At 40.8% G+C, this 72,089-nt stretch overlaps 2 protein-coding genes and 1 non-coding gene across 3 annotated transcripts; 1 reads left to right on the top strand and 2 right to left on the bottom strand.

The window, feature by feature from the left end:
- The first annotated feature begins 12,071 nt into the window (after positions 1-12,071).
- TDO2 (tryptophan 2,3-dioxygenase) lies at positions 12,072-32,712 on the top strand. The gene is made up of 12 exons (XM_055550112.1): positions 12,072-12,106; positions 12,332-12,437; positions 14,234-14,324; positions 21,016-21,086; positions 22,440-22,567; positions 23,869-24,055; positions 25,320-25,427; positions 28,277-28,388; positions 28,952-29,009; positions 30,245-30,324; positions 31,159-31,249; positions 32,559-32,712. Exons 1-12 carry the CDS (start codon positions 12,072-12,074, stop codon positions 32,710-32,712), a joined length of 1,221 nt encoding a protein of 406 aa, XP_055406087.1.
- A 3,773-nt stretch (positions 32,713-36,485) lies between these two features.
- On the bottom strand, positions 36,486-61,487 carry CTSO (cathepsin O; the record flags this gene model as incomplete). Its single annotated transcript, XM_055549946.1, has 9 exons — positions 36,486-38,452; positions 41,338-41,430; positions 42,209-42,372; positions 47,335-47,456; positions 49,271-49,438; positions 52,454-52,593; positions 53,150-53,258; positions 60,419-60,465; positions 61,232-61,487. Coding segments are annotated over 9 exons (1,134 nt in total), but the record flags the coding sequence as incomplete, so codon positions are not given.
- Positions 38,813-38,919, bottom strand: LOC129630466 (U6 spliceosomal RNA). The gene has a single exon (XR_008703722.1). It is a non-coding gene; the product is annotated as a U6 spliceosomal RNA (small nuclear RNA).
- Positions 61,488-72,089: the final 10,602 nt, after the last annotated feature.

The following is a 72,089-nucleotide window of genomic DNA, read 5'->3' as shown; positions in this document are numbered from 1 at the left end:
GATGATTCAGTTCCAACATCTGAAGTGGAATGAGTAGTTTGAAATAGATTTTTAAATTCTTTCAAAAAAGTTTTCTTTTTAAAATGGCATCTTCATTATACTTCTATATCTTAAATTCCTCAGAAAATAGCATGCCAAAGGATTGAGAATCTGTTTATGAAAAGTTATTTATTCCCATTAAACAGCAATAGTTTTGCATTCTTTATGTTCAGAATTCCAGCTAACTGTCCTGCACCTGCTCATGGAGAGAACATTCAATTGTGATAGGTCAGACTCGTGAGGAATCTTCTTACCCCTCCATCCTAGCCTTGAAGATGTTTCTTATGCAAACAGAGGAAGGCTCTGGTCACGTCTCCCCCATGATACAGGGAGCTGTGCATTCGTGTTTATATTCAAGTTATCACCCATAACCCTACATCTGTCCTGGGCAAATGAGACAAGAATGCAGGTGAACTGAATGGGTATCTACTTGTTCACACCAGGCACATAGGGAGTGTCTCAGCCTCCTTACCTGGTGACTAGGGCAGTGTTGAGGTGCTTGCTACAACACCATCTGTAGCTGCAGAGGGCTGTGATGGAATAAGAGACAGCACTTCTGGACACTGTGGACATCTAGTCACCTGGAACTCTGTACCATGGTGGTGTGAAAAAGCCAACGGACACAGTTATGTATGAATTGTGGCTCCAATAAAAGAGTAACAGCTTAAAAAAAAGTGCCATCCCTGTGCTCTGCTGGAACAGATCTTTCCCAATTGTGTGAACAGACAGCAGTGCTGGCAGGATGGCGGCATCACACAGCCCCATCACTGCTGACAAGCAACACTCAGGAAGACCAGCCTTGAAACAAGTGTAGGCAGTCACCCTGGAGCCAAGCACATGCTATCAACAGATATTAAATTACCTGTGTGAATTTAACTTTTTTGGATATCAACAGTCTTATGTGAAAGTTTTTTATAGATTTGCTTTGGAGTTAAAATATACAAGAGTCAAGCGTCCTTACATTTATTTTGTCCACCCAGATCTGGGCCTGGCTGACTCCTTGGTACCATTTAGGCTCATGGATGACACCTCTCGGATGACCTTGCCTTATCAATCAAGTGTCCCAAGCCCTGTCTCATTATCCTGTTTTATTTTATCCATTGTAATCTAAAATTTTCATCTTTCTTAATTTGTCTTAAATTTTATTGTCATTTTTTCTTACTAAGGGTATTAACATTAGCACATAGATATTTTCTGTTCTGCTCATCACTTTAACCCTTGAGCTTAGAACACTGTTTATAACATAGTCACCAAGCTCACTATTCTGATTGAATGAATTTTTAGTATAATTTTAAATAAACTTATAATAAATAGTTTGTTAACACTTAAGATTATTTCTATTTTGGTATTTAAAAGGATTTTCCACTGTTGGACAGATGATAAACTAAGTGATTTTAACTTCTGAAACCCAGGCTGTATTTTAAATACCTAGGATTTTATGAGATAAAAATTCTGTGTAGAAAATACTACACATGAGTTTTTACACCAGAGCTATAAATCTTTGGGTGTCCTAATGATGTTTTATCTGAATGTTTGGATGCATTACTTTAAATTTGGCTGTTTAAACAGACTCAAGCCTTGAAGCAAATTTGGAACTAGTGAAAGAAAACGGCATGGCTTCCTTCCTGGAGAAACTAATAAACTTGCCTTATAGGTCAGACTCTGGATACTGCAATTTTATCATGTAATATTAATATAATCAAAGTTAATATCATGTAATATTAATATAATCAAGGTTAATATAATGTAATATTAATATAATGTAATATTAATATAATCAAGGTTAAAATCAAAGTCAAATCAGCAAATTGTTATCATGAAAACTGATTTCTTTATAGTATAAGATAACTAAAGATATTCCTAGATTTACAGAAATGAGAAACATGGGACCTGATCCTTGATAAAGTGGAGAATCAGTAAAGGTATGTAAAAAGAAAAACCTCAGTGTTTCACCTGTTGTGTGTCCTTTACTTTTCACAGAGCAGTTTACTTCCTGTCACCAACTGTGTACAGGTTTTTCCCCCACACCAAGAGTTCTTTTTTCCCTCTGGAATTACTGATAACTGGTGTTACACCAATGTAGACTTAAAACCCCACCTTGGATGTGGGGCCAGGGCAGAAAGAGGGTGGGCAGCAAATTAACCTGAAGACCAAGCAGAAGAGAGGCGACCAGCCAGGGGCTGGGCTGTTTCCCCAGACGGGGCTGCTGCGGAGGGTGGTCCTCACAGGCAGAGTCTCTGCTCCAGAGCAACAGGTGCAAAGACCACCAAGAGCTCCCCACAAAAATCACGAGAGGGTCAAGGACAGAAAGCATCCAAAAGGAAGGAAAAGGAAAGCTGGACACCAGCAGGTGTCTGTCCTACGACTTAAGTGGATTCTAACTGTCTACCTGGAGATCACATAAGATTCCCCAGGTTGAGACTCAGCCCCACAGGTCTGCTCCCCACCCCTCAGACACCAATTTCAATCATACTTCCTCTAGTCACCCACAACTTCTGTCTGATTTGGCTACAAATTGGAGACTCCTATGACCCCCTCCTCAGGTTCAATTACTTGCTATAGCAGTTCACAGAACTCAGAGGCACACTTACTTATATTTATCAGTTTGTTTAAAAACACAGATGAACAGACAGATGAAGAGGCGTGTCGGGCACGGTGTGTGGGGAGGGGTGCAGAGCCCTTGTGCCCTCTGAGTGTCCCCCATTTTGTAGCACCTCGCCGCACCTCCCCTCAGTCACCCACCTGAAACCCCTCTGGATGCCATACTATGCGGTGTGTGTGGAGGCTCCATCACACTGGCAAGATCCGTCTTTAAGCCCATTCTCAGCCATGCTCCCGTCACAAGAGAATTGTGGGGGTGGGGCTGAAAACCCCAAGCCTCTAATTATGGCTTGTTCTTTCCAGTGACCATTCCTCAGCCAGGACCCACCCAGAGTTGCCTTATTAGAGCAAAGACACTCCTGTCATCCAGCAAATGAAAGGGCTTTCAGGAGCTGTGTCAGGGCTGGGGTCAAAGACCAAATATTAGAACAAAAGATGTTCCCAGCACCCTTTGACATGGACCATTTTTAAAGTCTTTACTGAATTCATTACAATATTGCTTCTGTTTTATGTTTTGTTTTGTTTTTTTTTTTTTTTGGTTTTAAGGCATGCGGGATCTTAACTCCCTGACCTGGGATCGAACCTCTGTCCCCATACTAGAAGGTGAAGTGTTAACCACTGGACCACCAGGGAAGTCCTGTCCCAACACTCTAATCACTTAAGAAATTACAAGGGTTTAAAGAGCTCTGTGCCAGGACCTGTTATCTCCTAGGATGTTACTGAAGTCTACCAGCTGGGAAACACAAGGCAGGCTATGTAGGAGAGAGAGCAAGGACTTAGAGTGAGAGTCTGGGTTATGCTTTGGCTCTGTCAACCACCAGCACGTGCAGCGTCAGTTCTTAGAAGACCAAAAACCTATGAACCTTTGTACAGCCCTAGCACGGTGTTTGGCGCGTAGTGGACATTACAAAAACTACACAATTATTTTCTCTTTCTCTTTACTGAATTTTCTCTCCATTCCTGGAAATCATTTCACACATATTGGCCAATTATTTGGGAGTGACTGATTTAAACTTTGAACTCAGAAAAATTAAAAACACACAGAAGATGGTTAACTGCACCGGAACAACTTTTACTGAACAGGTTCTTTAGCAAGTTGTTGACGTACTTACCTGCCTATGTGTAAATATTTGCTCTAAATATACAAGTCATGATATCTGAGATTCTTAATTTGAAAACAAAGTTCATTGACTTTCTTCTAAGGTTAACCATGTTTAGCCTCTCCTTTGTAAATACTATCAATAGGCTCCTTCTCTGCTAAATAGCTAAGTTTTTAAATTGGTTTTTGACTCTCTTGAACAAAGGGTGATGGAAAGGGAAGGTAGAAACATTAATTGCATCCTTTTTTTAAAATATTACCAACTTAATTTTATATTTTCCTTACCATCATAAACCACTACTTCTTGTACAAATAATTGGGTTGAACATACATATATCATGGACAGTTAAACATTGAGAATCCCTTATGTCCATCTGGTGATTATTCTAGGAAAACTGAGGTTGACTGATTTTTATGAGGCCTGGAACTATATTTTTATGACATTATATATATGTATATGTATATGTATATGTATATGGGATAGGGCTTCCCTGATGACTCAGACTGTAAAGAATCTGCCTGTGGGGCAGGAGACCCAGGTTTGATCCCTGGGTTGGGAAGATCCCCTGGAGGAGGAAATGGCAACTCACTCCAGTATTCTTGGCTGGAGAATTCCAAGGACAGAGGAGCCTGGTGAGTTATAGTCCATGGGATTGCAAAGAGTCAGACACAACAGAGTGATTAACATGTTCATATATGGGATTATAAAAAATATAAATATATATTTTAATTGACATATAGTTGATTTAGTCGTGCCAATCTCTGCTGTACAGCAAAGTGACTCAGTTACACACACACACACATATATATATATACACATTATTTTTAAATATTCTTTTCTATATGATTTATCAAAAGATACTGAATATGATTCCCTATGCTATACATTAGGACCTTGTCTGTCCATTCTAAATGTAATGGTTTGCATCTATCAACCCCAAACTCCCAGTCCCTCCTTCTCCCTCTTGCTTCTCTTGGTAACCACAAGTCTGATCTCCATGACTGTGAGTCTGTTTCTGTTTTGTAGACAGGTTCATTTGTGCCATATGTTAGATTACACATATGTGAAATTATATGGTATTTGTCTTTCTCTGTCTGACTTGGTTCACTTAGTATGATAACCTCTAGTTGAATTCATGTTGCTGCAATATTTTCATTATTTCTTGTGGCTGAGTAGTATCCATATATATTTATATATATGTATATACATCTTCTTTATCCGTTCCTCTGTTGATGGACATGTATATTGTTTCCATGTTTTGGCTGCTGTGAGCAGTGCTGTTATGAATATAAGGGTGCCTGCATTTTTTTGAATTATAATTTTGTCTGGGTAAATTCCAAGAAGTGAGTTTGCTGGATCATATGGAAATTCTATTTTTAGTTTTCTAAGGAATCTCCCTACTGTTTTTGATGGTGGTTGTACCAGTTTGCAATCCCACCAATAGTGCAGGAGTGTTCCCCTCTCTCCACACCCTCTCCACCATTCGCTATTTGTAGAGTTTATAATGACGCCATTCTGACTGGTGTGAGGTGGCACTTCACTGTAGTGATCTGTATTTCTCTAAAAGTTCGTGGTGTTGAGCATCTTTTTCTGTGCCTACTGGCCATCTGTATGTCTTCTTTGGAGAAATGTCTATCAAGGTTTTCTGCCCATTTTTTGATTGAATTTTTAGTTTGTTGTTGTTGGGTTATAGGAGCTATTTGTATATTTTGGAGATTAAACCCAAATATTTTCTCTCATTCCATAGGTTTTCTTTTCATTTTTTAATCATTTTCCTTGCTGCACAACAGCTTGTAAGTTTGATTAGGTCCTATTTGTTTATTTTCATTTTTATTTCTATTGCCTTGGGAGACCAATTCAAGAAAACATTGCTACGATTTATGTCAGAGGATGTGTTGCCTATGCTCTCTTCTAGGCAGTCATAGTCATTGTAAATCCACACAGAGGGAAGAAATAGTTCCTTCATTGATCCATGATTAGCAACATGAGCACCCCTTCTCTTTAAATTGGTGTTCTAATAGTGTCTTTTCTGTTTTTTCTTGGGTCTGTCATAATAATTACAACTGAGCAATATTTACTTATTGATAGCTTTTCCAAGTTTTATCAAACAGACTTTGCATAGTTCCTACTTGTATGACTAAATTTAAATATCAGCTAAAATGCATCTTAATTCTCTTGAGACTCCCGTCTATGGGACTAAAGCAAAACATCAACAATAACAATACAAGAACAACCAATGGAAGACTACTTCATATAACAAGTGGCAATTTGTCACACAAAATAAATCAATGAAAATGGATTGTGGAATGGCTGCTATGTTTATAGAACTTTCTTCACTTGGAAAGGAAAATGATTTTGACAAACAAAAAGGTAACTACTCAGTTCCTAAATGTTCTGCATCTCATGATGAATAAGAGTTCTCCATATTGCTTTGGTTTTCTCCAAAGCAGAGCCTGAGACAAGGGCTTGAGCAAGGGGAGCTTATATAGAAACTGGTCCCAGGAGGACATAGTGAGGAGTTGTGGGGAGGAGGGTGGGTGAGACAGGCAGGGAAGGAGGAAAAGCCAAAACCAAGATTCCTTATGGAGGTACATAAGTTGAGGTTCCCTTGCGGATGTTTTGAAGTGGGTGCAGGGTACCTTTCAGAATTATCTTCTGAAAAATAGAATGCTTAGTCATTTATCCATGAGAACTTCCATTCTTGACTCCCTATTTCTTTGTCTGCCACCATCTTTAACTGTTGAGCAAGAAAAATGGGAACAGGTGGTTTGTGGAATAGGGTTGCGGGTGTTGTCCCAGTTCTAAGTGAAAGAAGGAAATGGGACATTCCACAGCAGATTACAGATGGTCTTTCAAAACCAATACTGTGATGGCTGAAGGAATAAAGCAAATTCCCTTCACTTTCTAAATTGAGCCCAACACCAGTTCTTGCCAATTCTTTTTGCTCCATCTCATAGGCTCCCTTTCTTCACCTTATCTTAGACCAAAGAAAGAACCAGAAACATTGGTTTTAACAGTTCATTTTGTATATACTTTTAATATTTTTAGGACACGTGTTGTGCTGTGTTGTGCTTAGATCCTCAGTTGTATCTCTTTGAGACCCTGTGGACTGCAGTCTGCCAGGCTCCTCCATCAATGGGGATTCTCCAGGCAAGAATACTCGAGTGGGTTGCCATGCCCTCCTCGGGGGGATCTTCCAAACTGAAGGATCAAAACCAGGTCTCCCACATTATAGGTGCATTCTTTACCAGCTGAGCTACCAGGAGAATCCTTTTAGGACATACCTGGGGACAAGGTTATTTTGCTTCCCAGGTTTTCAATATTTTTACCTATAAACAGATGGGTGATTTGTAGGGATTCCTTTGGGTCAAAAATTGGGCATGATTCTTGTCTTCTAAGCATGGTCATCAGCCAGCTTTGTGTCCAGTGTTTCCCTTCTGAAATTCATGTGTGCAGAGAGTTACATGTGTGAGAACACATGATGAGTTTGGAAGACTACCATGAAACATTGTCTGTTCCCATAAGTCTGTCTTCTCTTTTCACCTTCTTTGATGTCTGAGGTTCTCACCATGAGATTTCTTGGAGTTAAAATTATCTTTCTACAAGGTCTGTATAAACTATCCAGTACATAAAATATATTTGGAGCAATAAGTACTGTATTGATTATAGAAGTTTTAAATCCGATCATGAAGAAAAAATGTTCACTATGAGGTAAGCATCAGACTGACAGATTGATTTCCAAGAGGCAACATGTAAGTATTAACAAGACTCTGGCCAGAATACAACCAGTCCTAAAATTGCATTATACTTTCTATTGCAAAAATAAATAGGAACATTTGTGTATGAGGGATTGTTATTATAGTTACTGTCCTTAGGTTAACTTATGTATTCTCTGATGCACTAAATTCACATCTTTGAATAATCAGTTCTCGTGTTGCATGACAAGTAACTGAATTGACCCTACTTAGAAGATCTGAGAGCTTCCCTGGTGGCTCAGATGGTAAAGAATCTGCCTGCAATGCAGGAAACCCAGGTTTGGTTCCTGCCTTGGGAAGATCCCTTGGAGAAAAAAATGGCTATCCACTCCAGTATTCTTGCCTAGAGAATCTTATGGACAGAGGAATCTGGTGGGCTACAGTCCATGGGGTCACAATGAGTTGGACGTGACTGAGTGACTCACACACACACACACACACACACACACACGATCCAAGTGGAATCTTATTTTAAAAAAGAAGAAAACTTTTTGCTTCTAAAATATCTAATTTTTCTAATTCATAGCGAAAGAAGTTACTTTATTTCTTTCACTAGTATAGGAACCAGTATGTGGAGAACACTTCTCAACCTTAAATAGAATAGAATAAATTATTTAGCTGTATTCTTTGTAAACTCATAGCTAGTTAAACAACCACGTGGAGAAAGATTCTCTGCTTCCAAACACTCCAGACCAGGATACCAGGACCTGTTTCTGTCTCTCCTGCTGACAAACCCCTGTCCTGAGAATAAGCAATTGCCAGATGTATCTGTAAGAAGGGCTTCCCAGGTGGCACAATGGGCTTCCCTTGTGGCTCCACTGGTAAAGAGTCTGCCTGCAATGCAGGAGACCTGGGTTCAATCCATTGGTTGGGAAGATCCCCTGGAGAAGGAAAAGGCTACCCACTCCAGTATTCTGGCCAGAAGAAGTCCATGGACTGTATAGTCCATGGGGTCACAAAGAGTCAGATACAACTGAGTGATTTTCACTCACAGGTGATTCTGTGGATAAAGAATCTGCCTGTAGTGAAGGAGACACAGGTGAGGTGGGTTAGATACATGGGTCAGGAAGATCCCCCGGAGAGGGGAATGGCAACCCATTCCAGTATTCTTTCTTGGGAAATCTCATGGACAGAGGAGGCTGGCAGGCTCAGACCATGAGGTTGCAAAGAGACAGAAACAACTGAGGTGACTGAGCACATACACACACCTGTATATCTGTAAAAACCCCAAGGGAATACAGGGGTCAAGGATGTGGCTTGCATGATTTTCCAGTTCTTATAACATTTTCCTGATGTTTATCCTTCTGTGAAACTGCATTAATGTTAAAATTTATTATAGTCATAAAATCAGAATTTTGCTTCCCTGGTAGCTCAGCTGGTGAAGAATCCACCTGCAATGAAGGAGACCCCAGTTGGATCCCTGGGCTGGGAAGATCCCCTGGAGAAGGGAATGACTACCCACTCCAGTATTCTGGCCTGGAAAATTCCATGCAGTCACAAAGAGTTGGACATGATTAAGTGACTTTCACTTTCAAGATCTTTGAAACTACAGTCAATTTTAAACATCTTCATTTCTTTTGATGAAGTTGATACATATACATGTTAATTTTCCCATTTCACAAATTAGTCAGTGGTAGAATTATGGACAGAGGTTCATGACATTGTACAGGAGACAGGGATCAAGACCATCCCCATGGAAAAGAAATGCAAAAAAGCAAAATGGTTGTCTGGGGAGGCCTTACAAATAGCTGTGAAAAGAAGAGAAGAGAAAAGCAAAGGAGAAAAGGAAAGATATAAGCATCTGAATGCAGAGTTCCAAAGAATAGCAAGGAGAGATAAGAAAGCCTTCCTCAGCAATCAATGCAAAGAAATAGAGGAAAACAACAGAATGGGAAAGCCTAGAGATCTCTTCAAGAAAATTAGAGATACCAAGGAAACATTTCATGCAAAGATGGACTCGATAAAGGACAGAAATGGTATGGACCTAACAGAAGCAGAAGATATTAAGAAGAGGTGGCAAGAATACACAGAAGAACTGTACAAAAAAGATCTTCATGACCCAGATAATCATGATGGTGTGATCACTCACCTAGAGCCAGACACCCTGGAATGTGAAGTCAAGTGGGCCTTAGGAAGCATCACTACAAACAAAGCTAGTGGAGGTGATGGAATTCCAGTTGAGCTATTTCAAATCCTGAAAGATGATACTGTGAAAGTGCTGCACTCAATATGCCAGCAAATGTGGAAAACTCAGCAGTGGCCACAGGACTGGAAAAGGTCAGTTTTCATTCCAATCCCAAAGAAAGGCAATGCCAAAGAATGCTCAAACTACCGCACAGCACTCATCTCACATGCTAGTAAAGTAATACTCAAAATTCTCCAAGCCAGGCTTCAGCAGTACAGGAACCGTGAACTTCCAGATGTTCAAGCTGGTTTTAGAAAAGGCAGAGGAACCAGAGATCACATTGCCAACATGCGCTGGATCATCGACAAAGCAAGAGTTCCAGAAAAACCTCTATTTCTGCTTTATTGACTATGACAAAGCCTTTGACTGTGTGGATCACAATCATTTGTGGAAAATTCTGAAAGAGATGGGAATACCAGACCACCTGACCTGCCTCCTGAGAAACCTACATGCAGGTCAGGAAGCAACAGTCAGAACTGGACATGGAACAACAGACTGGTTCCAAATAGGTAAAGGAGTATGTCAAGGCTATATGTTGTCACTCTGCTTATTTAACTTCTATGCAGAGTACATCATGAGAAATGCTGGGCTGAAAGAACAAGCTGGAATCAAGATTGCTGGGACAAATATCAAAAACCTCAGATATGCAGATGACACCACCCTTATGGCAGAAAGTGAAGAGGAACTAAAAAGCCTCTTGATGAAAGTGAAAGAGGAGGGTGAAAAAGTTGGCTTAAAGCTCAACATTCAGAAAATGAAGATCATGGCATCTGGTCCCATCACTTCATGGGAAATAGATGGGGAAACAGTGGAAACAGTGTCAGACTTTATTTTGGGGGGGCTCCAAAATCACTGCAGATGGTGACTGCAGCCATGAAATTAAAAGACACTTCCTCCTTGGAAGGAAAGTTATGACCTACCTACATAGTGTATTCCAAAGCAGACATTACTTTGTCAACAAAGGTCCATCTAGTCAAGGCTAGTTTTTCCAGTGGTCATGTATGGATGTGAAAGTTGGACTGTGAAGAAAACTGGGTGCCGAAGAATTGATGATTTTGAACTGTGGTGTTGGAGAAGACTCTTGAGAGTCCCTTGGACTGCAAGGAGATCCAGCCAGTTCATCTTAAAGGAGATCAGTCCTGGGTGTTCTTTGGAAGGAATGATGCTAAAGCTGAAACTCCAGTACTTTGGCCACCTCATGCAAAGAGTTGACTCATTGGAAAAGACTGTGATGCTGGGAGGGATTGGGGGCATGAGGAGAAGGGGATGACAGAGGATGAGACGGATGGATGGCATCACTGACTTGATGGACATGAGTTTGAGTGAACTCCAGGAGTTGGTGATGGACAGGGAGGCCTTGTGTGCTGCAGTTCATGGGAGTCACAAAGAGTCGGAATTAACTGAGTGACTGAGCGACTAGACTGAACTGAACTGAGGGCCAAGACTGGAAATGAGGCTTTTGACCTCTAATGACTCTGGTGAATTAGACATAAGCTGACCATTGAGATAAATAGGAAAAGCCATCTCTGTGTGGTTCTTTGTGCACTGCAGTGAGGGATAGGGAGGATGGAGTTTCTGCTCTGGCTCCATGGACCTCAAAGCAACAGTTAGAACTTAGGCCAGTCAGTAATATTTTCTAGAAAGAATACTTTCTCATGGACATGCTTTGGAACTCCAGTTATGTTATTACTGTTTTAAAATTATCTGCAGACAAAGTGGGTTGACTCCCAGTGCCTTGTAGTCAGTATGCCCAAGTGTCAGTAAATTAATAATATGCATTTAAGTTCTAATACAGTAAGCAGCATGACTGCTGCTAATTATTAAATGAGATTTAGACCAGGAAAACTTTGAAGAGGGGCTGAAATTGGGGTTTAAGTGTGAATCCTGCCTCTGTTGAATAATGTTTCTTTCTCCAGAGACATTCAAGGTCCGTCTTTGGCTTTGGAGTTGTAAAAATATCCAAATCTAAGACCAAGAGAATAAATACTTTTTTAACAAGCTCATTCTCTTATATATTCTAACACTATACAAATGTGTTCTTGGAATAGAATAGTTGAATCTTCGGGTTTTTAAACTTTGCCTCTCATCGATTTATTTACTGCTTGTTACTTTGGATATGAAAGCAGAACTTAGCAAGTCAAATATTGTTGGCAGAATACTCAGGTCTATAGCAAACAAACTCCCTCAAACATAAATCCACGCTACAGTCTGCCAAAGTTCAGCTTCTGTACCAACTAAAACAGAAGTCCCACTAGGAGATGCGAAGGGGCTGATTGGCTGGGGCAGGGTGGGCAGGGTACATAAAAGGCAGCTGTGGACCATCTGGGGCGGTCAGCCTCATCATCCAGCTACAGTTAGAGCTCTGGGCTTCCCTGACAGTGTATCTTCATCATGAGTGGGTGTCCCTTTTTAGGAAAGAACTTTGGGTGAGTATTGACCTCTATCCTGAGTATGGTTAAGCTCTTAGGAAGGTCAGATATGAACAGTAATTTCAGAATTTCAAGAGCAAAGGTGAAAACTGTCAGCCGCCTTCCACTGTTTAATCATCTACTTTGAAAAGTTAGGAATAAGAGAATTCTCGTCGCTCCTGTTATTCGGTACTGTGCTTTCTAAAGCTCTATTTTTTCCCCTTTTACTTCTTTCACCTGCAGATATACTTTTAAACCACTCTCTGCACAAGGCAGTGAAGAAGACAAATCACAGGCCAGTGTGAATAGAGCCAGTAAAGGAGGACTTATCTATGGGAACTACCTGCAAGTAAGTGGCAGGGTCCTTACAAGGATTATCTTTCATTTTTAGGCCTTAAACTCAGTTACGTGACATTTTCATGTTTGGGGATTGTTTTGTGTTTGTTTTTGCAGTTGGGCTTCCCTGGTAGCTCAGCTGGTAAAGAATCTGCAATGCAGTAGGCCCTGGTTCGATTCCTGAGTCAGGAAGATCCCCTAGAGAAGGGATAGGCTCCCCACTCCAGTATTCTTGGGCTTCCCTGGTGGCTCAGCTGGTAAAGAATCTGCCTGCAATATGGGAGACCTGGGTTTGATCCCTCTGTTGGGAAGAGCCCCTGGAGAAGGGAACGACTACCCACTCCAGTATTCTTGCTTGGAGAATTCCATGGACCGTATAGTCCATGGGCTCGTAAAGATTCTCAGTCACCCAATAGTTCTATGGATCTAAAGATATCTCTTTTTATACAAATGTATGCTTTTTTGAGCATATATTTTTATTAGAAAATTCTAAAGACTTGTATGTAAAGATTCACCTGCCCAACAAAAGTACAATAATGGTAGAGAAATAGTAGATAACTGGCTGGCATTGCATGACCTGTTCACGTGAGACCTGGTTACTAGATCCCAGCCTAGAATTGCAAATGTAGCCAGACAATTTCTCTTTTAAATTCTTTATTGTAAAGTGGAAATGTTGAAGGCATATGTTTAGATGAAAGAAGGGTGTTAAAAAGAGGTATTTGAACATTATTTTATCTTTTTTTTTTTTTTTTTTTTGCCACTTGGCATGTGGGAACTTAGTTCCCTGACCAGGGGTTGAACCCTCACCTCTTGCAGGGGAAGCATGGAGTCCCAACACTGGACCACTAGGGAAATTGCTGGAGATTATTTTTAAGATGTGAAATGATTAGAATCCTTGATGACTTTGTTGATGGGTTTCTAAGGATGAGCTGATAGGCAATGTTAAGACCTTCTTAGAACTGACTCTTTAGGAGAATAAAAGAACAGCAGACACACAGTAGGCTAAGCAAGTTATAGAGCTTTTATGGCACTGGCTTCAAAAGATGGAAGGGATGTGATTTCTCAGTGAGAGTAATAGTATGTATTAGTAAAAATTCCTGGGCTTCCCCAGTGGCACAGTGATAAAGAATCCACCTGCCAATGCAGGAGACTCTAGAGACTCAGGTTCGAACCCTGGGTTGGAAAGATCCTTTGGAGGAGGGCATGGGAAACCACTCCAGTATTCTTGCCTGGATAATCCCATGGACAGAGGAGCCTGGTGGGCTACAGTCCATTTGGTGGCAAAGAGTCAGACATGACAGCACACACACATACACAGATATAATTTCTTCTGAAAATAATAAAACTCATAAATTCAACTCACTCCTTGTGAAGAGACATTAATTGTTTAAAAGAAAGTAGATTGGTTCCTGAGTATTTGGGAGTTTTTTTTTATAGTATCATATTCTATTTATTAAAGTTGGTAAAAATCAAGTTTTGCAATTTCACTATCAGTTTTTTTTGTAATCTTTTTTTCCAGTTTTATTGAGATATAATTGACATATAACTTCACATAAGTTTAAGGTGCCCACATGTTGATTTGATTACACTTACATATGGCATAGTGATTACTACCAGAGCATTAACTAATGCCTGCATCATGTCACATAATCACCTTTTTTTTTTGTGGTAAGAACACTTAAGATCTAGTATACGGTGCATTGTCATTAACTACAATCACTATGGTGTACATTAGATCCTAACTGTAACTTATTCATCATGTAAATAGAAGTTTCTACAAAATCAGTTTTTCTATTTTTTTGTTTGAAGTTGGAAAAAGTTTTGAATGCACAGGAGCTTCAAAGTGAAATGAAAGGAAATAAAATCCACGATGAACATCTTTTTATCATAACTCATCAAGGTAAGTCACACACAGGGTTGAACAGTAACTATTCATAGTAGTTTCCCATTAGTAATGGGGAAAGTTACAATGCTTTTAACTGTAGAATGGTGGAAGAGTAAAGGATCACATTTGCTAGGGTGCTTGCAAAGACTTTGCTGTCAGATAAATTATCATAGGTCCTCCTTCTGGGATTTATTACAGTCTTCTTTCTGTTACCTCACTACTTATTGGATCAGGTAGGGCTTTGTCCTTAATCCAAAGAGACTTTTTATCTCTTGGAATTCACAAAAAATCTGAAAGTTAAGATGTCACTACTTGTCAACTCAGAGCTATTTTCAAGAAATAGATCACTCACATTTACTGTAACTTTACATGTCCTACAGAAATTTGGTACTAAACAGGAATATAAATTTTATCTAAAATGTGTATTCATTCTCTCCAGACTTCTAACTTCTGGGTAGTGGTTTTTTAACATAGGAGTCCATGACTTTGGAGGTTTAGGAAGTCTTGGAACTCTTTAAATTGTGTGCAAGATTTCACAAATATGTGTCTTACAGAAGTCTGTTACCCCAAAACATTAAGATTTACTCTAAATCCTTTGTGTCATAATACTGTCCTCTGGTTAATCATGGCCCCGTGTCTCATGCTGATCAGTGCTGCATTTCTAGATGTTTCTTTGTCTTATCCATTCTTTCTGTCTTTTCCTCAAATGATTGTTTTCTTCACTCACTGGCTAATATAACCAACTCCTTTGAAAAAAAAAAAAGGAAAATAATTGGCTTAATGTGTTACTTCTTCTGGTTTTTTTTAAATTTAATTTTATTTTTAAACTTTACATAATTGTATTAGTTTTGCCAAATATCAAAATGAATCCACCACAGGTATACATGTGTTCCCCATCCTGAACCCTCCTCCCTCCTCCCTCCCCATACCATCCCTCTGGGTCGTCCCAGTGCAGTAGCCCCAAGCATCCAGTATCGTGCATCAAACCTGGACTGGAAACTCATTTCATACATGATATTTTACATGTTTCAATGCCATTCTCCCAAATCTTCCCACCCTCTCCCTCTCACACAGAGTCCATAAGACTGTTCTATACATCAGTGTCTCTTTTGCTGTCTCGTACACAGGGTTACTGTTACCATCTTTCTAAATTCCATATATATGTGTTAGTATATTATATTGGTGTTTTTCTTTCTGGCTTACTTCACTCTGTATAATAGGCTCCAGTTTCATCCACCTCATTAGAATTGATTCAAATGTATTCTTTTTAATGGCTGAGTAATACTCCATTGTGTATATGTACCATAGCTTTCTTATCCATTCATCTGCTGATGGACATCTAGGTTGCTTCCATGTCCTGGCTATGATAAACAGTGCTGCAATGAACATTGGGGTACATGTGTCTCTTTCAGTTCTGGTTTCCTTGGTGTGTATGCCCAGCAGTGGGATTGCTGGATCATAAGGCAGTTCTATTTCCAGTTTTTTAAGGAATCTCCACACTGTTCTCCATAGTGGCTGTACTAGTTTGCATTCCCACCAACAGTGTAAGAGGGTTCCCTTTTCTCCACATCCTCTCCAGCATTTATTATTTGTAGACTTTTGGATAGCAGCCATTCTGACTGGTGTGAAATGGTACCTCATAGTGGTTTGGATTTGCATTTCTCTGATAATGAGTGATGTTGAGCATCTTTTCATGTGTTTGTTAGCTATCTGTATGTCTTCTTTGGAGAAATGTCTATTTAGTTCTTTGGCCCATTTTTTGATTGGGTCATTTATTTTTCTGGAGTTGAGCTGTAGGAGTTGCTTGTATATTTTTGAGATTAGTTGTTTGTCAGTTGCTTCATTTGCTATTATTTTCTCCCATTCTGAAGGCTGTCTTTTCACCTTGCTAATAGTTTCCTTTGATGTGCAGAAGCTTTTAAGTTTAATTAGGTCCCATTTGTTTATTTTTGCTTTTATTTCCAATATTCTGGGAGGTGGGTCATAGAGGATCCTGCTGTGATGTATGTCGGAGAGTGTTTTGCCTATGTTCTCCTCTAGGAGTTTTATAGTTTCTGGTCTTATGTTTAGTTAAACACCCCAAGACACATATTAATCAAATTAACAAAGATCAAACACAAAGAACAAATATTAAAAGCAGCAAGGGAAAAACAACAAATAACACACAAGGGAATTCCCATAAGGATAACAGCTGATCTTTCAATAGAAACTCTTCAAGCCAGGAGGGAATGGCAAGACATACTTAAAATGATGAAAGAAAATAACCTACAGCCCAGATTATTGTACCCAGCAAGGATCTCATTCAAGTATGAAGGAGAAATCAAAAGCTTTTCAGACAAGCAAAAGCTGAGAGAATTCTGCACCACCAAACCAGCTCTCCAACAAATACTAAAGGATATTCTCTAGACAGGAAACACAAAAATGGTGTATAAATTCGAACCCAAAACAATAAAGTAAATGGCAACGGGATCATACTTATCAGTAATTACCTTAAACGTAAATGGGTTGAATGCCCCAACCAAAAGACAAAGACTGGCTGAATGGATACAAAAACAAGACCCCTACACATGTTGTCTACAAGAGACCCACCTCAAAACAGGGGACACATACAGACTGAAAGTGAAGGGCTGGAAAAAGATTTTCCATGCAAATAGGGACCAAAAGAAAGCAGGAGTAGCAATACTCATATCAGATAAAATAGACTTTAAAACAAACGCTGTAAAAGAGACAAAGATGGGCACTACATAATGATCAAACGATCAATCCAAGAAGAAGATATAACAATTATAAATATATATGCACCCAACACGGGAGCACCGCAGTATGTAAGACAAATGCTAACAAGTATGAAAGGGGAAATTAACAATAACACAATAATAGTGGGAGACTTTAATACCCCACTCACACCTATGGATAGATCAACTAAACAGAAAATTAACAAGGAAACACAAACTTTAAACGATACAATAGACCAGTTAGACCTAATTGATATCTATAGGACATTTCATCCCAAAACAATGAATTTCACCTTTTTCTCAAGTGCACATGGAACCTTCTCCAGGATAGATCACATCCTGGGCCATAAAGCTAGCCTTGGTAAATTCAAAACAATAGAAATCATTCCAAGCATCTTTTCTGACCACAATGCAGTAAGATTAGATCTCAATTACAGGAGAAAAACTATTAAAAATTCCAACATATGGACGCTGAACAACACGCTGCTGAATAACCAACAAATCACAGAAGAAATCAAAATTTGCATAGAAACGAATGAAAATGAAAACATAACAACCCAAAACCTGTGGGACACAGTAAAGGCAGTCCTAAGGGGAAAGTTGATAGCAATACAGGCACATCTCAAGAAACAAGAAAAAAGTCAAATAAATAACCTAACTCTACACCTAAAGCAACTAGAAAAGGAAGAAATGAAGAACCCCAAGGTTAGTAGAAGGAAAGAAATCTCAAAAATTAGGGCAGAAATAAATGCAAAAGAAACAAAAGAGACCATAGCAAAAATCAACAAAGCCAAAAGCTGGTTCTTTGAAAGGATAAATAAAATTGACAAACCATTAGCCAGACTCATCAAGAAACAAAGGGAGAAAAATCAAATCAATAAAATTAGAAATGAAAATGGAGAGATCACAACAGACAACACAGAAATACAAAGGATCATAAGAGACTACTATCAACAATTATATGCCAATAAAATGGACAACGTGGAAGAAATGGACAAATTCTTAGAAAAGTACAACTTTCCAAAACTCGACCAGGAAGAAATAGAAAATCTTAACAGACCCATCACAAGCACGGAAATTGAAACTGTAATCAAAAATCTTCCAGCAAACAAAAGCCCAGGTCCAGATGGCTTCACAGCTGAATTCTACCAAAAATTTAGAGAAGAGCTAACACCTATCCTGCTCAAACTCTTCCAGAAAATTGCAGAGGAAGGTAAACTTCCAAACTCATTCTATGAGGCCACCATCACCCTAATACCAAAACCTGACAAAGATCCCACAAAAAAAGAAAACTACAGGCCAATATCACTGATGAACATAGATGCAAAAATCCTTAACAAAATTCTAGCAATCAGAATCCAACAACACATTAAAAGATCATACACCATGACCAAGTGGGCTTTATCCCAGGGATGCAAGGATTCTTCAATATCCACAAATCAATCAATGTAATACACCACATTAACAAATTGAAAAATAAAAGCCATATGATTATCTCAATAGATGCAGAGAAAGCCTTTGACAAAATTCAACATCCATTTATGATAAAAACTCTCCAGAAAGCAGGAATAGAAGGAACATACCTCAACATAATAAAAGCTATATATGACAAACCCACAGCAAACATTATCCTCAATGGTGAAAAATTGAAAGCATTTCCTCTAAAGTCAGGAACAAGACAAGGGTGCCCACTTTCACCATTACTATTCAACATAGTTTTGGAAGTTTTGGCCACAGCAATCAGAGCAGAAAAAGAAATAAAAGGAATCCAAATTGGAAAAGAAGAAGTAAAACTCTCACTGTTTGCAGATGACATGATCCTCTACATAGAAAACCCTAAAGACTCCACCAGAAAATTACTAGAACTAATCAACGACTATAGTAAAGTTGCAGGATATAAAATCAACACACAGAAATCCCTTGCATTCCTATACACTAATAATGAGAAAACAGAAAGAGAAATTAAGGAAACAATTCCATTCACCATTGCAACGGAAAGAATAAAATACTTAGGAATATATCTACCTAAAGAAACTAAAGACCTATATATAGAAAACTATAAAACACTGGTGAAAGAAATCAAAGAGGACACTAATAGATGGAGAAATATACCATGTTCATGGATTGGAAGAATCAATATAGTGAAAATGAGTATACTACCCAAAGCAATTTATAGATTCAATGCAATCCCTATCAAGCTACCAATGGTATTCTTCACAGAGCCAGAACAAATAATTTCACAATTTGTATGGAAATACAAAAAGCCTTGAATAGCCAAAGCGATCTTGAGAAAGAGGAATGGAACTGGAGGAATCAACCTACCTGACTTCAGGCTCTACTACAAAGCCACAGTTATCAAGACAGTATGGTACTGGCACAAAGACAGAAATATAGATCAATGGAACAAAATAGAAAGCACAGAGATAAATCCACACACATATGGACACCTTATCTTTGACAAAGGAGGCAAGAATATACAATGGATTAAAGACAATCTCTTTAACAAGTGGTGCTGGGAAATCTGGTCAACCACTTGTAAAAGAATGAAACTAGAACACTTTCTAACACCATACACTTCTTCTGTTTTTTATGTTGACATTCTGTTGGTGGCTTATACCAAGACAAAATCAATGAGGGCAGAATGACAGCAAGTCAGCATACATCTAGAATCAGAAATCTATTTTGAATCCCATCTCTACCATTAAAGATGATGCAACCTCAGTCTGGTTTCTGGACCAGTAATTCTCTCCATTTCCTCATCTGTATAATGGGAAGAATGATTACATCTTCTCATTCACAGAGCTCCTGTGAGGATGACATGAGATAAGGTGTGTTACACACTTAGTTCAAGGTACAGCATGCAATGAGCTCATAGTAAATGGTAGCTTGCATCATTTGATGGAGAAACTTTCCTTCCATCAGAACACAAGGTCAGCAGGTCATGGGACCTGCTACCCAAGAGTTAAACTTGATAAATTGATAAATAAACTGATCAAAAAATATTTGATTTGCTCTTTTTGTCTAAAGATGGAAATTAGATTTCTAAAGTCTCCTTAGCTCTAATTTAAAGGTATAATTTTATTCCTTTCATTAGTACAGAAGCACAGCCTTTGCCCAAACAGAATGCGTGAGCAATCATTAAAATGATTCATTTCCATGTTCCCTTAATGACTACATTTGCTATTTAACTTATCTATTTATAAAATAATCACCCAGTGTTTATCTTATCCCAAACATTATGCCAGGAGCTGAGGGAAACTGATGAATATGACAGAGTTTCAGCCTGTTCATAACTTGTCCTCCCTGTAAAGTCTAAATCTCTAGAAGCAAAAACGTTGTCATACTCATTGGGTTGTGTGCATGCATGCTTAGTCACTCAGTGGCGTCCAACTTTTGCAACTTTATGGACTCTAGCCCACCAGGCTCCTCTGTCCATGGGATTATCCAGGCAAGAATACTGGAATGGGTAGCCAGTTCCTTCTCCACAGAAACTTCACGACCCAGGGATCGAATCCTTATTTCAGGGATCAAACTTCTGTATTGCAGGCAGATTCTTTTCTGTCTGAGCCACCAGGAAGCCCATTCATTAAGTTAATGAATTATTAATATCTCACTTTATAGATATTCAGTATTACTTCTGAATATTACTTCTCCACACACCTCCAGCTTCCACATGGGAAGATAAGATTATTTGCTCTATCCCAAAAGACATTTACAATATTTTGTTGAAATAAATCAGTTCAAAAATAACATAAAGCATATAGATAACATACCTGACATATTAAAACATTCATTAAAAGGAGGCTATTTTAACTTGATCACTAATACTTGTTTGTTAGCATAGCATAGGGCTATGTTGGCATTTATAGACTTTTAAGTTACATTTTTATTTCTCTTTCAATGCGTTAGCCTTGTCTTTCATATAATTATGGTCAAAAGGCTCCCGACTGATGATGATCTTCTCCTTGCAGCTTATGAACTCTGGTTTAAGCAGATCCTGTGGGAATTAGATTCTGTTCGTGAGATCTTTCAGAATGGCCATGTGAGTTGCTATGTCACAGTATTGCTTTCATACTTTTCTTTGAGAGTGTAGAAAATATTATTAATGGGAAAAGTTTAACACCAAATGGTGGAATTAGTATTTAAGAGGAAAAAAAGTTTCTAGTGTAGAGAGTTTAGTCATGTTCTTCCAGTGTAATTATCACCATGCCCTTGCTTTAAGATGCCTTTCAAATTTTATTTTCAAGTCCCTTGTTTAGAAATCAATTTTTTCCCCTGCAAAAAGTTGTTACAAATGACAGTGGATTGCCAGGACAGCTAATGTAGATTCTTTAATCAATAGCTACCAGAATTGTACTTCTTTTTTTTTTCCTTTTCACCACTTTATTATTTTTTTTATTTTTTTTTAAATTTTATTTTATTTTTAAACTTTACATAATTGTATTAGTTTTGCCAAATATCAAAATGAATCCGCCACAGGTATACATGTGTTCCCCATCCTGAACCCTCCTCCCTCCTCCCTCCCCATTCCATCCCTCTGGGTTGTCCCAGTGCACCAGCCCCAAGCATCCAGTATCGTGCATCGAACCTGGACTGGCAACTCGTTTCATACATGATATTTTACATGTTTCAATGCCATTCTCCCAAATCTTCCCACCCTCTCCCTCTCTCACAGAATTGTACTTCTAATGAATGTTTGCTATGAGAAGATAGGAGCAATGATGAGGGAGGTGAGACAGGAGGAGAGGTGGAGATAGGGAAAGAGAATAGACAAGATGAGGAGGATGAGCCAGAAGAGGAGGAACAGAGTGGGAGGAGGAAGAGTCAGAATCCTGGTGATGTTCCCTCAGTCTCCCTCCCAGCCCACTTCTTGCACACGTACCTTCCTCCATCCTTGGAGGACACAGGACACAGCCTTGTGTTCTCCAGCTCAGAGCCCGTGTGCCAAGGGGGCTGGGAAGGAGAGAACATCCATCCTCTGTGAACATCATCCCCATCCATTTCCATGGCAACTCCTGCCCTTGGGACAGAACAGAGGAACCCAAGTGTCTGCTTAATCCTTACCCACAAGTTTCCACATTCTCCTAAACTTTATTCCTCAGAGCAAAACTAAGAGAGACATTTGCTTTGAAATCAGTGGGAGTTGTGTTCCAGAATTTACTTAAATTGTCCTTCCATAGAATTTTTCTAGTTTTAAAGGGAAAAAAAATGATTTTAATGTTGCAGACACTCCTTGCAAACAATTCAGAGTTGCCATTAGTTTAGCATCTACCTAAGGCACATTTTAATGCAAATGTTCCTCTTTAAAGTAGAGATAACATCCACAGGAGTGCATTGTTTAGTGTCTCCCAGAATTGAGGATTGATTACTCAGTGTCTTGTCTCCTAACACCCAGGTGAGGGATGAGAGGAACATGCTGAAGGTGATCACCCGAATGCACCGAGTGGTGGTGATCCTCAAACTCTTGGTCCAGCAGTTTTCCGTCCTGGAGACCATGACAGCCTTGGACTTCAATGACTTCAGGTGCGCCCACGGCTTTGCCAGCATGCAGGGGTTACCCTTCCCTTCTGATGGGCTGGAGAGAATGTGCCTGCTGTTTTGCGTGGGGTTAAGGAGTCAGTCTTGCTGACAGTCTGTCACTGTGAGCACTTGGGAGCCGTCATCTCGAAGCATTTGAGTAGCTATTGAAAATATTTCATCTCTTCCTTTCACATATGAACATAACAGGATCCATTAAATTCATCATGTGTACCCTAGTTTTATCCCAAAAGGATTTTAGACAGCTTAGCAAAATGGCTTAAAAGGCTGATAAAATACACATTCTAAATTTAAATGATTAAAAACCAAAAATACAAGAGAAATAGGAATAATATATAAAGAAGCATGTAACCAAAACTGACAGTATAAATTATGGATTGAACTATAAATTTTATTTTTTATGTGTTTAAAATTTTTATTTTATATTAGACTACAGTTAATTAACAATGTTGTATTAGTTTCAGGTGTTCAGCAAAGTGATTCAGTTATACATATACATGTATCTATTCTTTTTCAGATTCTTTTTCCACTTAGGTTATTATGGAAAGTTTAGCAGCCAAACTATAAATTTTATAAGAAAACTTTTTTCATAACTAAGATTTGAGAAGAAATTTTAAGAGCATGGGGTGCAGAAGCAGTATCCTCTACATGGTTGGTAATCAAATGAAAAGAAGTGAAATTCCTTTTTAGTATATACTTAACAAATTGAAGTCTTAGTACCAGTTATAGGGAGAACATTTATAGGGATGTGAGGGTTGTGCCTGGTGGGAGTAATCACATTTTGTGATGCCCTGTTTTGTGCTAGGCAACACCCCATTCATTTCACTTGTGGAGTCTCACAGTGCTGAACTTTGAGAATTGAACTTTAAGGAGAAACTGAAGAAAATTTACAAAGGAACTTTTAGCACTACTGAATAAGAAGTATTGCTCAATGTTCATCTGTCTTTACCTTAGGAAAAAACTTAGTATACACACATGCATGTACATCTATGCATGTACACATGTGAACGCACATACACAGATATAAACACACATTGGTACACATACGACCCTTCACAAACTATACAAACATCAGCCTGCAGAGAGGATGATGGCTAGGAGCTCGTTGTCCTGATTTGGATCAAGTCCAAGTCATGGGTTCAGCCCTGGGCTGTTGTGTGCCTGTGCCTGGTGACACCTGCAGAGTCACATGACCACCGCCTCCCCCCTCCCCAAGAAAGCCGTGTTACAGTGATTTACAATGTGCACCTTCCCCTGCTCTTCTCTCCCGGGACCTGTTCTCAAAGAGAGTACTTATCCCCGGCGTCCGGCTTCCAGAGTTTGCAGTTCCGCCTGTTAGAAAACAAGATAGGGATTCTGCAGAGCTTGAGGGTCCCTTACAACAGAAGACACTACCGCGACAACTTCAGAGGGAAAGACAATGAGCTTCTGCTGAAGTCTGAGCAAGAAAGGACGCTTCTGCAGCTGGTTGAGGTGCGTGCGCAGACGTAACGTTTCGCTCAGCACGTGTAGTTCACTGAGCTTCTGCGAGATCCGGACTTCAAAACTCCTGTCGAAATTGGGTTGTAGATAAGAGAAGAATGAACTTATAAAAATACTTCAACTGGTAAATTCCACTAATTAAAATATTAAGAACTCTCTTGAGAACTTCAGAGATATTTCTATAGTCAATGATATGTTAACATTTAATAACCACTATATCTTATTAAAACAATCCTTTTAAACATTCCTGCTAAGCAACTAGCATTGGGTTAGCTGATTTTTAAATTGGGTATGGTTATTTATTTAATGAGCTTTACTTTAAAATATTCCATAATTGAAAAGTTCCACAAGTTGAGTATGTTTCTTAATTAAACTACATCACTAAGGTTCATCACTAAAGTTCTGTCCTTCAGGATTTCCCCCAGTCATATCTAATTCTCTGTGGGTCTGTACGTGGTCCTGAGGAATTATTAGTTTCTGCGCAAGAAAATTATTAAACAGGATTGTATAGTCTTGACTTCCTGGACAAAGGCTTTTACTTTGCAAATTAAACTTTTATTTTAGCAAATTATGCTGTGCTCACTAATCCCCTGGGCATTGTAAATACAGATTTAGGTTAGTATACTATTAATGCCACTTAATGGCTATAGAAAAAGAATCACAAAGTTAAATTCAAAACCAAGAATAAGCTACATGAGAGCTCATAGAGATGCATGGACTCGTTTTTATTTTTAGATTAAAAATCCCGTGGAATCTGGAAATAATTGAGTAGCTAGCTGATTTCAAAGTTGCTAAGTACACAGTGTCCTTGCATTTAGATCAAATCAAATTATATATGTTATGATTCCTTCAGCTCCTAAGACATAAACTATTTTGAGAATAAACCAGTATACCTCATTAAAACAACATATACATATGTTCATAGATCTATAGAACAAAATTGGAATATCTGTAATAATTTGTTAATAGAAAGTAAATTTTTAATATGATTGCCTTCTAGATTAGGAGAAAAAAACACTGCTGTTTTATAAATGAAGAAATGGAAGGGGAGAGGGGATATAGCTCAGTGGTAGAGCATTTGACTGCAGAAATTGAAAGGAAAGAGAAACGTTTACATACAAAAAGATTAATGATGTACTAACATTTTCCTCAAAACCAGGAAAATTTTATATTTCAGGTTCACAAATGTTTGTTACAAAACATTTTACATATTTTAAATTTTACAATGTATTCACTTGAAAAATATTTACTTCAGGCATGGCTGGAAAGAACCCCAGGTTTAGAGCCGCATGGATTTAACTTCTGGGGAGAGCTTGAAAAGAACATTGTCAAAGGTTTGGAAGAAGAATTCACAAAGATTCAGGTATTTGTGAAACCATAAGTAAACATAAGTTTACTATAGGAGAAGTTTTGGGAATTTTATTTTAATTTTATTTTCTCTTAGTCTTTCATTTTCCTTATATTCTTTTTCTTTTACACGTGCATCTGCTTGGAATATATTACACAAGTGATTTAATTTTATTGATGCATAATAAAAAATAAGTGAAGGAGTTTATTGTAGGTACGATTTTGAGGAGATGAGACTAATAGAGATTTTTCATTTTTATTGAAAGTTTCATGTTATGATTGCTTCTAGACAGAAGTGGGCTCACAAAGGACCAGTCAACCAATACATTGTCACGTAACTTCCCCTTCACTCGTGTATGCTGAGTTCCTCCTATTGGCTGAGTTCTTCCTCAGACAATGGCAAACTTCTCTCAGTTAAAACACTACTGTTGATTGCTCAGTTTCTCTCATGTTATGGGCCCTCATCCTTTCTTCATGACCAAGTTTTTGGAAGAGTTGTTTCAGTTCTGCATCTTGAGAGGCTGTGTGCACCGTGCAGTGTTGTCACGGTCACGGGTCAGATTCCCCTTCCCTTCTTGGTGACCCTGTAACATACCCTTCTGCTACCCGGTTCATTTGCTTCCCTCCCTTCATGGGCAAAATGTAAAATATGAGTACTTACCTCATAGAGATATTGTGAACATTACACTGGATTCATATTTGCAGGGTATTTAGAACAGCAGTGAGTGTACTTATTTCTTTTTCTCCATCTGATTCTCACCGTGGTTCAGTCTGCCTTCCTGTTGTTCACAAATGACCTCCATATGTAAATCCAATGGCCATTTTATCTTCATGTTATTTCATTTCCTACTGGCTTTAATACTAATGACTACCTACACTTTCTTGAACATTCTCCCCACCCAACCCCGCTCTGCCATGGTTTTGGTATCAACATTTTGTTCTCACCTAGCTTTCTGACCCTTACTTCTCCAGCTCTTTCATGGGTTCATGTTTCTTTCTGAAACCAGTAACTGATGGAGATTCACAATGCATGGGCTCAGGTCCCTTGTATCCTCTTCTTCCTCTTCCCAGGTGAACTCATTTATACCTGCTGCTGCAGCATCTGCTTAGACGCCAGTAATTTTCAACTGTTTATCTCTAGCTTATTTGGCTCTTTGAATTTCATATTCCATTCTTCTTTCCCAGATAACTTTCCCAGTCTTCAGGTCTTGTTTCAAGGAAAACTTCAGCAGGAGGGTCTTTCTTGAACTCTCTGCTACTATAAGTTGTGATGGTATGACATTGCTCCTTTACTTCACTGCCCGTGGTTGCAATTATTTAAATTCTTTTTCAAAAAATTGAGGTATAGTTGTCTAACAATGTTGTATTAGTTGCTGCTATAAAACAAAGTGAATCAGCCATATGTATACATACATGCCCTCTGTCTTGAGACTCCAACCCCCCCATCCCACCCCTCTAAGTCATCACAGAGCACCAATCTGAGCTCCCTGTGCTATACAGCAGCTGCCAACTAGCTATCTATTTTATAGTAGTGTATATATAGGGCTTCCCAGGTGGCACAGTGGTAAAGAATCACCTGCCACTGCAGGACATGCAAGAGTGGTGGGTTTGATCCCTGGGTCAGGAAGATTCCCTGGAGGGGAAAATGGCAACCCACTCCAGTATTCTTGCCTGGAAAATCCCATGGACAGAGGCTACAGTCCATGGGGTCACAAAAGAGTCAGACATGACTGAGCGACTGAACACAAACATGCATAGTGTATATATAATCCCAATCTCCCAATTTATCTTGCTCTCTTGCCCTCTGTTTCCAACCCTCCATGTCCACACATTTGTTCTCTACATATTCATCTCTATTCCTGCCCTGCACTGTTTATAACAGCAAAGATCTGGCAACAACCTAAATGTCTATCAACAGAAGAATGGATGAAGATGTGGTACATTTATAAAATAGAGTATTACTCAGCCATAAAAAAATGAATGCAATTAGGTCATTTGTAGAGAAGTGGGTGCACCTAGAGTCTGTCATACAGAGTGAAGTAAGTCAGAAAGAGGAAAAATAAAGTATGTTAATGCGTATATGTGGAGAAATGGTACAGATGAACCTAGTTGTATGGTTGTAATTTAACAAGTTTTCAGTGTTTTAGTCCCACCAGATAGAGATCAGGGGACTCAGTTTTTGCTCACAATTTTTTCTCTATCACTAGCCTGACATTTACTGAATAAATGAATAGTCCATTGGCCATAGAAGGCACACACATTCTGACCACATGATATGCTTGATCTGGTAAATGGAAGTCAGCTGGAGTAACTGATTTTTGCTCCAAGTAATTGAATTCTAAGTAGAGCATGTGTTGAAGGCAGGAAAATGCAAATTTCCTTAAACAAATCAATAAATATCAAGTGAATAAAAATATAACAGTGAAAAATATCTAAGGAATTGTATTTATAGAATATTGCTCTGAAGATAGAATTTCAGTAGAATTAGTAGTTTCTCTGACTAGGAATTCTTAACTTTTCCTAAGTGGAATTAATTTACTCCCTGTATTAAATAATTGTTGTCTAAAATTAGACATTATTGACCCCTCATAGTCACTCCAGTTTTGCCCGAATTCATTTATCATGACATTTATGAAAAGAGTATTTGAGTTTAACAAATCATTTAAACTTAAACAAAAGGGTAGAACCAGTGGGCATGAGGGAGGGCCTGGCTCATAATTTCCAAGCTATAGTCTTAGATGATACACTGCATATCCTAGGGGACACCTTTTCTGCACCTGGGCTAGTCTATTTCTCACAAGCAGTATTTTCTAAAATAAGAATTTATTTTCTCTTGGGAATATTAATGCAGCTTTTCTCCCAAAGGCTAAGGAAGAGTCAGAGGAAAAGGAGGAACAAATGGCTGAATTTCAGAAGCAGAAAGAAGTATTACTGTCCTTATTTGATGAGAAACGTCATGAGCATCTCCTTAGTAAAGGTAGGCATTTCTATTCAGAGGATCCTTTCCCTGGAACATAAGACTGTGAGCTCAAAATACCAAACCCTACTTCGGGGGGATAAAATGGACATTGATATTTCCATTCATAGAAGTAAGGAATTTTAAAATTTATCTTGCAAGTTATCTTTATCAATTTTTTTTGAAAGTGAAAAATATATTTAACTAACTTTATAATTCTATAATTTAGTTGCATTATTTTCAAAGAGATATTCATAAATTATACAGGAACTAAATATTTAGAGGAAAAAAGCTCACGTCCTTTTGTCTGTGGCTGTTTATTGCATGATTTCTGTCTATTTGAAAGTTTTGAGAATTTAAAGTGTGTGTGTATATACATGTATGTATTATTTTGTCTTTTAAAATCTAATACTAAAATAATGTTTTAAATGATAGTTTTCCAAATTCAAGTTAAGGAATTAAATATTTAACTAACATTCACATTATTTTCTAAAAACATGAACAATTACTTAAGGTAATGATGCCAAATTAACATGAGTGCCTTAAATTACCTATTAAATTAAAACTTGTTCCATGTCTTGCAGGAGAAAGACGGCTATCGTACAAAGCACTTCAGGGGGCCTTGATGATATATTTTTACAGGTAAAAACAAATCAAAAGAAGAGAATTTGAAGCAAAAAATTGAGGAGTAGATATAGATAATGTATTCAGTATAAAGCTTATACATTGCAATCATAGTTTTTAAAAAGTCATTTAGATTTGGGGGAAAGCTTAGAAAATAATTGTGAAGTTTCATGAGGTTTTTCTTTATTTTAAATAGTAAGAGTCCAATGTTATCCCTGTCACGGGTTAAACACAAACACACACACACGCACACACACACACACACATAAGTTAATCAAATATCCTTTTCATTAAATTCTGTGACATTGTGTCCTAAGGACCTGAAGTTGAATCTGTCTCAGAATCTTAGCCATGAAATAGGTTCTGTCATTTAACGACATTGTTATTCCTGTTTTATAAAATGAAAAAGAATGAAGTAGAAGCACCATATAAATTGCTGTGCTGTTTGCTCTGCAATTTCAAGTCTAATTGTTGTCACCGCCCACCATGTCTGAGGCCCATCTGTGTTTCATAAATTGAATGTGTCAGAGCAAAAGATGCCACGCTGGTATAAAGCAAAAAAAAAAATCTATGTTTACTGTGTGTCTTACTTGAATTCATTTAGTTTTTTAATCCTCTTTCACCTATTTTTCAGAATAGCAGCAGCATAAAAAACAGTTTTGACTGTTTTCCTCAATTCTTAGTGAATATATGCCATTCAGGCTTATGTATCCTCTGCAGAAAATACACCGAGAGAGTTGACGAAGGAGATGAAAACTGAAAAATATATATATAAGTAAAATTATATATATATATAAATTAAAAAATATATAAATATACATATATAATTTTATTTTATTTATATATTTATTTAATATATATTTATTATGTATATATGTATTAGAGGAAACTTTAACAGGCAGTCTTTGTTTTCACAGTTTAATATCCTTGCCTGGAAGAAGTATCTGGCTATTATTGGCTAGAAAACCTTAGATGTTGTCTGTGTCTGCCTTTTATGAGAATGGGGGTGAGGTGTGACTCTGGTTATTTTATGTACTTCAAGAAATGTTCTAGAATCTTTAAACACATACTGCAAGATGAATTGTGTTATCCCCTAAGCCTGGGAGAGTTATCTAAGCTGTCACAGCTCCCCAGAGGCAAAGGGGATGTTGGTTTGGGGCCCAAGAGATTGTAGAGTATGTGTTCTTTCTGACACACTGGACTTGGCTGGACATGTTTATGGTCCAGATGATGATGGTGGTTTTGTTCCCTAGGGAAGAGCCCAGGTTCCAGGTCCCTTTCCAGCTGCTGACTTTCCTTATGGATGTGGACTCACTCATGACCAAGTGGAGATGTAAGCCCTTCCCCCCAACCTGACCCACAACCCTGCTCCCCTTCAAGCCCCCAATACCCCTCTGCCCTCCATTCGTGTGTGTGTGTGTGTGTGTGTGTGCTGGGGGGGATGGGCTACTTTGTGAAAAAACAGCTCAGAAATTTCTCTGAGGGCCACCCACCCAGTGCACATGGCAGGCAGTTTTCAGGGCTCATATGTCCCCTGGGGGCCCAGGAAAATGTTGTGTTTGATCATCAGGAAGAAAAGTGAAGTCACTCAGTCGTGTCTGACTCTTTGCGATCCCATGCACTGTAATCTACCAGGTTCCTCAGTCCATGGAATTTTCAAGAGGACTGGAGTGGGTTGCCATTCCTTCTCCAGGGGATCTTCCCAACCCAGGGATCGAACCCGGGTCTCCCACATTGCAGGCAGACGCTTTACCGTCTGAGCCACCAGGGATCATCAGATGGAAAAAGTAAACTTTAGGTCAAAGAAAATGTTTTAATTTATAATAGTAATGTATTCATCTTTGTGTCAATACAATTTGAAAATATAACGTCAGTAGTTTTGTTTCAATGGAGGAAGGGCCCCATGAAGGCGATAGGAACAAGGGCTCATAAAAGTCACAGTGTGCCCCCTCCCCCGGCCCTGGCATCCAAGAGCTAATCCTAGGGAAGAATGGATGCACCGCACAGCCTGGGCCAGGCAGAGCACCAGGCAACCTCCCCTTGTGCTGCATCGGCTCACAGGCAAACCTCCCATATGGAATGATAAAGGAGAGCCTTTTTTCAGAGGCAATAATCGTTCCGACCCCTCCCCCTCAGCGCCCTGGAGCTAATGTGTGTGTTCACCTAGATAACCACGTGTGCGTGGTGCACAGGATGCTCGGCAGCAAGGCGGGCACCAGCGGGTCCTCTGGGTACCAGTACCTGCGCGCCACTGTGAGGTAAGCCGGCGTCACCTTCTCCTCCGCGGGGCCACCACCACCTGTTTGTCCACGGAGATGTGCTTTATCTAGGCAAGTCACCTACACTTGCTCCTGTCTGAACTGCTGGCAACACATTTATCCTTAAATTAAGGAATTCCTACAGGAGCTTTTGGAGATCATTGTAAACATCCTTATTTCTGGAAGGTCATCAATTGGATCCTGGGATGAGATTGGACACGGTACCAATATTTTCATCACCTGTGAGGGAGGGAACCAAGTTAACCCAAGGAGAAGTGTTTTCAACTCAGGGTACAGCAAAGTGACCCAGAAATTCTTTGTAATTCACCTATTTTCATCCCTAATCTTATCACCTGATTGACTAAATTATAAAATGCACAGTTTCAGTTTTCATTATTTTTATACATCTTCATTTTTCTAGGAATAAAAGTTAGATTAAATGGTTCTAAAAATTTATTAGTTTGAATTTTTATAATCATTACACATTTTCTCCTTTCCTGGAAATAAATTCTGTGAGCATGAAACCATAAATGATCACAGAAAATGAGCACACCCATCAGTGGCGATGGGAATTGTGAACACAAACCACCTTCCTAGTGTGTCACTTTCTCATTAAATCATCACAAAGGCCTGGTGAGAGGAAGGGATTGTGGTTTTTATTTGATGAAGTTGGAAACCAAAACACTAAGCTTTGGACAACTTGACCAAGGTCACATGAGTTGCAAATGACAGCAAAATATGAACCCAAATTTGATTTTAAAGACAAATGTTCTTCTGCAGGTGAAATGCAAGTGAAAATAGTTGGCTAACAAACACAAAAGCAATTTTAAAGTGAAAACCACTCTTATAGACATTTATTATATAATCTAAGATGGTGTTTCAATATATCAATATACTCATGTCTGTTACTGGCAGCTACTTTACAGGTGGGAAATATTTTCCAATGAACAACTGGGAATTTTATTTGCTTTCAATTTATTATTTTGCATCCCACCCTTTAAAAATCAGAAATAGGAACACATCTTTATCTTCATGAAAGTAGCATGACAGTAATAACTCTAGGCTTTGTTCTGGCCCAGTCTGGTCTGGATTGCTGAAACATGTAGTATTGTTTTATGGACATAAACTTTGGATATGGAATAAAAATGAAGCAATCTTAATACTAACACTACTAGATATATACAACACGTAACATATATAATATGATAGAATATAGAAATTTATTTATGGCAAAATATCATTATTTGAAACTTTAAAAAATCTTTTGTATCAATAATTCTAAAACATCTGTATATATGTGTTTTTCCAGTGACAGGTACAAGGTATTTGTAGATTTATTTAATCTCTCAACGTATGTGGTTCCCCGACACTGGATTCCGAAGATGAACCCAGTCATTCATAAGTTCCTTTACACGGCTGAATGCTGTGACAGCTCTTACTTCAGCAGTGATGAGTCAGATTAAAGTCATCTGCAAAAGTCTATGAAGTTGCTTTCTCAGTCTGCATTTAAAATTTTTTCTATGAATTTTCATGACTATACAGAGTCCTAAGGTAATATATGTACTTACGTATATATACATATATAGCATATATTAAACATATAGTACTAGCACTGATTCAAACCTAGAAATAATTTTATCACCTCATGTCTGCGATAACAGACTAAACATTAAGATAAGCAATTCAGTTAAATTATAACATTGTACATAGTGTGTTTTCCTGTTAAAAACAATGATTTCCTAGTACTTATCTTAATGTAACCACGTAATGCAATGGTTATCTCATTTCAAACATTGTAAGCTTGTAAACTTCAGCTGTTTCAAATGTTTTATGCAATAAAATGTGTCATTCTGTACAAAGAGGTGTTCAGTCAAACATTTTGCAAGTATTAAGATTGTTTGTTGACATATATTGTTTTGGAAACATTGATTGCATCTGTTAGGACTCTTGGTGACCAAGGACAGAAATCTATCTGAAACTTAATGGGGTTCACTGGGCAGTTACTCCAGGAGATCCTGTATGTGACAAAAGCTTGGGAAGCTTGGAGCCCCCAGGGATGGATGTGGGCCCTGGGACCTCAGTTCTTGGCACCTGGGGGAACCCTGTCTCATCTCTCTTTCTCAGTAGGGGTTGGCCTTGCTCTTCCCTGTTGTGGACCAGTTCTGTCCTCAGGCTGCGTCCATGCTTCAGCACCTCTGGACTCCCAGAGGGAAAAGTGCTCTTCCCAGCCCCAAGGCTCATGGTCTGGGAGGCAGAGCACACCCTAAGGCATGGCAGAATTGAGGTGACCAGGGGTATTCTTTCCAGAAGACAGGAGACACAGATAAACTGAGAAATGACTAAGTTCATTTGTCATGAAAAGTGTGAGAACCAGAGTTTAGATCAGACAGGAGTTCCTTTCTTCTCTTTCTAGCATGGCCTGGCAATACTTAGTGGAATGTCTGTTATGAAAATATTATAAAAAATTTTGGGATGTAGAATAACCTTGACCTCGGGTGATTATCTCTGTAAGAAGCAGGTTCTTGGTGGAACTGAACTATTCTTTGGTCTCAATTGCAACTTTTTCTTATAAGAATCATACTGCCTAGTTTATCTCTAAATTACATATAATTGCTTTTGCCTCTATGTGTGTGTGTATACATATGTAGTACCTGATGGTGGTTAAGCTGAAAAATCCAAAGACAAATAGCATGGTGGCTGGTGGTAGTCCCTTAAGTTTGACAGTAAATGCATCTATTAATTACCTACTTTGATATAACAAGGTTAATCCCTAGTTTCCTATCTGTTTAATGGGGATAAAGTTTACAATTTTTGCTTTTTCTCATGAAGTAATGAAGAAATATGTTAGTGGATGTTCTGTCACCAAGATGCCTTGGAAATTTGAAATAAATGTTATTTGTCAAGACTTATTCTTTTAATAAGTAATCTTATTTAATTATTTTTATCTTGTTTCTTGGTGTGCTAGGTTATACAGCTGTAAGGGTTTTTTTCAAATGATGTATCACTAATTCTTATGTAAATGTCAAAACCACTTATGTACTATTTGTGCGTACTCAGTCGTGTCCGACTCTTTGCAACACCATGGACTGCAGCCCGCCAGCCTTCTCTGTCCACGGAATTTTCCAGGCAAGGACACTGGAGTAGGTTGCCATTTCCTACTCCAAAACCACTTATAATGCCCCATTTAAACTTGCGTCTAGTGTCTACAATGCACTTTTAATCATTCTTAAATAAATCATGAAATCAAGGCTGCCCAATTTAGTATTCACTCTGAGATCCCAGTGAAATCACATCCAGGAACATCTTGATGTTTTTCATTATGACTTCTACTAAATACATGATGATTTCATTGCTCTGTTCTTGGCCTCACTGGGTGAATGCCCAGCAGCTTGTCAGAGCTGGACCACAGCACACACCCATGTGGAATAGCAGCTGGTGAGGCTGAGAAGCCAGTGAAAGAGTTAAAGCTTAGGCAGGCAGTCCGAGGCCCTTTAAGGAGGAGGTGAACAGTCTTGCTCATGCTGTCCTTAAGCCTTGTGCAACAATGTATCTTGCCTGAGATACATATTTAGGTCTGGAACTAAGATCACACAGCACAGTATCTTACTCATGGAAATGCTTTTCTTAGGCTCTATGTTAATGATTATAATTGTAACAGATCTTGCCTGGGAACCTGTTTGTCAAGACTTGTACCCCTGATTGCACAGCAACAGTGTATCTTGCCTGGAGGCACTGCAGGGAACCCTTCTCCCTGGCTAATCTTGTGCCTAAATTATCTCAGGATGTATGCCTTGGCAATGGGTCTGGTGAACTCTTACAACCTTGAGGTATTCTTTTTATGTATTCTCAGCAACCCACTCCAGTGTTCTTGCCTGGAGAATCCCAGGGATGGGGGAGCCTGGTGGCTGCCGTCTATGGGATCACACAGAGTCGGACACGACTGAAGTGACTTAGCAGCAGCAGCAGGTAGTTGAAAAGTATATAAGGTCATGCTTAAACTAGTGAGGCAGGTACTCTCCTGCCCCCTTCCATTACCTCTTGCTGGAAGCTTTCTTTATCCCAGTTCAGTTCAGTTCAGTCACTCAGTCGTGTCCGACTCTTGGCGACCCCATGAATCGCAGCACGCCAGGCCTCCCTGTCCACCACCAACTCCCAGAGTTCACTCAGACTCACAAAATCTACACAAAGCTCTGAGTGACTGAGACTGTCTTTGGTTCCAGAGTTAAATCTTCTCCTTCGGAAACCACGAATCCAGCAGCACCATTTACTGTGAGCTATCAACAGGAAGTGGCTTCTTTGGGAAATCTCTTTTAAAAGAGTTGATGTGTGATCTTTTAGGCATGAAGAGACCCTTAAAAGGCTAAAACGGGGGCGGGCGGGGGGGGGGTGGTGGTGGTGAAATAACATGATTGTGGTGTCTTTTAGAACTGTCAACCCAGGAACACAGAGTAGATGGATTAGCATCCCGTCCACCACAAACAACTGGGGGGACTGATGAAACAGTTTCCCATCCTCAGGTGATTCCTGGTCTGGGGACCACACGTGAGAAGCCTTGGATTAAAGGACACGGACTTAGTGGGTCAACTCCTGGGCAGTGGGGGTGAGAGATGCTGAAGAATATGCACCGAGGGAAGGATGGAGAGAGGAGATGGAGAAGTGGCAGGTGATCAGGTGATGGATCAGGTATAGCCGAACTGGTAGAACACTCAAGATTTCCCTCAATTTCATTGATTGGGTCAATATATAATGCTCATGATGTTACCAAAAACAGAGACTCTAAGAGGTGTGGGGAGTTTTTTTGTTTGTGTTTTTTTTTTTTTTTTTTTTTCTCTAAGGAGGGACAGGAGATGGTTTGCAGACATTGTAGTTAAGGTGTCTATGTGCATGCATGCTAAATCACTCCAGTCATGGCTGACTCTTTGCAACCCCATGGAGTGTAGCCCACCAGACTCCTCTGTACATGGGATTCTCCAGGCAAGAATAGTGGAGTGGGTTGCCATGGCCTCCTCCAGGGGATCTTCCTGACCTAGGGATCGAACCCATGTCTTTATGTCTCCTCCATTGACAGGAGGGTTCTTTATCATTAGCACCATCTGGGAAGCCCAACATGTCTATACAGAAAATTAAAAAATCAATATATGGATTCAGAGCCGAGGAAACTCCTGTGTGAATATAAAACATATTAACACTGTGTTCACAAAATGTAAGCCATACACAAGAACAGAGTCTTCTTAACTCAGAGTCAAATATAGGTTGTTTCATTATTAATTTTATAAAAATCCACAAGAGCTGAAAAGTATGCATCATTCAGTAATTAAAACTATCATTTGTAAAAGAGTATCAGAAAATCATTTACATTTTACAAGAATTAGTACATCATCACAAACTAGGACAATCAAGACATATTCCTTTCTGGTACAGCTGGATATTTATAATATTAATCAAATAAAATATCAATTTTCATTCTGAAGCATTTCTAAACCTGAGTCAACACATATTCATTTGAAATTGCTTCTGGCTGGTGTAAGGAAAAGAAATAGTGTCCTGTTGTGGATTTTCTTTTTCTAATAAGGAGACTGATAAAGGCCAACCATGAGAGAAAAAAAGAGGATGTCTCAATTGTTTTCAGTGGTTGTGGCTACCTTTACAATTTGCTTCTATTGAGCTTGGAAAGTGACCATGAATCTTAGAGAGGAAATGCTTAAATATGTAGTATTTGATGCAGCTGTATTAACTCCTATGATACGATTGTACTTATATTATATATTGTACTTACAGAAGAGCAGCTTTCATGCTCTGAGGTTCTTACACAGCCACACTGACTTAGCAAGAGAGGAGATGACCTCAAGAACCAGGGACGAGCTGAAAGCCCAAAGGATGCACAGAAAAGTAGCTAGGATGGGAGTCTGCGAAAAACAAGCAGAAAACTGGAAAAACACGGGCTGGGGAAGTCACATTTTGGCTAATACAGTCTCAAATTACTGAGACTGAATTTTGAAAGGAGTGGTGCCTCCACATGACAGAGGAGCAGACAGGTGAGGTCCTGACATGGATAAAGCCTTAGAGACAACTAGAGTCAAATAAATGGTTATAAAATAGAAATAGAAGGTAAAAAATGGGACTTCTTTAGCCAGGGAAACCAGACCATGAGGAAGATTTAAAGTTTCACAGTTGAGAGCAAGAGAAAATGTGAGAAAATATAGGAAGGCCCACTGCTTCTCAATCCAGGGAGAACCAATGAGGAAATTAAATGTGCTGGAGGGACGTCCCTGGTGGTCCTGTGGTTGAGACTTGGTGTTTCCAAAGCAGGGGGTTCAGGTTTGATCCCTGGTGCCGGAGCTACGGTTCTGCATGCCATGAGGCCAAAAAACCAAAACATAAAACAGAAACAATATTGTAAACTCAATGAAGACTTTAAAAATGGTCCATATTAAAAAAAATGCACTGAAATCCTACTGATAGTGAAAATTCACAAATAACAATTTGTCTCTCATGCAAGGCTACTTGACGTTTTCCCATTACATGGTTGCCATATGGGTTACTTAGTTTCAATCAATTGTTTGTCTTAAAAAGTGATTGTCTTTTTAGTTCTTTCTACATGACCTCTGCACGGGTCAAGGGGTGAGCACCATTTTGGGGGGTAAAGCAACTGGCATTTCACAATTCTTATGAAATTCCCTCTGGGAGGCTGGGAACACCTGTATGACAGGCACACGCAGTTCTAGTTTGGCTGTTCTTGTGTGTAGGGGCAGCTGAGGCTGGTGACTGTATCCCATAAAGGAAAAGGACTGTTATCCTCTCTTTAATCCTGTTTGAAATATGTCATTAAAAACAAACAAATGACAAATAGAAACAACAATCAAACAAAACCAGATAATAGCTGCTTCAGAATGAAGAGACCTAAAACACTTCCTAATCTGACCTTCCTCCCAGGAGGAAACTGTTCCCAGTCTTCCTCCCAGGCCTTCGTGCTGGTCTTCTTCCTTCTGGCGTGGGCACTTCACCTCTCTCTAAGAGAATTTTCATAGCTTAGTTTCAACATGACCAGGTCCTAGAACCTGTCTTTGTGGGAAGTTGCAAAAGCATAATGATGAAACGCCAAGAATGAAGTGTCAGATCTCATTATGAACCTTCAGTTTCGTATTCGACTCTCAATCTGGCAAACATGTTACACGAATACAGCCGAAACAGAATCTGCAATACCTAATAAAAAAAGGAAATCATTGGTACTACTATATTTTTTCTTTACTTTTTTTTTTTACTAACGTGAATGAGTTTATTATGCACCACTATGATTCAACCCTTCATCACTAATTTTTTAAACTTATTTTTAATTGAAGGATAATTGCTTTACAATATTGTGCTGGTTTCTTCCACACATCAACATGAATCAGCTGTAGGTCTACATATGTCCCTTCCCTCTTGACCATTCCTCCCACCTCCCATTGCTCTAGGTTTTTACAGAGCCCCGGTTTGAGTTCCCTGAGTGATACAGCAAATTCCCATTGACTATCTATTTTACATATGGTAGTATATATGTTTCCATGCTACTCTCTCCATTTAAAAAATATGCAACGCTCCACTAATTCATATGTCATCCTTGCACAGGGGCCATGCTAGTCTTCTCTGTATCGTTCCAATTTTAGTAAATGTGCTGCTGAAGTGAGCACTACATGTCTTTTAAATATTAAAACAGTTTTGATTCGGGTTCAGAAAGTTAATATCTACCAAGAAAACAGCTTACTGGTTCTAGTTATCTGTCCATATAAACATGACAACCTCAAAAGTAGATATCAGCAGAGATTCTTAATGTTTTTATTTCAAGAAACTATTAAAAAAACTCAAAACAACTTATTAACTGAACAGATGAATGTTCAACTGAAATATGGAATGCACTCATATATACTTTAGAGGCAATACAATAATTTATAGGATTATATTAAATATAACTTAAAACCTGTAAATTCTAAGACTTGAACTTTAACAAAATTTCAATCAGTCACAAGTGTGCTATGCTTCCTTAGCATGAAAGAGCACAGAGTACAATACCATGGTGGAAGCGATGAAACATCCTATTTAAAGACTGGATTTGTCTGTGATTAGCTGTGTCTCTAAAATTTCTTGGGGCCACAGAATTGCCACCTGCCTTCGGTGGTTGTTCATGAGAGTAATGTGATCATATCAGGGATTTAACTTTCAGGCAATACTTTCGGAAAGGATGTGGGCTCCTATATAATGACTAACCAGGCAGGGTGTGCAGACTTAATTGGGGAACAGAAACAAATGAGTCCAACCACCCTTTGTAGCTGGGGGCTGGGAGAAGTGGGGGCAGGGAACAGAGTCGTGATGGAGGTGAAGATGAACCAGTGTTTGAATCATGTTCCTGCAACTCTCCTTCTAGAGCTTTAACAGCAGCCGCCTCTCAGCCCAGATGCAGGCACCACACTCCACAGTCAGAGATAAACTGGAGGTGGCAAGGGTTCAGGAACCACATCAGCCTTCTACCTGCAAAGCCTCTCAGGGATGCTGAAAGGAGAGGCGTGGCTGGGGTCTGGTGCTCGGGCTGCAACACTCCAGTTACCAGTTAGTGGAACAATGGAGCTGTTGTGACTAGGTTGAATCAAAATATAAGCTCTCAGGGACTTCCCTGGTGGTCCAGTGGTTAAGAATATGCCCTTGCAATGCAGAGGGTTTCAGTTCAATCCCTGGTTGGGGAGCCAAGATCCCATAGGCTGTGGAGCAACTGAGCGTGCATGTCTCAACTACTGAGCCAGTCTGCTCTGGAGCCTGAGCTCTGCAACTAGAGAAGCCACCACGTGCTACAGCAAAACAAAGCCCACAGGCTGAATAGAAGACCCAGCACAGCCAAAGTAATATATATATATATATATATATATATATATATGAAGAAGCAAAAAATATATATGCTCTCAAAATTTTCCATAACTCTCTCTCTCTCTTTTTTTTTAAACTCAGAATTTATTGTAAGAACTTCAGTAAACTGTTCCTCAGCTAAAAACTCTATTTGGTCCTATTCAAGAGGATTGGCTTAAATTAGCATATTTGTTTCATTGCTCTAATTTCTCTGTGGAAATACTGCACTTTGAACTAGAGAACTGTGCTCCAGCTATGGGCAATAGACTACTGTTTCATATTTTAACCACTTCAGTAGCAGTGCCAAATCAATTATAAAAACATCTAAAAATGACTCATCATTTTATCATAAATATCACAACCTGGGGCGTACCACAACTTTTAAAAAGTTGTATATTTGTTAGAACTAATGAGAAATTAAATAACTGCTCTCGTACATAATATAGTTTCAGATCAGATCAGTCGCTCAGTCGTGTCTGACTCTTTGCGACCCCATGAATCGCAGCATGCCAGGCCTCCCTGTCCATCAACTCAATTCAGAAAACTTGCTGATTTTCCAGATCAAAAGTTTTAGAACAGGGCTTGAATATAGATTTTTAGAATACATTTAAAATACTTAAATAGCTACTTTAATTTGTTGTTCTTTAACAAAAATGTTATTATTCAACAAAAGAGTGTGTCTGGTATTTTCTTAAGCCTCTCAATTCCAGGGAACAGAATTTTTTGCTAGAATTTTGTAGGTGGCAAGAGGTATATTAAATCTGAAACAAAACTAATGTTCAGATTTTCACTCAGTTTGATACAAAGAAAAAGCGATTCTTATGATCCTAAGGTAGGCATTATAATACATTAAATAATGGACAGTCATATAGTTATAAAAAGCAAATTTGGAAATTTTTGGAGAAGTTCAGCTTCTTAAGTGGGTTTTTGGAAGTAGTTAACTTTGGTAAATTATTGCTATATCTTATAATGTTCTGCTCATTACATTGGTTTTTACTACAGTCCCTCTTAAAAACATGAATATGTGCAGTAGTGTCTTGTTTAAAAAAATACTATTTTATTTTTATCAATTAGTTGAAGGATGACCATTATTACTGTAACAGTGGTTTGAAAACCCTGGATGCACACTGGATGGGACAGGCTTATAATTTTAATCTATTCAGTCTCTTTCTTGACATTGAGCCAGGAATTTTCAATATCAGTTCAAGACTCACCACAAATATTTCCTCCCATTTTCACACGGACATAGCCATCGATGCCCCATGAAGTTCCCCAGGAGTTCCGTACAATCCAGTATGGGATACTTCCTACAAAATATAAATCAGACCCTGGAGAACATAGCTGTGGTGAAAGAATGTTCATTTAAAGCTCAGGTGGCACAGCGGTAAAGAAGCTGCTTGCCAATGCAGGAAATGTAGGAGAAGTGGGTTCGATCCCTGAATCAGGAAGATCCCCTGGAGAAGGAAATGGCAACCCACTCCAGTATTCTTGCCTGGGAAATCTCATGGACAGAGGAGCCTGGTGGGCTATAGTCCATGGGGTCTCAAAGAGTCAGACAGGGCTGAACACGTCCTGAAAAGTAGAGTGGTTTTAAGAAAACAAACAAACAAACAAAAACTAACCAAATGCTAACAAACTAGCCAAGTAAACTGGGCTGTTCTAGTGTCACACTGCAATCAATGGAAAAGGGGTTTGAATTCATTTTGCTTGTTACATTTACTGCATAAAATGAAAACATACATATATACACATTTCCAAGCAATTTGAAAAAAGGAAAGGAAAAGAACTGTTAGATAAGTATGATGAAGTAATAAGCACTTCTCTTTTCCCAGAAATTATCCTAAACATTGCAGATGGAGAATGTCCAATATTTAGATCAAGAATTTAGTGTCATTTTAACATGGCATCTACCAAAAATTGACCAGGGGTTCTGCAGGGCATGTATACCTGGAAGTTTAGGGTAAAGTTGTAAAGCTCATGAGAACTTAGATGTAAGAGGACCAAGGTTCAGCATTTTAAAGGATGGAATCACGTGTCAAGTTGGAGTTCAAGCTGCAAAGCAAGTCACGTCTCACCAGCACTCACCTGTTTTATCAAAGCCCGTTACAAGGACGGCATGATTTGATTCTCCGCTGGAGCAGTGATGCTGTATAATGCCTCCCAGGTAATCTTGCCAGCTCATGGCATCTACCACCACTATCAGAGGTCCCAAGGCAAGAAGTGCTTTTGCCATTTTGTCTTCTTGGCCACTATCAAAAGAAAAAAAAAATTTGGTTAAGTAGTTTAGTTTCCAAGGTAAAAATATTTTACAAAAGTGATGTATTTAATCTGAATATGGCAAGGAGTAGGTTTGGTGGCAATTATCAAGTTATAAACAATGGAGGCTGTAAGAAGCCTGGAAGACTGGCAGTCCAGGAGTGCTATGGGGCTCCCGGATACCAGGATCTGGGTTCTTCTTATATGAGGCTTCCATTCCCAAGATCACTTCATGATCCAAGAAGGCTGCTAGAGCGCTAGCCATTTCACTCATATTTCAGACAGTAAGAAGTAGAAAGGGGAGGTGCGACGTCCCTGTTGAGATCCCAGAAGTGATCACACATTCTGCACACATCTGCATGGGTCTCATTGGCTAGATGCCAGTCCTACGGCCAAGGTTAGTTTTAAGGAAGATGGGAAATTAAAATTTATAGCTGGTTGACAAAGTACCATGCTAAAATATATGGATTCTCTTAAAAAGGAGAGTGGAAAGCCTGGATGTGGTGATATCTCATCACCTCTGCCACACCAAGTAAAAATCAAGAGAACAGACAGCCTGGGTTAGTGAATATCAAATAAAGAAAACTACAGAAAAGTTACCCCAAAATGTGGGGGGCGAGGAGTGTAGTTATAGGGCAGGAGGGATGTTAAGATGCCAGGAGAACTAGGGCCAAACTGGGAAGACAGCAGGGCATGCAGTTCTGCTTTCCCACCTGGACCCGAATTGATAAAGTCTGATGTTATATAACATGCAGCCTTCATCAATCTTAAAAGTACATAATTAAACCATTAATTGTATTTTTAAAGGTCAGCTTTGTGGGTGCAGGACACTGAAACCAAGTTACTGCTATTTCGGCCCATTAAGATAGCGTTTGATAGTTTATTGCTGTAGCAAAGCATGGTGGATTAGTGGCTAGAAAGAGTAGATAAGCCCTCATCCTGCCAGCTGGAGACCAGTTTCTATCAAGGGGATATTGTGTCCAAAGATGAGGGAAAAATATGAGTGCCTACCAATGGGATTTGCTGAAATAGAAACCACAAATTCATTCTAAACAATCACTCACATTATCTGTTAAGGAGACAATGTTTTTGGAGATTTACAAGCAGGCATTTCTAATTTTTGCTGCTGTAAAAATAATTGGTTTTCATTAAAGAGAGTCAAAATTATAAAATTCCGGAGGAGAGCATGATAGGGTACGGGCTTTGAGGTTCCCCAGAGTTGGTTCAAATTCCAGTTTCATGTCACAGCCCCGCACCCACCTTCAGAATCAACATAAAGATACAATTATAGGCATAGATTTCACAGCCTGCCTAACCCACAAATTATACCCCAGGTTTATAATAAGCATTGTGTCCTTCCCTTGTTTCTAAGTTATCTAATAGAGTAGTTTTCTTCAGCACAGGTTTTAGTGTGTAATGTCTATTTTATTTAAATTTGCGGAATGTTTTCTAATGCAACTGTGACAAATATGATAATCTCCATATTAACCAGAAGACAACTGCCTCCACCTTTTAGAGATAACAAAAGCTATCCAGTAAATTATTCCAGTAAAATCAAAGATCATTTTACAGAGATGGTGTGAGGGAAGGAGAAGGATGAAAGAGAGAAGTTTGAGGGAATTGCAGAAGGTGGTGAACACTATGGGGTCATGGAAACAGTTTAGTTAAGATCTCTGCTTGAGGGAGGACCAGGAAAAAGATTTCATAGTTGCTGGAAAACAGGAAATAGGAAGGCACCTGTGGTCTAGACCAGCAGGGAAAGGCTCCAGGGAAAGGCTCCATTTAGCCCCAGAACTGTTGTCATTCATCTTTCAGAAAGGTGTGGGCCAGAAACAAGTTACAATATATTCCAAAAAATATCTTTATTTCCATTTTAGCCCAATATGGAACTACTATCATATTATCAAACCTTGTTCCATGAGCTTACTATTACTTTCGTAGATCAGTAAGACACAAATCCTGCAGTCTTTAAGAATTCTCCTAAATGTTACTGTCATAAAGATTTGCTCATTAGGGCGAGTCTTACCTGTTACAGACCCTTGATGAGCACATGGATTTACACTTCATCTTCCCTATGGCATCCTAGTTTTTCTGTCCATAGTTATACGTGATAGGTTCTTTCCCTTTTTATTTATTTAGTCATGTTAATATTCTAGTTTGGCTTCTGAAATGTTTTTCCTGAGGTCTGATGAGCAAAAATGCAGGATGCAGCCTGTGTGTGAATGATCATTCTGCTTTAAGGCTAGATTATGCTTTTTGGATTCAGAAGGATTTATATGTAAATATGTATTTTCTGAGTTAGCAGACAATTTTGTGAACTTTTTGGCTGATAGCTATGATCTGGGCTGGTGTTGTCTGGGTATACTAAAAAACTAAGAGAGCATGATGATAAAAATAGAGGTCAGGGGAAGCTCCTGGGAGATGATGTACATCAACACGGGTGGGGTATCATTTTTGACATGCATATTCTGCCCATCTGCGGAGGTCCCGCTAGGACTGAGGGCCAGGTTACCCCAGGACTAACTTGTTTCCTGAGGATACTCGGCTCTCCAGTTCTGCTTCACACCCTAGTCCTCCCAGCTTCCTGGGATTACTTTCTGTGCACTGTCTTATGTGGACCTGCTGTTCTCTGCTTCTGTCTCAGACTTTCCAACTTCCTGCCTGGCAATGCCATTCTTTCAGTCTTTCAGGGCAAAAATCCTAGAGTCCTCCCTGACATTCTTCTCTCTTACCCTCACAAATATCCCTCAATACGCCCTGTGGGGCTTTATTTTCCATCCCATCTAAGACGTCTAAGATCATTCTTCCAACACTGCCCCAAGATCATCCCCTGACAACCTCTGTCACCTCACCCCCTACAGTCTAGTGTGTCTCTCCACGACATGACACGACACGACAGGACAGGACGGTCACAGTGGCTTCCTCACTGCTCTACAGCTATGCCAGACCTGTGTCTGCCGCAGGGCCTTTGCACATACAATCCCTTCTGCCAGGAGCTGTGTTTCCCCAGGTACCTGCAGGGTTAAGTCTTCACTAAACATTACATCCTCCAGGAGCCCCTTCCTGAGACTGCAACCCTCTACCCCTGTTGTTTTCTCTTCACCTCATGGCTGTTTAGTTCTCTTTAAAGCTATTTCATCTAGCAGACCATTCATATTTTTATTTCTTTGGTTTACTGCTTGTCTCTTTCACTAAAATATAGTCCAGAGGGCAGAGCTTTTGTCCACTGTGTTCACTGCCAAATCCCCAGAACCTGAAACAGGGTTCAGTAAATATCTGAATGAATGAATAAATCAAAGGAAGGTATTCTTGCAGAGAGAGTCTAATGTGGTTAGCTTGGTGCCATGTTCTTAGAGTTTAATATTCTGTGCGATGGGGGCTGGGTTTTCACAGCGGCCTCTGCCTTCTGATCCAAGGACAGATGAATCTTGCAGTCACCTTCGCTTTGTCTCTCTCTCTAAAGTAGACTGATGCCCATTATTCTTTTATTTCTTCCTAACTTTCTCAATCTGCTCCTTGTGACAAGGGATGCCTTGAGTTCTCTCTGATCACACTGTGAACCTCAGGAGGTTCCTGTGCACACACTTACCTTAGACTCTCCAGGAGCTGGCAGCATAGGGGCTCACTTGCTCATTTAGAAAGTGTGTGATCTTCACCCTCAAGGGAGGTGGGGACCACTGTGCTCAGGGGCCCTGCCGTTTATCACGATTCTGTGCATCCTGCCCTTGGGGACTGAGCCGTCAAGTGACAGTTGCTCTGGCGGCCGGGAACTGAGGGGACGGTCAGCTCGTCCTCAGACACATGGCTGCTGGTGTGGGTTCCACTTTGTTCAAGGATCCAGAGTCACTCATGATTTCTTTCCGATTCCATGGGGACATGCCATCTAGACCCAGAGATGCTTTTACATTCAGTAAGTAGTAGACCAGTCTGTTACCTTAGCCAAATTTAATTTTTTTTGCTTTCTCTATTTCAAAACCCTGTGCAAAGCTTCCTTCATACTTCTAAAAAATGAGTTGGATGGTTCTGTTTCTCATCCCTGAACACCTATTTTGCACTAAATAAAATGGTCATAATGGGTCTTTAGCCAGCTTTGAGTGCCATGTGGTTTTAAAGCATTTTTAAATGATTATTTCCCTTGAACCCACCCCAAGTCATCATGTCCTTCCCATTCCCACACAAGTCCCTTCCTTACCCACCCCCACATCCCATCACGCCTGCAGGATGAGCTTGTCATCTGCCTCGTTATATACTCTGTCCACTTGCCTCTAATAGGAAAACTTCATTTTATATCTTTCTTACAGTCGATGACTTGAACAATGTAGGGAACAGAGGGGGGTTCAAAAATGCTTCTTGGTAAGTAAGACTGCTTGACATTAGCTTCAGACTCTACAGAAAGCAAGTTTTTATTATTATTATTAATTCAAGAGTAAGACTGAAATGCGCTAAGGGTAATTGTGACGCTGAAACTTGGCAGGAGGTGCTAAGTATCAATTATACCTTCAAATGAATTTAAATGTGTTGATTTAATTGCATTATTTCTGTTGGTAGAGTTATGGAAAAAAAGTAGATCATATTTAAGAAACAACATCCATAGACCTCCATGGTGACTGCCAATTCATCTCTCTAATAAAAGTGTTAGTCGCTCAGTTGTGTCTGACTCTGTGTGACCCTATGGACTGTAGCCCACCAAACTCCTCTGTCCATGGAATTCTCTCGGCAAGAATACTGGAATGGGTGGCCATTCCCTTTTCCAGGGCATCTTCCCGACCCAGAGGTGGAACCCTGGTCTCCTGTATTGCATGCGGATTCTTTATCTGAGCCACCAGGAAATCAAGTGTATTTTAAAACAATTAAAACTATGCAGTAAAGCTTCCAATCAACTTATTAATTCCAAGTAGTCAATAGATAATAACTTAAGAAACATAGAGAAAACCACAAGAGAAGGAGACATTTACCTGAAGTCATATGCAGAATAACCTTTGATTGAAGATCCAGAATGTGAGTCGGGAAAGTAACGGCAGAGGCCATTCTGGGCTTGAAATGGGTATTCCGAATCTCTCACCAGCTTGACTTGCAGCTGAAAGAAAATAATCATCCAACATAATCTATGTCACATGGTTGTGTCAAAGATCAAACAGAACTTACTACAAGGAGTCTAAGATTCCACTTGGTCACAGTTCATTATCTGGGTATTCTTTGAGTTATGAAAATCTTAAGTTAAAACTTTAAGTGTTTTTTATGGGCAGCCTAAGTAATTAAACTGTTTGTCTTTTGCTCCTATTTTCTCTATATCTCCTGTTCCTGCAACTTCCACTGATCTGATAATAAAGTCTGGTCATCTTTCTCCTGAAGGTTTAAGAGCATAAATATCTTCCTTCTGCAGCTCTGGCTCCGGGTTATCAAGCCTTTGAGGTCATGCATTATGCTCACAAGCATCCTTCCATCCACTCTCTGTGCCATTCATCTGGCGGTGACTCCAGACACAGCAAACGAAGAAGAGAGGGATGCTCAACTTTGGGAACTCTGTCTTGACAGCTTTTCACAGCACATAGCAGCACCTTCATCGCTGGCTTCACGCCACTGCTGCTGGACCAGGACAGTGTCAGAGGGTGTGTGCTGGGGGTGGGTGGGAGGTGGGGAGAGGACCAGGGTGCTGCCCATCTCAGCTACTGACCTGGCAACAGGGTCTCACCTCCCAGGGCTCAGTTCTGCATCTACACAGAGGCCCCCAACCAGCTGACCTCTAATCCCCTTTTAACCTGGGCATTCAGAAGTTTTATGGAAATGAATAACCATATGCTGTCATATTTAAAAAAAGATGGGTCATCCACAAAAAAAGCAATTACCAAGTAATATTAAGGAGTAAACATAAATATTTTTCTGAACACAGATTGCAGGTAAGATTTTTCACACTTTGGTTTCTCTCTTGATGGCTGACCTGCTGCTGCTGCTGCTACTAAGTTGCTTTAGTCGTGTCCGACTCTGTGCAACCCCATAGATGGAAGCCCACCAGGCTCCCGTGTCCCTGGGATTCTCCAGGCAAGAACACTGGAGTGGGTTGCCATTTCCTTCTCCAATGTATGAAAGCGAAAAGTGAAAGTGAAGTTTCTCAGTCGTGTCCAACTCTTAGTGACCCCAGGGACTGCAGCACCAGGCTCCTCCATCCATGGGATTTTCCAGGCAAGAGTACTGGAGTGGGTTGCCATTGCCTTCTCCGATGGCTGACCTACACAGGAGCAATTCTTATTTTTTGGGGTGGAGGGCTTAAATAACTGACATTTATTTTCACACAGTTGTGGACACTGGAAGTTCAAGGTCAAGGTGCCAGCAGGGGCAGCCTCTGGTGAGAACTTTCTCTTTGAGGTGCAGATGGCCACCTTCTCACCATGTCCTCACACGGGAGACAGAGACCCTGCCCTCTTCATTCTCTTCTTCTGTCACAGTCCTATCAAATTAGGGCCCCAGGCTGATGATTTTGTGTGTGTGTGCTAAGTTGTTTCAGTTGTGTCCAACTCTGCGATGCTATGGACCATGGCCCGCCAGGTTCCTTTGTCCATGGGATTCTCCAGGCAAGAATACTGGAGTGGGTTGTTATTTCCTCCTCCAGGGGATCTTCCCAACCTATGTATCGAACCCACATCTCCTGTGTCTCCTGCATTGCAGGAGGATTCTTTACTGCTAAGCCATCAAGGAAGCCCCTTATGACCTCATTTAACCTCAATAACCTCCTAAAGACCCCATTTCTAGATATACATAGTCAGATATATGGGAAATCTTTGGATTAATTCAAGCTCTGGTTAGCTACATTTCCAAACTTGAAAATATTATTTAGTAAAGGACAGACTGAACGCACAGTAAACAAGCAGCTTAAAAGACTGCAGAGCCACTCACCTTATTGAGCCAGTACAAAGCGCTGAGCGGGGATCCTCCGTTGCAGCCGTAGTTGCTGTAAGAACAGTCTATCACCTGCTGAACACTCAGCACCTCCAAGGGCTGCCCTTTTATCGCACACATAGACTCCACTGCACCTACCACGCTGAAAGCCCAGCATCCACCACACTGAGATAGAATGATGATAGAAACAGAGATAGAATGATATTTGTTATCTAACAATGTGCAAATCACGTCTATTGACATCTCTGACAACACAAATGATGAAATCATGTGAGCAGAATCTGGAGGCCTACAGAATATAAATGCCAATCCTGCTGATTTTCAATTAAATTCTCTTATAAGCATCAAAATATACTATTTATTAAAGGTAAATTGGTAGTATCACTATTGCAAGTTAGACATTGCAAAATAAAAGTGAACTTTAGAGATTAGGAAAACACTTGGACTGATGTTCTTTTTAAAAAAACAAGTCAGCACAAACACAGGTAACTGACTTGCAATTGCCAAGAGGGGAGGGGGTGGGGGAGGGGTGGACAGGGAACTTGGGATTAACAGATGCAAACTATTACTTATAGGATGGATAAACAACAAGTTCCTCCTGTACAGTACATGGAACTATATTCAATATCCTGTGATAAACCATCATGGCAAAAATATGAAAAAGTGTGTGTGTGCTTCTCCCCTGACACTCTGCTCTGCCCTCCAACAACCTCCCCTCCAAGGGCAGAAGGCAGGGAAAAGGTGAGCAGAGCAGGGGTGCATGGTACATATTTGTTCTCATTAACAGATAAGCACAGGACCTGGATGAATGACGTGTTAGCCCATCAGGATTATGAACGCACGGGTAATGTCCCAATTCTAGGAACCCACAGTAATCATTCCTCATTGAAATACTTGCTAACAATTTTTCTGACTCTGGGTCTCTTAACTTGCTTTTATTGGCTAAACTAGAACAAAGGAATGAAAGGGAATGGAATCAAGAATTTCACATAAGAAAGAAGAATCGCAGGAAAGGCAGAGATGAGAGTGGGATTTAAAACTGGCTGGAACCACCTTAATCCTGGGACGAGGTGCTGCAGGCGGAGAAGGCAATGGCACCCCACGCCAGTACTCTTGCCTGGAAAATCCTATGGACAGAGGAGCCCGGTGGGCTGCAGTCCATGGGGTTGCGAAGAGTCAGACACAACTGAGTGACTTCACTTTCTCTTTTCACTTTCATGCATTGGAGAAGGAAATGGCAACCCACTCCAATCTTCTTGCCTGGAGAATCCCAGGGATGGCGGAGCCTGGTGGGCTGCTGTCTATGGGGTCACACAGAGTCGGACATGACTGAAGCGACTTAGCAGCAGCAGCAGCAGGTGCTGCAGGAAAGAGAGGAAGGGCAGCTGGTGGTCCTTGTGGAGTGAAGTTCTGAGGGATCTCATGTGGCCTTATCTACATGTCTAGCTCCGGGGCATGTGGAGAGTACAGCATTCACTAAGGGATGCTACTGCAGGCTCTGCACCCCTTGAGAAAGGAAAATGCAAGTTGCTTCAGGTCACCCACCTACTGCTGCCCCAAGAGGGCGGTGGCTGCTCCAAAACATCTTTCCTTTAGTACAAAGATTCCTAAATAAAAGTTCTACTTTAAGACACCGTAAGCACCTCCTGGATAGACTGGGTTTCAGACTGCATCCCTCTTCATTAGAACCCAGTAATAAAGTACATGATATGGTGGTAATTTCTATCCACAACAACAAATACAGAATCTGAGAAACAAAAAGGATCTCATCTTAATGAGATGGTCACTGGGGAACTGTTGGATCCAAAATGCTGGCCTTACAAGACGAGGCTGAGTGACCTGTTGAGGTTCCCACTGCAGACACACTGAGACCGCATCCCTGTAGGGATCAACTTTTCCTGGTGAGCTGCCATCCCTGTGCCTGGCAGGGGTGCAGGGCACACGCACCTGTTCTCAAATGTGTGCCGGCAAGATGGCTCACTGTGGGCCATGAGCATCCCACCAGCATCTGGGGTTCTGCTTTCCCTCTGATTCCAGATATCTTCACAGGCACACTCAGGACTTCTGCAAGGTAAATGGCTGCATTTTTTAAATTTATCTTTTCATTGAGTATAGTTGATTTACATGTAGTATTAATTTCTGCTGTATAGCAAAGTGAGTCAGTTATATATAAACACACACACATTCTTTTTTCATATTCTTTTCCATTCTGGTTTATCACAGGATATTGAACATAGTTTCCTGTGTTGTACAGTAGGACTTAGCTGTTTATCCATCTTATATGTAATAGTTTGCATGTGCCAACCCCAAACTCTCACTACATCCCCTTACACCCCTCCTCCCTGGCAAGAGGAAGTCTGTTCTGTGTGTCGTGAGTCTGTTTCTGTTTCGTAGATAAGTTCATTTGTGTCATATCTTAGATTCCACATATAAGTGATATCACATGGTGGTTGATGGTTGCATTTACTGCAGGGCTTACACATTTCTTTATCATTTAACACAGGTAAAACTGTGCTGTTACTTTTACTACTTTCTTGTTCTTTTTCTTTTTTTTTAATGTGTCATGAATTTTTAGTGCAGAGTCTTAACATCATTTCTCCTACCATCCCTTTAATTTCCATTTTATGATTTTGCACAGTTGGTAATTTCCAGGAACGTCTATGTCATACCAAAGCTGATCTGACAGCTTTTTTAAGGACCACAGATAAAACATGTGTGATTCTGCAGGGGTGGGGCTGGGGGCAGGGTCTCTGAGCGAGGTCAAGGGATAGACCCAAGGGTTCAGGGAGGGACCAGGCGCCTGATTTCAAGTTGTTTCCCTTTGGAGCTACTTAACTTGGTCAAGTTCACCTCCTTCAGCCTTCCACCCACTGTTCTGCAGAGTCCTGGGAACCGTGACATTGGGCAGCAGCCGCGAGTCTGTGTGCCGAGTGGGGGCCAGGCAGGCAGGGAGGGACACCCGCAGAGCTCAGCCCCCAAGTGAAGCTGGGCCTAACAGAGCCTCCCTCTCCAGGGTTGGGGGTGGTCTCCTGTTCTCATCATTTTGTGATGATTGAGGTATGAATTTACCTACTGAAAGGATGGTTCCATCACAAGTTTGATTGAACTTGACCCCAAAAGTGACTCCCATCCTAAAGTGATTAAAAAGAAAAAAGAAAAAACAAAAAACCTAAGACATACCGTCTTCTGGTTTCTCACTTGGGTGACGACATGCTTATCCCTCCAGTCAAATCTTAACGGCAAAGAGAGGTTGGAGATGGACGTGTACTCTTCTGCCGGAAATCGGGGAAACCTGGAAGGGCTGCTTCTTAAATAAATAGCTGAGAACACATACAAGATGAAAGGACAACCAACATTATATTACAGGGATTCCTTTCAGAGGGATGTTTCAACAGAAACAGTGGAGCTTCTGATAAAGTCTGCCTTTTATTCTTTCCCATAATTGGAATGGAGTAGACAAGAGCTATAAAAGATGAGAATTCTTCCAATAGGGCCAGGTTGTCACATGAAATGGTTTGACAGAAGCAGGTCAATAAAAAATGAGTATAATTGACATTATCTGTTTTATCATAACCAGGGGGGTCTTGAACAGAAATAGCACAGAAAACTGGAGGAGGGATGAGTTGCTATTCCTCAGAGCCACAGGAAAATGTCTGCATTTATAGTATTTAGTTCTTAAGTGATTATTAGAAGAAAGTGGCCATGAATTTATTATTTCTCCAACTGTCAGCACCAGGTACTTGCTTGATACTTTTAAGCATTTAATCACTGTTAACTATTACTCAGTTTACTAACTTCACAACTGAAGATTCTCAAAAATTAAGGAAAAAAATTAAAATCAGGAAACTAATCAGCTAATAACCCCAGAGCCCATACCTTTAAACTCTTCAGGAAACAAATATGAAAACTGGTTTATTCCATAGACGGCAGTGGAGTTTTCATGAGGAAATAAAGAATTCAAGTATTGCTGTCTATTAAGACTTTCCTAGGAGAAGAAAAAAAAAACATACTAATTTCTATCACCTATGTTAACTTTCTGGAGCAATGTGCATATAACTGACTTAGAAATAGTTTTCAGATGCAAAAGTAAAAGCTTGATTTATTTCCTGTGGATCGTAATGAAAGGTTATCTAAGATAATAGATTAGATTTATAAATGTTTTGCATTAAAAATACTATCTGACTTCAGGAATAATTTCTGAGGCTGGGAAAGGAATGTCTTATCCATTTACAATTCCTCTTTACCAAGCATTTTGAAAGCACTAAATATGCTTATTTAACATAGTAGAAAAAAGAAAATAAATTGCAAATAAATACCAGACACTAGTAGGAATTGTAACCAGTAAGTACTTATGTGATCTTTATCTTTGTCTTAGCACAATGAATGAAGCATGAAAAAAGGAATAAATAACTAATGGATAAATCAGTGTGGTTCTATCCGGGCTTTACAGAGATCTCTATTTCATTTGGGTAAAAGGCTTTGGGAAAGAGATTCAATCCTGGAAATGTCCCAAGAAGATGGCTCGGTTTGTCTATCTAAAGAGAAAATTAGATCCTTGTTTACAGATTCCTCCACTCTGAATTCTGTGATAAGTATGTTAGGCTCATCTTTTACACAAACAAGCTTCAATTTGCTAGTACTAACCAACTCTGAAAAGCAGAGACATTACTTTGCCAACAACGGTCCGTCTAGTCAAGGCTATGGTTTTTCCAGTGGTCATGTATAGATGTGAGAGTTGGACTGTGAAGAAGGCTGAGCGCCGAAGAATTGATGCTTTTGAACTGTGGTGTTGGAGAAGACTCTTGAGAGTCCCTTGGACTGCAAGGAGATCCAACCAGTCCATTCTAAAGGAGATCAGTCCTGGGTGTTCATTGTAAGGAATGATGCTAAAGCTGAAACTCCAGTACTTTGGCCACCTCATGCGAAGAGTTGACTCATTGGAAAAGACCCTGATGCTGGGAGGGATTGGGGGCAGGAGGAAAAGGGGATGACAGAGGATGAGATGGCTGGATGGCATCACCGACTCGATGGATGTGAGTTTGAGTGAACTCTGGGAGATGGTGATGGACAGGGAGGCCTGGCGTGCTGCGATTCATGGGGTCACAAAGAGTCAGACACGACTGAGCAACTGAACCGAACTGAACTGAACCAACTCTGTGGAGTAAATACAATTTCAGGAGACCACCATTCATTAAGTTTCTATCTTCAGCTACTCTAAACTTGCTTGTTCACTTATATGTTTATTGTGTGTCTGTCTCATAAACCTATAGGCAAAACGAGGGCCAGGCTGGTCTTATTTATCACTGTTTTCGCCTCACTGAGCACATGCCTGGCACACAACAGATGTTTAATTAGCACTTTTTGTTGAATAATGCATAATTATATTTTATATACATCATGCCCTTGATAGCTCTAAGCTATGTTTTTTACATATGTATATATAATTATTTTTCGGACTGTTTTCCATTATGGGTTATTACAAGATAATGGATATAGTTCCCTGTGCTATACAGTAGGACCTTTTTGGTTATTAATTTTATATATAGTAGTGTATATCATTAATTAAAAATTCCTAATTTATACCTCCCCCAACCCTATTACCCTTTGGAAACCATAAATTTGGTTCCTATGTCTGTGAGTCTATTTCTGGCTTATATATAAGTTCATTTGTACCATTTTTTAGGTTTCACATATAAGTGATATGGGTATTTGTCTTTCAATGTCCGACTTTCTTCACTTAGTATGATAATCTCTAGGGTCATTCTTGTTACTACAAATGGCATATGCTGTTTATTTTTAACCAAATTATTACTGGGATTTATCATGATTGTATTTTCCTTACTGAGAATATGTGGAAAGATTGCTAATCTATGAAATTATCAACAGTTATGGAGTTTCAGGCATTCAAAAGATAATCTTGATGAAGCAAGGCTTTGAATTTAATTTGGGAAGAAGATGTATACATCTAAAAATAGAACTGAACTACAAGGTGAGTGTGTGACAAATATAAGCCAGTGACTATAAACGGCTGAGCATTTCAGAGGGTTCCTTGGTCCTAAAGGCATCTCCTGGACTTCACTGTGAGTTGGAGGGATGACGGACGTCCTGAGGGTGTAGGACCTTTCTGGATGCACAGGAAAGTACATGGCAGCCACGAGGGTGGGCCTCACAGACAGATTGCAGCGAGGAGGCCCAGGTTCCCACAACCTGGCCCACGACCAAGCACTCAGGTGTCCTACTAGGGGAAGGGGCTCCCCTGAAGGCTGGGTTGTGATTAATGCATCCTCACGGCTTCCTGACCCTGCCCTGGCCTGCAAGGTGTCCAGGGCACATCCCCCAGGCCCCTTTTCCCCCTTCTCTCAGCTTAGAGCTTTGCTCTAGTCAGATGCTCTCCCTGAGCCCCTCCCTGCACTTTCTCAGTCCTGACTCCTGTGATAAAGAAAAAAGAAAAAAGAGAAGACACATAAATCACCACTATTGAGAATGAAAGAAGGGCCACAAAGATGCTTCAGGAACTAGGAGAATCATATTTTGAGCACTTGAGGCCAAAAAGTTTGATAACCTATGCAAAATGGACAACTCCCAAGAAAGACATACATCACCAAATCTGGACAACAAAAATAGAGAATTTGAACAACTTTTTATCAACTAAAGTCATTAAATTCCTAACTGAAAATCATCCCACAAAGAAAACTCCAGGCCTGGATGGCTTCACTGGTGAATTCCATATAACTAAAAAAGAAATGCCAATACCAATTGTACACACACATTCATGGGACCCCCTTGCAACTGGTTATATAAGGCCTGATTTCAAAACCAGACAAGAAACACCTCATGGCAAGAGAAATATACACCAATAGCCCTCATGACTGTAGATGTAAAATCCTTAAAAAAAAAAAAATCAGCAAATCAAATTCAAAAATTTATAAGACAATAGATCATGACCAAGTGAGGTTCATTAAAAGAGACTACATTGGTTTAGTATCTGAATATCAATCAACATAATACACCCTACTCATGGAATAAAAATAGGAAAACCATATGATATTTTCAATAGATGTGGAAAAAGCACTTGGCATAATTCATAATCCTTTCATAAGGACTCTCAGCAGTGAATGAAAGGAGACTTGATCAACCTGACGGGAGGAATTGCTGAAATGCCTACTTTGACCAGAGGCCAACTTCTAACAGAACCCATTTGTGTCTTATTCCCCATTGAATCAATCAAAAAACCTAGACCATCTCATTATCAACTACAAATTGGCACCTGGCACAGGTGCTTGCCATCTTCCTCTACAAGGATTAAATCATGTGCCGTTGCAGCTGCTGATCTTCAATACCCCCTGAAAGAAGTTCTGTGTGAAGATCAGAAATGACATGCCCTGTGCTCAAGGAAAAGTTGGCAGGACAGTTCTTCGACAGGTATCTTCAGGAGCCGATTTTATGAGCCCAATTCTTGCATCTCCTACATGATGACATCTGCTCCTCATGATTAGCAGAAACTTTCTGCAAAAAATATGTGCTTGATTGCATGTACTCCCTTTTCACTAAAATTACATATATACTGAACTCCCCTGCTACCTCTTTGGAGCAGTTTCTCAGAGCTATCTAAGATGCAGTCTCCCATACTATGGTTCTCATTTTGCCCCAAACAAAACTTAACTTGCAACTCTTACATTGTGTGTGTGTTTTTTTTTTAAGTCAGCACATTATACATGTGTCAGTCGTGTCTGACTCTTTGTGACCCCATGGACTGTAGCCTACCAGGGTCCTCTGTCCATGGGATTCTCCAGGCAAGAATACTGGAGTGTGTTGCCATTTCCTTCTCCAGGGGATCTTCCCAACCCAGGGATCGAACCCGGGTCTCCTGCATTGTGGGCAGACACTTTACCATCTGAGTCATCAGGGAAGCCCACATCATATATAGTAAATATTAAAGTACTAGATAAATAGATGGACAGATGAACAAATGAATGAATAAATTTTGAGCCAAGATTTCAAGTTTCTGGTATATTTTAATTTTGGCAGTATATGCATTAAGCTAGAACCATTAGAAATTACCACCTGAACAAGAGTCTCTTACATCAATTTCACCCTCTTAATGTTTCAGTTAGATGAAAATTGTGGTTTAAAGTGTTCTGGATAAAGTTTATTTGGAGGAAATAATCCAGATCTTCAGGGGCTGTTAATAGCAAATGTCTATGGCTCATTCTTTAGGATCATTCATCGTAAAATGATCTATTTAAAGAAACATGCTTCCAAGTATGCATAATTTAATTTTTTAAAAACTGGCACATGTATCATTAAGGTAAGCATTTTAAACGTGAAGCTTCTGAAATTGTAGGCAAAATCACATGTGCACTGGCATATAAACATTATTCTGAAGTGAGTACATATAACTATCATTGGTTCCCTTAATGGGTTTGTAGCCCCAAAGTGGTCAGGAGACTAGCTGCTCTTGGTCAAATAGGGAACATGAGTAAAGGTCAGTGCACAGCTGGGTTTCAGCCTGAGGAACAGGCCAAAACAAGAGCAGGGGCTTCCTGAGCACCAGAAGTTTCTAAGGAGTGAAAAGGTGGGGGCTGGGTGCTGTTTCCCCCTTTCCCGGTCAGTTATCCTGAGAGGCATCCCATAATCATCCTAGGAGGGGCCTGGTCTTCACCCAACAGTGACTGAATGACAGTTTGTGAGCAAGGATCACAGATGCCACCTAACTTCTACTCATGGAATATTCGAAGTGAATTTAGGAAAACAGGTAAGGCAGGGATGACAAAATCTTTCACCATGAACCTAAGACTGTGAAAAAATTATGAATCAATTAGACCCTTTCTCCAACTGTGTCAACAGTTGCAGTTCCCTGAATATCTTTCCACACTATGTTTCAGGAGCCACTGTTCATCAATGCATTTGTAGACATGAGAGCTCTTTGGTCTCCCTAAATAAGATATAAATAGCCAAAAACTACAGCTCCTGGCCCTCCATATTTGTTTACTTTTCACCCTAAAACCTATTGGTTCTCCCCAGCACAACACAGAGAGTACTTTATAACTCTACTTTAATTTTTAACCTTTTTTAAAAATTTAACTTGATTATGGAGCCAGGGAATTTTCTAGAATCTGTATGTAATTTACCCCAGATAGGTTAGCAGAGAATTTCAACTTAACCAACTCTGACATAATTTTAAGGAGTAAAGTTTTCCAGAGCTATACTGAGCATCAGTCACAACACACGTTAGTCTCTCTTGTCGGGGCAGAGGGAGGCTTCCTAATGCTCAAGCAAGGCCCCTTCTACCTGCTCATGTCGTCTGCCCCATGTTCAAATGGCCATCAATGTTCAAACCGTTTCCAGCAAGTGTGGAAAGGAGTCACCAACATCTCATGAAGTTAAGTCCCACGAGGGGCAATTGCTTTGGAAATTTTTCAGGCTCTCTCCACTCAAGATTTTTAAAATGTGCTGAGAATCTTTATCACTCTGCCCTCCTCCACCTAAAACAGAAATTCTATCTTCCAACAAGCACTCTTGTACTTCTGACACGAGCTAGCTGTATTTCCTAGCTGCCATTGTCTGGGTAGGGCCTCTAGTATGAGTAACTATATAATATGAACAAATGCACATATATTCATAAATTATACAAATAACACATATTTAGGATATACTCATTACTCTGGCCTCCTTGTGATTCCAATCCCCAAATATATTTTTGAGGAGGATGGTAGTGCTTTTATTTCTTCAGTCAATGAACACATCACCAGGATAGGTAGGACTGATTATTTTCTCCCAAAGATGTTTACTTCACCATCACACGTCACTAAGCTCAGGGCAGGAAGAGAATAAAGCACAAAAACTTTGTTCTCAAGTGATTATACCAGTGCTTCTGGTTTTGAAAGCTAGAGCAGTAAGTAGGAGATAAAAAATATCTATCTTGGTTTGGGCAAAAATACAAATAGACTAAGGTGAGGTTGGCACTTCTCACCCACTGCAGCTCCAGGGGACCAGCAGGAGGGGTAGAAGGGAGCACAGCCTCAGAATCCCTGGCAAACCTCAAGAAAATACCAGGAAAAAGAATAAATACAACTCCAATAAGCAGCAGGATTACTGACTTCATACTTCCTGATTAGGAATGAATGAACTTTGACAGCAAAATTAAACCATGATAATGATCTCTCACAATTTAAAACTATTAGATAGTATCGGATATTATTAATAGAACACACTGAGGTCCACTCTAAATCATTCTCTCTTGCATCTTCCTTGGATTCAGGAAAAACCTTATTGATACTCAGCTAACTGGTGTGCTCCTGAGTTTTAACGCTGGGGTGCCATCTGAGATTATGAAGCCTTTTCATAATAATCTGAATCGTCCCAGTGCACCAGCCCCAAGCATCCAGTATCGTGCATCGAACCTGGACTGGCAACTCGTTTCATACATGATATTTTACATGTTTCATTGCCATTCTCCCAAATCTTCCCACCCTCTCCCTCTCCCACAGAGTCCATAAGACTGTTCTATACATCAGTGTCTCTTTTGCTGTCTCATACACAGGGTTATTGTTACCATCTTTCTAAATTCCATATATATGCGTTAGTATACTGTATTGGTGTTTTTCTTTCTGGCTTACTTCACTCTGTATAATAGGCTCCAGTTTCATCCATCTCATTAGAACTGATTCAAATGTATTCTTTTTAATGGCTGAATAAAACTCGATGCTTGGGGCTGGTGCACTGGGACGACCCAGAGGGATGGAATGGGGAGGGAGGAGGGAGGAGGGTTCAGGATGGGGAACACATGTATACCTGTGGCGGATTCATTTTGATGTTTGGCAAAACTAATACAGTTATATAAAGTTTAAAAATAAAAAAAAAAAAAAAAGAAAAACATCATTGTGTAAATGTAACATAACATGTGACTATAACTACAAACTATGTTTCTGAACTTTTATAAATCTATTTCTAAGGGAAAAAAAAATAATCTGAAAAGGAAATTAAACACTACACCCTTCTCTAAATCAGTCTCCACCAAGTTAGGTGAACTTGTAGGGTGTGCGCTAGTTCAAGGAGCCCGGGTTCAGGAAAATCATAAATGGGCAGGATTCCCTGAGCTCTGGATAAAATTCTTATTTGAGGAGGAGGTGATCAGTGTCCCACCTCCAGAAAACGGCCAGGTTTCTTCCGCCTACTTCTGGTTCCAGTCCCTGAAATGCACAGAATGGGGAGGCTGAGAGAACGCCCGGGGGCTGTGCCTTTCAATTAGGACCACCTTGGACATAATCACTGGGCAACCTGGGACGTATCATATAAACCCTCAGGTACGCATCCTTCCTGGAGGACCCATCTGTGGGTCAGCATGTCTTGGGAAACCCTGGGACGGAGTCCGGGTCTGGAACCCGGGCGCATCAACGGACTGAGTTTAGGCGACCCCCTGGGGATGGCGCTCGAGTGTCACCCCCCTCGCCCCCACCCCTGGAAAGGACGGCGCAGGTATTCTCTGGGGGTGCTCGCGTGGCCCCTCCAGCCCGCGGACAGGGGGGCGTGCTCGCGGTGGCGCTCAGGCGCCCCCTCTCCCAGCCCGGGGACCAGACAGGGTAAGCGACCCCCGCGGGTGGCACTAGCGTGGCCCCTCAGCCCCAGGACAGGACGGGACTTGAGATTCTCCAACCCGCCACCCCGCCCTGGTGTCGCGCTCAGGTGCCCCAGCCCCACTTCTCGCCCCGGGAAAGGACGTGGCAGGTAACCCGCCGGGATTGGCCAGTGTGGCACCTCGGACCAGCCCAGCCTAGCCCCGGGCTGGAAAACACGGGAGACTCCAGGGTATGGAGCTCAAGTGCTCCGCCTTCTGCCCCGGGACCGGAAGGGGCCAGCGACCCCGGGGGTGGGAGTGGGTGGGGCTCGCGCGGCCCCTTCGCCCCGCCCAGTCCGGGACTGGAAGCGCGGGAAGGGATCCGCCGGCGTGCGCGGTACCCGGAAGGCGGCGGCCGGGTGGCGGCCGAACGGCGGGGTCAGCGCGGCGCAGGAGCCCCAGCAGTAGAAGCAGCAGCAGCAGCAGCAGCAGAGCAGCCAGAGGCGCCGCAGCTCCATCCCGCGCTTCCTCTTCGGTTTCGAGCTCCTCCCTGCAGGCGGGTCCGGGGCGGGGCGCGGCGCGGGGCTGAGACGGCGACGCCCCCTCGGTCCTGGCGGCTCTGAGCCCGGATGTCGGGTAGGCTGCAAACTGTAGGGTTCACGCTGTTTTCAGTACGAGCACCTGCCCAGGACCGCGTGCCCTGGGATAGTTTCACTTCTGCTAGAAAGAGCCTCTTTACACGGAAGTATGATAGTGCAGACAGCTGTGTGACCTGCACTTCCTGCGTCAAGTGAAGTTTTATTTTTTTTTTTTCCATCTCAGCTGGAAGAATGCAGGCAACAGTGGAATCCAAAGGACCTTAATTCTGTTTCTCTTTGTGATGGGCCCTGACTTTAGGAACCCAATTCCAAAATGCTTGTGAATTTACACAGACATTCTTCCAGCAGCTGTTTATAATTGCGTATCAGAACACACAGTTGTGAAAATAATACACCACGTTTTGATGATTTAGCCAGTTCAAACTTTGGAAATCAGTTTCTGAAGGTAGCGCTTCTTACATTTGTGTTGAAATTTAAATAAAAGTATTTCAAACGCTTTGTAAGATGCCCAGCGCGTTTTAAGCCCTTGGTTTATCAGCTATTTTGTTTTTAAGATAGCTTTTCCCCTCTTATTACCATTACACTGCATCCCCCCTGTTCAGCTTAGTTCATAGTAACCCACCCATCATGTTTTCTTTCTTTTATTTATCTTTTCAAGTCATTTCACTTCATATCAACTTAATCCTAGAGAATGGACCATAGACACAACAGAAGTAATGTTCAAATCAGTTAACATCCCAATCTGGCAGCATTTCAGGTTAAGGATTTTCTGGTGAAGGTGGAAGGTCCCCTTTAAGGATGAAGGTGGCTCTTTTGCTCTATTTTTTTTTTTTTTTTTGCCCATTTCTATGCTTTCAAACCTTAAAAACCTAATTGTAGGAATGAGATCCCTAGGCATCGAAACTAACTCCTGACTTATGCTCTCCTGAATGTACACCATGCCTAGCCTGACCTGTTGATTCTTCTAGATAAAAAGAGGTAAGAATGAAGAATTCATCAGCTAAAGAGTGGCTCCCTTTCTACCCAGAACAGCCCTCTTAGCTGGTGGATCACACAGGCAAGATAACATCTGAAGAGTCAGCCAGCCTGCAGCTATGGAGGACCACGTAGAACCCACCCTCCTGCTTCCCTGACTCACTGAGACTCTCTGCTCCCATCCATTTTCCCCTTGAAAATGTACCATGACTGCTCAAAATCTCAAGACATGAATCCACCTCCTCCCCAAATTGCCAGCTTTTCTGATTAAAGCACCTTTCCTTTCTGTTCACACTTTCCTTTCTGTTCACACTTTGGCTTTTGAGCCGCGAGCAGCTGCGACCTGAGTTCAGTAGTAACAAGGAGACCAGGCCACTTGTAACGTGCATTGTCATCGGTGTCCTGATGGCTTTTGGAAGGGCACAGATTTGTGTCTCAAATTTAAAGTGCACATTGAATGTAAATTCTAATGCAGGAGTTCTGGAGTGGGTCCCGATTCTGCTTTTCTAACCATCTCCTGGGCCTGCTGCTGGTGGCATCAGGGTTCCCATTTGTAACAGCAAGCAGTGTACCAAACTTGCTGCTGTTTCTCTGCTCCCCTAACTCAGGAGGGACATGGGGAGAAGGCTGGGGTATCTTCCCCAGGGAAAATTCATACTTTCCTGGTCATTCTATCTCTGTTCATTTCCTTGCGCAGTGAATAGAACTAAAACAGAGCAGGGCCCTTTGGTTCTTGTTCCTCATGACCTCTGTCTGCCTTTGTCTGTGAAGAAACTTTAGCCAAAGAAGAAGTTTAATCAGAGAAGTGGGAAAATGCAGACCCAAAGGAAAACAGTCTGACAGGACAAGGCAATAATAGTTCAGTCAGTAAGCAAAGTCAAGGACGTTTTGTTCCTTCTCAAGGGCTTTAGATAATATTCTAAGCCATAGCCTGTGAGCTGCCTATAGATATTGAAACCCCCCCAGGTGAGAGAAGTTAACTGCGCGATGACCAGACTGTAGCCATGACAGTAGCTGCCACAGTTCTGAGAACTGGCCTGAAGAAATGGAAACAAACTGACCCTGAAACTAAAGATTAACTGTACCTAAAACAAACAAGATGACACTGGTCAGACCTCCAATGACCAACTTCAAGGTGAAGGTCAGAGCTAACTGTGCTGTTTCTGCATGTAGCCCCCTCCCTCCATCTATAAAATTTCTTGCCCCCTGACTGTCGGTATATGTGTGTGGGGGGTAGGGTGGGGGGGTGGCCTTTGGACAGGCATGTTCCCTCCCCAAAGGCTGCCAGAATCCAAAAGCAAATTTTCTTTCCACCAACCTAGCCTCCTTAATCGGAGAAGGCAATGGCACCCCACTCCAGTACTCTTGCCTGGAAAACCCCATGGACAGAGGAACCTGGTGGGCTGCCATCTAGGGGGTCGCACAGAGTTGGACACGACTGAAGTGACTTACTTAGCAGTTTAGCAGCAGTAGCAGCCTCCTTAATGGCTTTGAACAGTGAGAAGCTGGACCACTTTTGGTTACAGTAGTGAGTAATATTGTCTTCTCTGGCTTCAGGGCAGCTATGTGATTTACAGGGTCCTGTGTAAACAGAATGTTAGTAAGGACTTTAGGATGGCAACAGTAGAACATTAAACCAAGGATGAGTCTCTCTCATACAGGATCCTATGTGGCTACCCAGGCCACACACCCACACAGGCAACTTACTGGGTCTTTCTGCTATAATCTTTTCTAAACGACTTTCAGGAGTCTTCTGAATTGATGTCATGGTCAGCCCTCTTAGCCTTTTTAGACTCACTCTCTGATTTACATCTTTAGTTTTTACCTAGTACAGTGGGTCATGCTATTCTCTGATGGAAAAATGTTAATAAAGACTATGTTAACAAAGATAATGTATTAAAAGTAAAGACATGAAAAATTTTTTCTATGCATATATGACGAGATGATTGCTCTCAGAATGTAGGTGGTAAATATTTAATTTAAATGGTGAATTTACAGGTCAGTGTTCATATCATCCCTGGCAGTTCTGCATCTACACCTTCCTTGTAAGACACTCAAGCTAATATATATACAGCGAGTCCCCTATTTAGGAACCTTCAAGTGGCGAACTTTCAAAGACATGAACATGGGTTCACATGTTCAATCACAGAGACTAGTTCGCATGTCTAGTGTACATTGTTGCCTGCATGCATCCTGTACAAGTGGTTGTGCTTTTGTGTCCCTTACTACAGTACTGTATAGAGTACAGTAGGGCTGTATCTTTATTTAAAGTTCAGGATGTCCAGAAGCAAGTGTGAAAGCAAGGGTGACCTAGCTGGCACCACTAAGAAGAGATCCAGGATACAAGGAATGGCAGGGGAATCTTCTTTATCTGAGGAGGCACTGTTAGCTTTTGAGGCACAAGGACCTGAATGTAGAATGGTGCACAATGGTTGCAGCAGCCATTCAGAATTCAGTCCAGTGCCACTGTGTCATCTATGACGAGAAAAGAAGAGCTACTACCCAGACATTACTGGGTCATTTTTTTAAAGAGGGTGAGAGAGTCAGTTCCTAGGCAGGTTGATAAGAAGTCTGGGGTTTCAGAGGGGGAGGGGGAGGAGAAGAAAGGGGTCTGGGGCTCTCAAGGAGGAGATAGGGTCTGGAATTCTCAAGGAGGAAAGGACAAACATTTCCCCCCCTATATTCCTTAATAAGGATTATAAAACAATAATGTATCCTGCTTGAGGGCATGTTTATCCTTCCTGAAAACCTGACTAACCCTGTTATCTTAAAATGTATATTGTGGGAGTGCGTCTAGTAAGATCTTTACAAACTTGAGACATTCTTTTGATTTATTGTGATTAATTAAAAAAGTGTATAACTCTCTTGCTGGCACTAGCAAGGGGGGGACACTCTCCATCTCTCTTCTGATGTCTGTGTCAGAAGCTTTCTCTGTTCCTTTTTGTACTTTAATAAAACTGCTACACAGAAGCTCTTGAGTGATCAAGGCTGGTCCCTGGTCCTGAGGCTAAATCTTGGGAGATCAAGAATCTGACACTGTTGAATGTAAGCGATCAAGGGTAGATAGAATTGAATCCATCAAGGAACCAGACCTGTGGCATCAACATCAGGAGTGAGTGACTTTGCAGCTTGCCCTCTGTTGCTGATGACTCTTGGCTCTGCCATCTCCCACCTCCTCTCCCTCCTCCGGTCAGTAACTCTTCTTGCCTGTTCACTCAGTGCCAGCCCCTGTATGCCAGCTGTTGTACTGTGTGTGTGTGTGTGTGTGTGTGTGTGTGTGTGTGTGTGTGTTAGTCCCTCAGTCATGTCCGACTCTTTGCGACCCATGGACCCACCAGGCTCCTTTGTTTATGGAACTCTCCAGGCAAGAATACTGGAGTGGTTTGCCATTCCCTTCTCCAGGGGATCTTCCCATCCCAGGGATTGAATCCAGGTCTCCTGCATTGCAGGCAGATTTCTTACCATCCGAGCTACCTGGGAAGCTCTGTTGTACTGTACTACTGTGCTTTTCAAGATACTGTAATGTAGGATTAAAAATGTTTTCTTTATTTTTTGTGTCTGTTTTTAATGTATTATTTGTGTGAAAAGTTTTATAAACCTTGTTTACAGTACAGTACTATATAGCCAATTGTATTAGCAATGGCCACAGGACTGGAAAAGGTCAGTTTTCATTCCAATCCCAAAGAAAGGCAATGCCAAAGAATGCTCAAACTACTGCACAATTGCACTCATCTCACACACTAGTTATATTGCTTAAAATTCTCCAAGCCAGGCTTCAGCAATATGTGAACTGTGAACTTCCCGATGTTCAAGCTGGTTTTAGAAAAGGCAGAGGAACCAGAGATCAAATTGCCAACATCTGCTGGATTATGGAAAAAGCAAGAGAATTCCAGAAAAACATCTATTTCTGCTTTATTGACTATGCCAAAGCCTTTGACTGTGTGGATCACAATAAACTGTGGGAAATTCTGAAAGAGATGGGAATACCAGACCATCTGACCTGCCTCTTGAGAAATTTGTATGCAGGTCAGGAAGCAACAGTTAGAACTGGACATGGAACAACAGACTGGTTCCAAATAGGGAAAGGAGTACATCAAGGCTGTATATTGTCACCCTGTTTATTTAACTTCTATGCAGAGTACATCAGGAGGAACGCTGGGCTGGAAGAAGCACAAGCTGGAATCAAGATTGCCAGGAGAAATATCAATCACCTCAGATATGGAGATGACACCACCCTTATGGCAGAAAGTGAAGAGGAACTAAAAAGCCTCTTGATGAAAGTGAAAGAGGAGAGTGAAAAAGTTGGCTTAAAGCTCAACATTCAGAAAATGAAGATCATGGCATCCGGTCCCATCACTTCATGGGAAATAGATGGGGAAACAGTGGAAACAGTGTCAGACTTTATTTTTCTGGGCTCCAAAATCACTGCAGATGGTGATTGCAGCCATGAAATTAAAAGACACTTCCTCCTTGGAAGGAAAGTTATGACCAACCTAGATAGCATATTCAAAAGCTGAGATATTACTTTGCCGACAAAGGTTCATCTAGTCAAGGCTATGGTTTTTCCTGTGGTCATGCATGGATGTGAGAGTTGGACTGTGAAGAAGGCTGAGCACCAAAGAATTGATGCTTTTGAACCGTGGTGTTGGAGAAGACTCTTGAGAGTCCCTTGGACTGCAAGGAGATCCAACCCGTCCATTCTAAAGGAGATCAGCCCTGGGATTTCTTTGGAAGGAATGATGCTGAAGCTGAAACTCCAGTACTTTGGCCACCTCATGCGAAGAGTTGACTCATTGGAAAAGACTCTGATGCTGGGAGGGATTGGGGGCAAGAGGAGAAGGGGACGACAGAGGATGAGATGGCTGGATGGCATCACTGACTCATTGGACATGAGTTTGAGTGAATTCCAGGAGTTGGTGATGGACAGGGAGGCCTGGCGTGCTGTGATTCACAGGGTTGCAAAGAGTCGGACACGACTGAGGGACTGATCTGATTGGATCTGATTAGTTGGGTACCTAGGCTAACTTTGTTGGACTTATGAACAAATTGAACAAACATGTTCTTGGAAGGGAACTTGTTCATATTTAGGGGAGTTACTGTGTGTGTGTATGTGTACATATCTGCAACATCTTGCCAAAATCCTCAAACGAACTTTTAGGTCAACCCAATATAAACAGAAGTTTGCATTCAGATCATAGCTACTGTTTATTGACAACCTACTGAGTCAGAACATTTAAATAAAATAGCCACCTTACCCCAGGAATATTGGTATGGTCGGGGGGAACATTTAAACTAAATTTACTTCCTAAGCTCACATCAACAAATACATGTTGAGCACCTGTTAAGTACAAGACATGGTTCTGGTTGATGAGGATCTGTTAGTAAATAAATGATGAAAGTGATAAAATTCCCTGCCCTCATGGAGTTGGTGTCAACTGAGGAATGATACACATAAAAACCAGTAAATTGTGTTACAAGGCAATGAAATGGGATACAGAGAGTCAGAAGTGTGAGCAGGTGGGGCTGCAATTTTCAGTAAGATGTTTGGGATGAACCTCCCTGAGGAAAAGACTATGGAGTGACAGTGAGATGCTCTTGAATCTGGGGAAAGAGAAGCAGATGGAAGGAATGGTCAGTGCCCATCCTTGAGGTGGGACTGTGACTGCACTTTCCCAAAACATCAAAGACAGCATAAGAGGAGAGGAGAGAAAGTGGGAGAGAGTAGAGGATGAGGGGGGCAAGAAACTCTCAGACTGTATGTCTCAGAAGGTTAAAGGGGAATCAAAGTTATTTATCAAATGGTTTTTGGGAAAGTGATTGAAAAAGCTTTTATCTTGAAAATGGAAGTTTGCATGTTCAGTTCAGTTCAGATGCTCAGTTGTGTCCAACTCTTTGTGACCCCATGGACTGTGTGTGCCAGGCTTCCCTGTTCATCACCAACTCCCAAGCTTGCTCAGACTCATGTCCATTGAGTCAGTGATGCCACCCAGCTATCTTATCCTCTGTTGTCCCCTTCTCCTCCTGCGTTCAATCTTTCCCAGCATCAGGGTCTTTTCCAGTGAGTCAGTTCTTTGTATCAGGTGGCCAAAGTATTGGAGTTTCAGCTTTAGCATCAGTCCTCCCAATGAATATTTAGGACTGATTTCCTTTAGAAATGACTTCTTGGATCTCCTTGCAGTCCAAGGGACTCTCAAGAGTGTTCTCCAACACTACAGTTCAAAAGCATCAATTGTTCAGCCCTCAGCTTTCTTTATAGTCCAACTCTCACATCCATACATGACTGCTGGAAAAACCGTAGCTTTGACTAGATGGACCTTAGTTGGTAAAGTAATGTCTCTGCTTTTTAATATGCTGTCTAGGTTTGCCATAGCTTTGCTTCCAAGGAGCAAGTGTCTTTTAGTTTCACAGCTGAGTTCACCATCTGCAGTAATTTTGGAGCCCAAGAAAATAGCCTCCCACTGTTTTCATTGTTTCCACAAGTATTTGCCATGAAGTGATGGGAGTGGATGCCATGATCTTAGTTTTTTGAATGTTGAATTTTAAGCCAACTTTTCACTCTCCTCTTTCACTTTCATCAAGAGGCTCTTTAGTTCTTCTTTGTTTTCTGCCATAAGGGTGGTGTTATCTGCATATCTGAAGTTATTCATATTTATCCCAGCAATCTTGATTCCAACTTGTGCTTCATTCAGCCCAGCATCTCGCATGATATACTCTGCATATAAGTTAAGCAGGGTGACAGTATACAGCCTTGACGTACTCCTTTCCCAAATTGGAATCAGTCTGTTGCTCCATGTCTGGTTCTAACTGTTGCTTCTTGACCTGCATACAGATTTCTCAGGGGGCAGGTAAGGGGGTCTGGTATTCCCATCTTTTTAAGAATTTTCCACAGTTTGTTGTGATCCACACAGGCAAAGGCTTGCTAGTTTTTAGAATCAGTTCAGTTCAGTCGTGTCTGACTCTGTGACCCCATGAATTGCAGCACGCCAGGCCTCCCTGTCCATCACTAACTCCCGGAGTTTACTCAAATTCATGTCCATCGAGTTGGTGATGCCATCCAGCCATCTCATCCTCTGTTGTCCCCTTCTCCTCCTGCCCAATCCCTCCAAGCATCAGGGTCTTTTCCAATGAGAACTCTTCGCATGAGGTGGCCAAAGTATTGGAGTTTCAGCTTCAGCATCAGTCCTTCCAATGAAAACCCAGGACTGATTTCCTTTAGAATGGACTGGTTGGATCTCCTTGCAGTCCAAGGGACTCTCAAGAGTCTTCTTCAACACCACAGTTCAAGAGCATCAATTCTTCGACGCTCAGCCTTCTTCACAGTCCAACTCTCAAATCCATACTTCATCTATGTGGGAGGTAATTTTTCTCATTAACTTTGCAGAATACACTTCTGTGTTAGTTGTTGCTACACAACAGTGACCCCAAACTTAGTAGCTGAAAGTGCTAACCTTTATGATCTCATACAGTCTCTGTGGAGCAAGCAGCTAAGCGGGACCAAGCTGGGTGGTTTGGGCTCAGGCTCTCTCATGCGGTTGCAGATGTCAATGAGGAAGCCTGCCATATGACTAAGCAAAGGATGTTGTCACTTTCAAGCCTTCACATTACAGCCACCCTGACAGTGAGCCCTAAGGAAACAGGATGGACAGAGAGTGCCTACCATCCAGCAGTTAGTCCTGTAGCCAACCTGCATTGAAGCACCCCAGGGTGACTCAAGCTGAGAAAACACAGGACACTGGCCCCAGACTGCTGAGGTGTACATCAGAGGAAAGATTCAGTGAGCCCAGACTCTTGCATCCTCCCAAACATAGAAAAGCTCTGAATTCCTTAACTTGACATATCTGGTTTTCTTTGATAACAGTAATCTTTTGAAGTTCCTACTACCTGGTGTTTGTTGTAAAACTCCTATATACCCTGGCTTCTCCCTTGCCTCTTTGAAGAGCTCCCTCAGAGTGATCTGAGAGGGCTGTCCCAGGCTGACATCATCAGGATGTCTGCCAAATAAAACATAATTCTCAACTTTTTGGTTGTGCCTTTTTTTCCCCAGTGGACACAGACAAGCTGTTGAGAGCAGTTGAGGTTGTCTGAAAGCTTCACAGGGCTGGGGTTGAGATTTCAAGCTCACATCACTGTTGGTAGGAGTTCTCAGGCTTTTGGACAAAAGCCTCGGGTCCCCACCACCTGGGCTGTCTCCAGGGCTCCATGGGGCCTGCAAACTGTTTTCCTCCAGAGTGAGGATTGGAGGTGTGGGGAGAACAGGCAAGGGAGTGACTGAGATGAGGCAGCAGTGTCTCCTGGGACCTGACCTTGAAGTTGCACAGTGTGCTGCTGCCCAGGGTTACATAGACCAAGCCTGGTCTGGGGCGGTGGGTGGGGAGGGGAGAGGATACAGGCTGTGAACACCAGGAGCTGGGCCCACTGGTATGTCTGGGAAACCAACTGCCAAGGCCTCATCTGGATACAAGCAGTCCTACAGCCCACATGGTCATCTGTGTGTGTATGACAATAATCCAGCTCTTTGCTTCACAAATGCTTCTCAAGTTCTGTGATAGTTAAATCATTATTTATTATTTCTACTATTTTGTCATAAACCTTCTGGGATTTCTTTCTTTAGCTTATAATCATTTTACTTTATTTTAAAATGATTTTGCTATGCAGCACAATTTACAATAGCTGAGACATCGAGGAAACCAAATGTTCATTGACAGAGGAATGGATAAAGAAGCTGTGGTAACACATATACAATGGAATATTACTCAGCCATAACAAAGAAGGAAATAACATCATTTGGAACAACATGGATGGGCCTGGAGATTACTTATCTAAGTGAAGTAAGCTATGCTATGCTAAGTCACTTCAGTCGTGTCCGACTCTGTGTGACCCCATAGACGGCAGCCCACCAGGCTCCCCCATCCCTGGGATTCTCCAGGCAAGAACACTGGAGTGGGCTGCCGTTTCCTTCTCCAATGCATGAAAGGAAAAGTGAAAGTGAAGTCGCTCAGTCGTGTCCAACTCTTAGCGACCCCATGGACTGCAGCCTACCAGGCTCCTCCGTCCATGGGATTTTCCAAGCAAGAGTACTGGAGTGGGTTGCCATTAAATATCATAGGATATCACTTATGTGTGGAATCTAAAATATGACACAGATGAACGTATCCATGAAAGAGAAGCAGGCTCATAGACACAGAGAACAGGCTTGTGGTTGCCAAGGGGGAGGAGTGTTGGGGGGAGAGATGGATTGAGAGATTGGGATTAGCATATGCAAGCTATTATGTTTAGGATGGACAAACAACAAGGTCCTCTGTGTAGCACAGGGAACTATAGTCAATATTCTGTGATAAACCATAAAGGAAAAATATGGAAAAAATATCCATAACTGAATCTAAATCAGCTAAATTTCAATTAAAAAATAAAAATAAATAAAATGACTTTGCTATGGAATTGTTTCATTTGCTTTTATTTTTTCTTAATAAACACCCATGTTTTTGATTTTCTAAGCATTGTTCTAGTACTTTACAAGCATTACCTTTATTGAATCCTCACGCAAACCTTCATAGGAGATGGTATTATCATTACTTCTGCTGTGTACGTGGGAAACTGAGACACAGAAAAGTTGAAGTTCTTGCTTGAGGTTGTGCATCTGAAAACTGGTCCATTTGAATCAGCGGAGTCTGGCTCTCATCTCTGC

Source organism: Bubalus kerabau, chromosome 16 (assembly GCF_029407905.1).
Source record: "Bubalus kerabau isolate K-KA32 ecotype Philippines breed swamp buffalo chromosome 16, PCC_UOA_SB_1v2, whole genome shotgun sequence".
Taxonomy (NCBI): domain Eukaryota; kingdom Metazoa; phylum Chordata; class Mammalia; order Artiodactyla; family Bovidae; genus Bubalus; species Bubalus kerabau.
Note: the sequence above shows the minus strand (reverse complement) of the source record. Positions and strands in the feature narration are given on the sequence as shown.

Bases quoted from the DNA above. Each gene is read 5' to 3' on its own strand.
- TDO2 (XM_055550112.1), top strand. From the start codon at position 12,072: ATGAGTGGGTGTCCCTTTTTAGGAAAGAACTTTGG. The intron at 22,568-23,868 runs GTGCGCCCACGG...CTGTTCTCAAAG, and splicing joins TTGGACTTCAATGACTTCAG to AGAGTACTTATCCCCGGCGT. The intron at 25,428-28,276 runs GTATTTGTGAAA...TTTCTCCCAAAG, and splicing joins AAGAATTCACAAAGATTCAG to GCTAAGGAAGAGTCAGAGGA.